The 72,089-nt window shown below is 43.0% G+C and overlaps 3 protein-coding genes across 6 annotated transcripts; 2 read left to right on the forward strand and 1 right to left on the reverse strand.

Annotated features, from left to right (window-relative positions):
• Window positions 1–6,277: 6,277 nt before the first annotated feature.
• Window positions 6,278–11,243, reverse strand: srfbp1 (serum response factor binding protein 1). Its single transcript, XM_014178744.3, has 3 exons — window positions 11,106–11,243; window positions 9,467–9,919; window positions 6,278–7,753 (listed from the first exon to the last, which is right to left on the reverse strand). The coding sequence occupies exons 2-3, from the start codon at window positions 9,917–9,919 to the stop codon at window positions 6,374–6,376; spliced, it is 1,833 nt and encodes a 610-aa protein (XP_014034219.3). The 5' UTR covers window positions 11,106–11,243; the 3' UTR covers window positions 6,278–6,373.
• On the forward strand, window positions 11,230–26,362 carry LOC106589064 (macoilin-1-like). The gene is made up of 11 exons (XM_082970247.1): window positions 11,230–11,471; window positions 14,520–14,661; window positions 14,778–14,904; window positions 15,245–15,368; window positions 18,786–18,964; window positions 19,136–19,730; window positions 20,223–20,381; window positions 20,671–20,844; window positions 21,956–22,076; window positions 22,567–22,741; window positions 23,360–26,362. The coding sequence occupies exons 1-11, from the start codon at window positions 11,392–11,394 to the stop codon at window positions 23,560–23,562; spliced, it is 2,079 nt and encodes a 692-aa protein (XP_082826373.1). The 5' UTR covers window positions 11,230–11,391; the 3' UTR covers window positions 23,563–26,362.
• A 1,693-nt stretch (window positions 26,363–28,055) lies between these two features.
• Window positions 28,056–58,027, forward strand: LOC106589068 (low density lipoprotein receptor adapter protein 1-A-like). Of its 4 annotated transcripts, XM_014178747.3 has the most exons (10): window positions 28,057–28,402; window positions 47,900–48,042; window positions 48,556–48,668; window positions 49,211–49,325; window positions 53,192–53,264; window positions 53,392–53,487; window positions 53,952–54,097; window positions 54,268–54,302; window positions 55,135–55,166; window positions 56,419–58,027. In XM_014178747.3, the coding sequence occupies exons 1-10, from the start codon at window positions 28,318–28,320 to the stop codon at window positions 56,463–56,465; spliced, it is 885 nt and encodes a 294-aa protein (XP_014034222.1). In that variant the 5' UTR covers window positions 28,057–28,317; the 3' UTR covers window positions 56,466–58,027. The 4 variants fall into 4 exon arrangements, with proteins under 4 accessions (XP_014034220.1, XP_014034221.1, XP_014034222.1 ...); XM_014178745.3 differs by lacking the exon at window positions 55,135–55,166 and having other exon boundaries at window positions 28,056–28,402; XM_014178746.3 differs by lacking the exon at window positions 55,135–55,166 and having other exon boundaries at window positions 28,056–28,402; window positions 53,961–54,097.
• Window positions 58,028–72,089: the final 14,062 nt, after the last annotated feature.

Genomic DNA, 72,089 nt, shown 5'->3' on the forward strand with positions numbered 1-72,089 from the left:
AAATCAGAGAGGAATGGGCAAAGCATGAGTGTTAGCGACATGAAGTAAGATAAACATTTAGTGGCACTCCAGTCTCCTTTTCACCTCATTTAATACCTGGTTTAATTAACAAAATGTACAAGTGTGTGTGTGGGGGGGGGGGGCTTTCCTCTTTTCTATTGTGCCTTTGTTTCTCAAGCAAAGGGGGAGACCAATGACATCCCCACTTCCCCTCAAACCAACTCCTTGAAGTTTGCAGTTGTCTTAAAAAACACTATCATGTTTTTTTTTAACCCTTTAATGTGTGTACATTACTGTATTTCTGCTTAGGATATTGCTTTTCAACAGCAAAAGTTCCAAAATCACTGGAGGACGTCTTAAATGTAGCCAAAGATTACAAGGATCCACTCCTCTGGGAAACACTGACCAACACTTTGGTTCCTACCCTGTCAAAATAACACCTCCATAGAGACCCTATTGGTAAGCTATTCTAATTCTCAATTCCATGAACACCTCCCTGCCCTTTTCATTCGTTGTTATGTTAAACACTGTATTAAAGGTGCCCCTATTACCGACTGGGCATACACAGGTTGAATCAACATTGTTTCCATGTTATTATACACTTCCTGTTTCCGGTCACAACTTGCAGACTTGTTTACGCTGCTGTGCGTTTTTGTTGCCGATCTTACTTTGATACCTGACGGTTTTTTACTTTTTCATTACCGTATATTTTTACTTTTTCCCTCACTCAACTTTTTTCCTCACTCAACTTTTTTCATTCATCCCCGGAGGTTTTATCTGGACATGGTTCGTCAGGACTTCAAACAGCCGAAGCTAAGTAACATTAACATGATGCCTTCTAATTGCAGTCGTTGTACTTATAATATACAGGAGAACGATCGCCTTACGGCAAGGATAGCTGTGCTGCAAGCCCAGCTTCAGACGCGATCGTTAGGCAAGGGTAATTTCAGTGTAGGAAAGGATGAAACAGCGTCTGTGCCACCAGTAAGTACAGATGGTAACGTTAGTATAAACCCCCTCGCACGGTCCCCGCAGCCGGACATCTTTCTCATGGCTTCTGGAGGGAAACGCTGTAGGAATGCTCAACCGGTGTCGCTTATTCAGCCGACAGAAACTTTCAACCGGTTCTCCCCATTAAGCGAGTCGGAGTCGGAGGCCGAGACTTCTCTGGTCTCTACTCCTCCCGTTGTGGGGTCTGAGACGCCGACGGCTCCCACCATTAGCTCTGACAAATTGAAAACCCTAGTCATTGGCGACTCCATTACCCGCAGTATTAGACTTAAAACTAATCATCCAGCGATCATACACTGTTTACCAGGGGGCAGGGCTACCGACGTTAAGGCTAATCTAAAGACGGTGCTGGCTAAAGCTAAAACTGGCGAGTGTAGAGAGTATAGAGATATTGTTATCCACGTCGGCACCAACGATGTTAGGATGAAACAGTCAGAGGTCACCAAGCGCAACATAGCTTCAGCGTGTAAATCAGCTAGAAAGATGTGTCGGCATCGATTAATTGTCTCTGGCCCCCTCCCAGTTAGGGGGAGTGATGAGCTCTACAGCAGAGTCTCACAACTCAATCGCTGGTTGAAAACTGTTTTCTGCCCCTCCCAAAAGATAGAATTTGTAGATAATTGGCCCTCTTTCTGGGACTCACCCACAAACAGGACCAAGCCTGGCCTGTTGAGGAGTGACGGACTCCATCCTAGCTGGAGGGGTGCTCTCATCTTATCTACGAACATAGACAGGGCTCTAACTCCTCTAGCTCCACAATGAAATAGGGTGCAGGCCAGGCAGCAGGCTGTTAGCCAGCCTGCCAGCTTAGTGGAGTCTGCCACTAGCACAGTCAGTGTAGTCAGCTCAGCTTCCCCTATTGAGACCGTGTCTGTGCCTCGATCTAGGTTGGGCAAAATTAAAAATGGCGGTGTTCGCTTTAGCAATCTCACTAGTATAAAGACCTCCTCCATTCCTGCCATTATTGAAAGAGATTGTGATACCTCACATCTCAAAATTGGGTTACTTAATGTTAGATCCCTCACTTCCAAGGCAGTTATAGTCAATGAACTAATCACTGATAATAATCTTGATGTGATTGGCCTGACTGAAACATGGCTTAAGCCTGATGAATTTACTGTGTTAAATGAGGCCTCACCCCCAGGTTACATTAGTGACCATACCCCCCGTGCATCCGGCAAAGGCGGAGGTGTTGCTAACATTTACGATAGCAAATTTCAATTTACAAAAAAAAAAACAACAATGACGTTTTCGTCTTTTGAGCTTCTAGTCATGAAATCTATGCAGCCTACTCACTCACTTTTTATAGCTACTGTTTATAGGCCTCCTGGGCCATATGCAGTGTTCCTCACTGAGTTCCCTGAATTCCTATCGGATCTTGTAGTCATAGCAGATAATATTCTAATTTTTGGTGACTTTAACATTCATATGGAAAAGTCCACAGACCCACTCCAAAAGGCTTTCGGAGCCATCATCGACTCAGTGGGTTTTGTCCAACATGTCTCTGGACCTACTCACTGCCACAGTCATACTCTGGACCTAGTTTTGTCCCATGGAATAAATGTTGTGGATCTAAATGTTTTTCCTCATAATCCTGGACTATCGGACCACCATTTTATTACGTTTGCAATTGCAACAAATAATCTGCTCAGACCCCAACCAAGGAGCATTAAAAGTCGTGCTATAAATTCTCAGACAACCCAAAGATTCCTTGATGCCCTTCCAGACTGCCTCTGCCTACCCAAGGACGTCAGAGGACAAAAATCAGTTAACCACCTAACCGAGGAACTCAATTTAACCTTGCGCAATACCCTAGATGCAGTTGCACCCCTAAAAACTAAAAACATCTGTCATAAGAAACTAGCTCCCTGGTATACAGAAAATACACGAGCTCTGAAGCAAGCTTCCAGAAAATTGGAACGGAAATGGCGCCACACCAAACTGGAAGTCTTCCGACTAGCTTGGAAAGACAGTACCGTGCAGTATCGAAGAGCCCTTACTGCTGCTCGATCATCCTATTTTTCCAACTTAATTGAGGAAAATAAGAACAATCCGAAATTTCTTTTTGATACTGTCGCAAAGCTAACTAAAAAGCAGCCTTCGCAAATGGAGGATGGCTTTCACTTCAGCAGTAATACATTTATGAACTTCTTTGAGGAAAAGATCATGATCATTAGAAAGCAAATTACAGACTCCTCTTTAAATCTGGGTATTCCTCCAAAGCTCCATTGTCCTGAGTCTGCACAACTCTGCCAGGACCTAGGATCAAGGGAGATACTAAAGTGTTTTAGTACTATATCTCTTGACGCAATGATGAAAATAATCATGGCCTCCAAACCCTCAAGCTGCATACTGGACCCTATTCCAACTAAACTACTGAAAGAGCTGCTTCCTGTGCTTGGCCCTCCTATGTTGAACATAATAAACGGCTCTCTATCCACCGGATGTGTACCAAGCTCACTAAAAGTGGCAGTAATAAAGCCTCTCTTGAAAAAGCCGAATCTTGATCCAGAAATTATAAAAAACTATCGGCCTATATCGAATCTTCCATTCCTCTCCAAAATTTTAGAAAAAGCTGTTGCACAGCAACTGACTGCCTTCCTGAAGACAAACAATGTATACGAAACGCTTCAGTCTGGTTTTAGACCCCATCATAGCACTGAGACTGCACTTGTGAAGGTGGTAAATGACCTTTTAATGACGTCAGACCGAGGCTCTGCATCTGTCCTCGTGCTCCTAGATCTTAGTGCCGCTTTTGATACCATCGATCACCACATTCTTTTGGAGAGATTGGAAACCCAAATTGGTCTACATGGACAAGTTCTGGCCTGGTTTAGATCTTATCTGTCGGAAAGATATCAGTTTGTCTCTGTGAATGGTTTGTCCTCTGACAAATCAATTGTAAATTTCGGTGTTCCTCAAGGTTCCGTTTTAGGACCACTATTGTTTTCACTATATATTTTACCTCTTGGGGATGTCATTCGAAAACATAATGTTAAATTTCACTGCTATGCAGACGACACACAGCTGTACATTTCAATGAAACATGGTGAAGCCCCAAAATTGCCCTCGCTAGAAGCCTGTGTTTCAGACATAAAGAAGTGGATGGCTGCAAACTTTCTACTTTTAAACTCGGACAAAACAGAGATGCTTGTTCTAGGTCCCAAGAAACAAAGAGATCTTCTGTTGAATCTGACAATTAATCTGGATGGTTGTACAGTCGTCTCAAATAAAACTGTGAAGGACCTCGGCGTTACTCTGGACCCTGATCTCTCTTTTGAAGAACATATCAAGACTGTTTCAAGGACAGCTTTTTTCCATCTACGTAACATTGCAAAAATCAGAAATTTTCTGTCCAAAAATGACGCAGAAAAATTAATCCATGCTTTTGTTACTTCTAGGCTGGACTACTGCAATGCTCTACTTTCCGGCTACCCGGATAAAGCACTAAATAAACTTCAGTTAGTGCTAAATACGGCTGCTAGAATCCTGACTAGAACCAAAAAATTTGATCATATTACTCCAGTGTTAGCCTCCCTACACTGGCTTCCTGTTAAGGCAAGGGCTGATTTCAAGGTTTTACTGCTAACCTACAAAGCATTACATGGGCTTGCTCCTACCTATCTTTCCGATTTGGTCCTGCCGTACATACCTACACGTACGCTACGGTCACAAGACGCAGGCCTCCTAATTGTCCCTAGAATTTCTAAGCAAACGGCTGGAGGTAGGGCTTTCTCCTATAGAGCTCCATTTTTATGGAATGGTCTGCCTACCAATGTGAGAGACGCAGACTCAGTCTCAACCTTTAAGTCTTTACTGAAGACTTATCTCTTCAGTAGGTCCTATGATTAAGTATAGTCTGGCCCAGGAGTGTGAAGGTGAACGGAAAGGCTGGAGCAACGAACCGCCCTTGCTGTCTCTGCCTTGCCGGTTCCCCTCTTTCCACTGGGATTCTCTGCCTCTAACCCTTTTACAGAGGCTGAGTCACTGGCCTACTGGTGTTCTTCCATGCCGTCCATGGGAGGGGTGCGTCACTTGAGTGGGTTGAGTCACTGACGTGGTCTTCCTGTCTGGGTTGGCGCCCCCCCCCCCCCCCTTGGGTTGTGCCATGGCGGAGATCGTTGTGGGCTATACTCGGCCTTGTCTTAGGACGGTAAGTTGGTGGTTGGAGACATCCCTCTAGTGGTGTGGGGGCTGTGCTTTGGCAAAGTGGGTGGGGTTATATCCTGCCTGTTTGGCCCTGTCCGGGGGTATCATCGGATGGGGCCACAGTGTCTTCTGATCCCTCCTGTCTCAGCCTCCAGTATTTATGCTGCAGTAGTTTATGTGTCGGGGGGCTAGGGTCAGTCTGTTACATCTGGAGTATTTCTCTTGTCTTATCCGGTGTCCTGTGTGTATTTAAATATGCTCTCTCTAATTCTCTCTTTCTCTCTTTCTGTCTTTCTCTCGGAGGACCTGAGCCCTAGGACCATGCCTCAGGACTACCTGGTATGATGACTCCTTGCTGTCCCCAGTCCACCTGGCCGTGCTGCTGCTCCAGTTTCAACTGTTCTGCCTGCGGCTATGGAACCCTGACCTGTTCACCGGACGTGCTTGTTGCACCCTCGACAACTACTATGATTATTATTATTTGACCATGCTGGTCATTTATGAACATTTTAACATTTTAACATTTTGACCATGTTCTGTTTTAATATCCACCCTGCACAGCCAGAAGAGGACTGGCCACCCCTCATAGCCTGGTTCCTCTCTAGGTTTCTTCCTAGGTTTTTGGCCTTTCTAGGGAGTTTTTCCTAGGGAGTTTTTCCTAGCCACCGTGCTTCTTTCACATGCTTTGCTTGCTGTTTGGGGTTTTAGGCTGGGTTTCTGTACAGCACTTTGAGAATATCAGCTGATGTACGAAGGGCTATATAAAAATAAATTTGATTTGATTTGAAATTTGATTTGATTATTTTAATAAAATTACATTTTACCAATGCGGAATAAACGTTGAATTGACATCTGTGCCCAGTTGGTACATTCTAACAATATAATAAGAATAATCATTCTATTTTCATGGTTCCAACTGTTCACCCAAGTATGTTTATCTAAATCACAAGTCAAAATCGCAATTGGAATATTTAAGAATAAGGCCTAGATTTTGTCAGATCAACTTTTGTTTAAAATATGATTGAACATGATAAACCAATCAGAATGGAGAAAGCCTCATTGAAATAATTTTAGAAAGTATGTGTTTCCACCCTAGGGTCATGCACAACTCATAAAGCAAAATGGATAACTTTTATTATTTTAAAACATAAAATACTGTCAAATACCATCAAAAATATTGTGATACATTTTGGCCATATCGCCCAGCCTTAGCTCAATCATCAAATTTGATCTTCTTTCCCTGGAAGGCCACTACTACGGTCTGCTGCTCCTTCCTCTTCTTACTGGCCTCCCATGACGGGTGCAGGGCCTGTTGTGGTGGCTGAGATGAAGGGGTGGAGGAGAACCCTCTGCCTTCCTGTTGCCTCCCAAAGTCTCCCCTTCCCCTTCCAGGACCCCGAGATGGGCCATCATCTCCCCCTCTTCCCCAGTTCTTGAAGTCCCCTCCCCTACCCCCTCCTCGGCCCATACCCCTGCCTCCGCCTCTACCCCTGCCTCCGCCTCTACCCCTGCCTCCGCCTCTACTCCCTCTGGAACCAGACAGACTGGAGCAGAAGACAGACTTCCCCTTGGAGTTCAGTCTGGCCTCTAGCTCATCCAGTTCAGTCTGGTGTTGGTTTAAGCTCTCCAGTGGCTCCAGCAGTGGGTTTTTCCCCAGTTCGCTGCTCTTCCCCTCCCCTCTACCTGGTGGCGCTGTAGCCGTATCACTCTTCTTTTTGAACTTGCTGACTTTCCCCAGGAAGAAATCGTCGTTGTCGCTCTCATCCGACTGGGAGGACTGCTTACGGAAACGCTCCTCCGTGCTGTCGTCAAAATACTCCTTCCCCTCGTCGTCCGAAGACTCCAAGTCGCTCTCCTCTTCCTCATCATCATCATCATCATCAGAATCCTCTTCATCATCCTGCTTGTTTTTAACATCCTTATTTTGAGGTTTAGTGACTTTCTGGGGTTTGGGGTCTTGAGTCTTCTGAGTGGCTGGAGTGTCCTTTGTGAGTTTCTGGACGACTTGCTTCTGTGGTGTGTTTTTCATGGTTACTATGTTCTTTGTAGGTACTACTTGTGGGGCCTCTATTGTGAATGGAGTGGATGAGTCCATCAGAGTCTTATCAGCCTCTGACATCTCCTTGGGCTGAGGGTCAGCTACTGTATTCTCTAGGGCCGATTCTTTATTCTCTATCGTGGAAATGTCTTCTTCTATAACCCTGACAGTCTTATCAACAGGTTGCTTTTCTATAACAGCTGGTTCGTCAACCGTTAGACTCTGGCTCTCCGCGGGTGTTCCATCTTCCTCCTCATCCATCTCTTCATTTCCCTTCTCCTCTTCAACTTCCACCCCCCAATCACTGTCCTTCGGCTGCTCGATCACCTCTACCACCTTTATAGGCTGTTTTTTAACCGTTCCCGTCTTGTCTTCTTTCTCTACTGTCATCCTCTCATCCTTGAAGGCTTTAATGGCAGCTTTGATGGTGTCTATCTTCTTGCTGAACTGGGGGTGAGTGGCGATACGGGCTATAGCTCGGTCAGAAATGGTGGCCTTTGGGTTCTTACAGGCAAACTCAAAACTCAGGTTCTTCTGGAGGGCAGCCTTGGTCACCTAGAAATAATAAACAACAATTATTATGATCTGGTTTTGGGAATGTTTAAGTTAATTTGCAATGGTTTGGGACTGAAACCTGAATATTCACTGCAGTATTCCACTTCCAAGCAAGTAAAAAATATATACACTGCTCAAAAAAATAAAGGGAACACTTAAACAACACAATGTAACTCCAAGTCAATCACACTTCTGTGAAATCAAACTGTCCACTTAGGAAGCAACACTGATTGACAATAAATTTCACATGCTGTTGTGCAAATGGAATAGAAAACAGGTGGAAATTATAGGCAATTAGCAAGACCCCCCCAATAAAGGAGTGGTTCTGCAGGTGGTGACCACAGACCACTTCTCAGTTCCTATGCTTCCTGGGTTATGTTTTGGTCACTTTTGAATGCTGGCGGTGCTTTCACTCTAGTGGTTGCATGAGACAGAGTCTACAACCCACACAAGTGGCTCAGGTAGTGCAGCTCATCCAGGAAGGCACATCAATGCGAGCAGTGGCAAGAAGGTTTGCTGTGTCTGTCAGCGTAGTGTCCAGAGCATGGAGGCGCTACCAGGAGACAGGCCAGTACATCAAGAGACGTGGAGGAGGCCGTAGGAGGGCAACAACCCAGCAGCAGGACCGCTACCTCCGCCTTTGTGCAAGGAGGAGCAGGAGGAGCAATGCCAATGCCCTGCAAAATGACCTCCAGCAGGCCACAAATGTGCATGTGTCTGCTCAAACGGTCAGAAACAGACTCCATGAGGGTGGTATGAGGGCCCGACGTCCACAGGTGGGGGTTGTGCTTACAGCCCCACACCTTGCAGGACGTTTGGCATTTGCCAGAGAACACCAAGATTGGCAAATTCGCCACTGGCGCCCTGTGCTCTTCACAGATGAAAGCAGGTTCACATTGAGCACATGTGACAGACGTGACAGAGTCTGGAGACGCCGTGGAGAACATCCTCCAGCATGACCGGTTTGGCGGTGGGTCAGTCATGGTGTGGGGTGGCATCATAATACACCTCCAGGCTGTGTAAGGGCTATTTGACCAAGAAGGAGAGTGATGGAGTGCTGCATCAGATGACCTGGCCTCCACAATCACCTGACCTCAACCCAATTGAGATGGTTTTGGATGAGTTGGACTGTAGAGTGAAGGAAAATCAGCCAACAAGTGCTCAGCATATGTGGGAACTCCTTCAAGACGGTTGGAAAAGCATTCCAGGTGAAGCTGGTTGAGAGAATGCCAAGAGTGTGCAAAGGTGTCATCAAGGCAAAGGGTGGCTACTTTGAAGAATCTAAAATATATTTTGTTTTACACTTTTTTGGTTACTACATGATTCCATATGTGTAATTTCATAGTTTTGATGTCTTCACTATTATTCTACAATGTAGAAAATAGTTTTAAAAAATAAAGAAAAATCCTTGAATGAGTACCATAGGTGTCCTAAAACTTTTGATTGGTGCTTTATATCTGATATGTAATTGGTGAAGTACACTGCACTAAAGAGTTTGTACTTTTCTGATAAATGAATAGTTATCAGGACGTAGACTTTACTCCAAGTCAAAAAAATACGTTTTACATGACATTGTATGAAAGGAACTCACTCACCAGCAATGTGTATCAGCATATATACAATGGCTTGTAAATTATACTACGCAGTATTCCAAATAAGGAAGTAATAATAATAATGATGTAGGTAAGATGTATTTGGGGAAGAAGCACCCACCGGATCAGGTTTGAATGTCTTCATCTCATGGATTTCTTCCAGCAGTCTGCCTATCCTCCTCCGGTTCCTCTCCAGATCTTCCTCCTTCCCCTTCCTTTTCTTCAGACCTGCTATCTGTCTAGTCAACTTCCTGATGACCAGCGCCCTGACCCTTTTCACCTCCTTCCTCATCCTCACCACCTCGTTGTTCAGGTTTAATGGAACCGGCTTACTGGGATCATCTGTTTTCTTATTCCTTCTCGGAATCTCTGGTTTCTTATTCTTTTTCTTCTTTTGAACCGCTGGAATATTGTCTTTTGTCGGAAGCCCTGTTTTCTTGTCTTTTATCAGAAGCACAGGCTTATTGTCATTTTTTGGGAGTTCTGACATTTTCTGTTTATTTGGATCCTCGGGGATCGCCTCTGTCTTCAGAACGTCTGGCATTGTCACTTGCTGTGCGTCGGTTGATGACATCTGTGGATGATAAAGTTATGGGCAGAAGAGTGAGTGTGTCGAGAAAGGGATAGCTAAATACATCGTTTTTTTTTCTTTCTCATCTCTCTCAGTCTTTGGGTGATACCTGCGAATGGCATAGCTAGATCTGAGGAACGCTCAACTCCATTGTCTTATATTGAGGGGGAGTTGAGGTTTGACAACTCGCCTTGGGATTCTCAAACAACAACACTGTGTCACCATCAGTTGATTCTGAAAACAGTTACGTTTTTTTTTTCTTCTTACATTTCTTATTTAACTAGGCAAGAAGGTTAAGAACACATTCTTATTTACAATGACGGCCTACCCCGGCCACGCTGGGCCAATTGTGCGCCGCCCTACGGGACTCCCAATCACGGCCCGGGTGTGATACAGCCTGGAATCGAACCTGGGACTGTAGTGGTGCCTCTTACACTGAGATGCAGTGCCTTAGACCACTGCGCCACTCAGGAGCCCTAAACCTGTGTTTGTCCTGTACAACTGCTGTCCTTCCGCGGGCGCTGAAATTCATACTTTTAGAAAAAAAACTTTTATTGAATACAACCATCCTATTTTTTTCCTATTTTGTCTTGCTGGTACTTCTTACCTACTTACTACGTCAGATGGGATTCAATTGGCACATGCAAATTCGTGCTGAGTTGCGCAACACAAATGAGATGGTTGTATTCGACACGTTTTTATTACAAGTATGAATTTCAGGTAAACGCTTTCAGAATTGACACCTTTACAAGAATAAACTGATGGTGATTCAAGTGTTGTTGCTAGAAAATCCTGCAACCAGTTGTCAAACTCAACTCCGCCTCGATATAAAAGAGAACGGAGTTGAGCGTTCCTCTGCTAAGGTAGAGCCACAACATTAGCTTGTATGTAACCATTCGCATACAGTATGAGTAAAGGTAAATGCAATGGTATAATACCAGCTAGCTTAACGGTACATTACAGTTATTACGGTGGCTAATTTCCCATCAACCGCTAACAGGGCTAGTTAGCTAACGAAAGTTAGCATATTTTCAAGCATGGCCAAAGAAGCAGCATGCTAGAGCATTTCTTAGGACTTTAACAATATATATATATATATATATATATCAGAAATGACAGCTTTATATTTTTATATAATACACTACAGTTATCACAGCGCAAATGTAAATGTAATCAAAATCACTCATACCGTCAAAGTATAAATTCGAGAAAGATTCAGTCCATACAAGAGGCAGCCATTTTTCTTTTTTACTACGTGGACGTGACATTGACGTAGTCACGCGTGCGTGCGTCGTGACGTTTGATGAAAAGGGGGAGGGCCCACGATAGAGTGTTTTTATTTTCTTGCTTTGTTTCACGTCCAGAAAATAACAGCAATGGTGGATATTTGAAGAAATGTCCATATCAGATCGTTCGCGTGACATTTTCGTAATAATTACCGGATTGATATCAGAGCCAAATCCACAGGAGGGAGGATGAAGCGGCGCAATGCGGATTGCAGCAAGCTCCGACGGCCGTTAAAACGGAACCGAATCACCGAGGGTATATATAGCAGGTACGAACGAAGAAAGGGGGCTCTGGTTAGGGGGCATGATCGTACAGTAATGGCGGCTGAGATATCGCAGACAAGACACTCAGCTGTCGTGTATAGTGTCAGATGACCCACGATTTCGCGTTTACTATTAGTCTGTCGTGTTCCAATGTCTAATAGATTTGTTTCTGAACTTAAAGGCCTAAGTTAGCTAACGTAGCGTTACTTAAATAGTAGTAATAGTAGCAGCTGCTAGTTAGCTCGGTAGCTATTCTGACAGTTCAAGGGATTTGTTCCAAAAATGTAAACAGCACTGACTGCGTTCACATTGACGACAGTCAAAAGGCATTGAAAAATGTGCTGAAATGCATATGATTTCACGGTTAACTAGTGTCTACTTAGAACTAGCTGGCCATCTAAGCCAAACATGAGAAAATGATATTGTACGCTCATTCACTGGTAGCCCTGTATTTCTAGCGATCCAAAACTTGACGGTTCTTCTTATACTTTTGACATTTCAGTGTATTGTCAGCAGCAAGCCTCCATTAATAACACCGCATGAGAAAAGCAGCTGTTGAAAGCCAATATGCCCTGACATGAACACAGGTTATACTCTTCAGTCTTCTGATAGTCCTATTCCACTGTCAGGCAGTGTTAGGTTATGAATTTCTGGCCTTGAATGTACGGTATGAACAAAGAGTAAAGCTTTGGACCAGAGCTAAGTATGAAGTGACTGAAAGCAGAACAATTGCCCAACCATGAATGTATATCAACTAGTGGGGAATAAGTCCGGATTCATTACAGATCAAATTCTGTGGCAAATGCCTCTCTTTAAAACATTGGAAAACGTGTGGTCTTGTGGTTGCAGATGACCTCTAATTGTGACTGAAATCAGGATAAAGATGTTCCATCTATAAACACAGAATGACTGTGCTACTGATCATACACTGCTCAAAAAAATAAAGGGAACACCTAAACAACACATCCTAGATCTGAATGAAAGAAATAATCTTATTAAATACTTTTTTCTTTACATAGTTGAATGTGCTGACAACAAAATCACACAAAAATAATCAATGGAAATCCAATTTATCAACCCATGGAGGTCTGCATTTGGAGTCACACTCAAAATTAAAGTGGAAAACCACACTACAGGCTGATCCAACTTTGATGTAATGTCCTTAAAACAAGTCAAAATGAGGCTCAGTAGTGTGTGTGGCCTCCACGTGCCTGTATGACCTCCCTACAACGCCTGGGCATGCTCCTGATGAGGTGGCGGATGGTCTCCTGAGGGATCTCCTCCCAGACCTGGACTAAAGCATCCGCCAACTCCTGGACAGTCTGTGGTGCAACGTGGTGTTGGTGGATGGAGCGAGACATGATGTCCCAGATGTGCTCAATTGGATTCAGGTCTGGGAAACGGACGGGCCAGTCCATAGCATCAATGCCTTCCTCTTGCAGGAACTGCTGACACACTCCAGCCACATGAGGTCTAGCATTGTCTTGCATTAGGAGGAATCCAGGGCCAACCGCACCAGCATATGGTCTCACAAGGGGTCTGAGGATCTCATCTCGGTACCCAATGGCAGTCAGGCTACCTCTGGCGAGCACATGGAGGGCTGTGCGGCCCCCCAAAGAAATGCCACCCCACACCATGACTGACCCACCGCCAAACCGGTCATGCTGGAGGATGTTGCAGGCAGCAGAATGTTCTCCACGGCGTCTCCAGACTCTGTCACGTGCTCAGTGTGAACCTGCTTTCATCAAAGAAGAGCACAGGGCGCCAGTGGCGAATTTACCAATCTTGGTGTTCTCTGGCAAATGCCAAACGTCCTGCACGGTGTTGGGCTGTAAGCACAACCCCAACCTGTGGACGTCGGGCCCTCATACCATCCTCATGGAGTCTGTTTCTGACCGTTTGAGCAGACACATGCACATTTGTGGCCTGCTGGAGGTCATTTTGCAGGGCATTGGCAGTGCTCCTCCTGCTCCTCCTTGCACAAAGGTGGAGGTAGCGGTCCTGCTGCTGGGTTGTTGCCCTCCTACGGCCTCCTCCACGTCTCCTGATGTACTGGCCTGTCTCCTGGTAGCGCCTCCATGCTCTGGACACTACGCTGACAGACACAGCAAACCTTCTTGCCACAGCTTGCATTGATGTGCCATCCTGGATGAGCTGCACTACCTGAGCCACTTGTGTGGGTTATAGACTCCGTCTCATGTTACCACTAGAGTGAAAGCACCGTCAGCATTCAAAAGTGACCAAAACATCAGCCAGGAAGCATAGGAACTGAGAAGTGGTCTGTGGTCTCCACCTGCAGAACCACTCCTTTATTGGGGGTGTCTTGCTAATTGCCTATAATTTCCACCTGTTGTCTATTCCATTTGCACAACAGCATGTGAAATTTATTGTCAATCAGTGTTGCTTCCTAAGTGGACAGTTTGATTTCACAGAAGTGTGATTGACTTGGAGTTACATTGTGTTGTTTAAGTGTTCCCTTTATTTTTTTGAGCAGTATATATATCACAGGCAATTTTTGTCTAGCTCTGGTCCAGGGTGGTAGTGACACGTGTTCGCATATTAGTTAGTAGAGGAACACACATTAACACCTTGGACCAGAGCTAGTTTTCATCCAACCTCTTTGTTTTAACTGTTTTGGCTTCCTCGCTCTCCTGTTGGTAGTGCTTCAAGAAATCTCACAATGTCTCTCTCTCTCTCTCTCTCTCTCTCTCTCTCTCTCTCTCTCTCTCTCTCTCTCTCTCTCTCTCTCTCTCTCTCTCTCTCTCTCTCTCTCTCTCTCTCTCTCTCTCTCTCTCTCTCTCTCTTGTCTCTCCTTCTCTCTCTGTCTCTCTCTCTGTCTCTCCTTCTCTCTCTGTCTCTCTCTCTCTCTCTCCTTCTCTCTCTCTGTCTCTCTCTCTCTCTCTCTCTCTCTCTCTGTCTCTCTCTCTCTCTCTCTCTGTCTCTCTCTCTCTCTCTCTCTCTCTCTCTTCTCTCTCTCTCTCTCTCTCTCTCTCTCTCTCTCTCTCTCTCTCTCTCTCTCTCTCTCTCTCTCTCTCTCTCTCTCTCTCTCTCAGTACCTTCCTGTATCTGAAGTTTCTGGTGGTTTGGGTGCTGGTGCTGCTGGCAGACTTTGTGTTGGAGTTCAGGTTTGAGTACCTGTGGCCCTTCTGGCTATTCATACGCAGTGTCTACGACTCCTTCAGATACCAGGGGCTGGTAAGTGTGTGTGTGTGTGTGAGAGAGCTTACTCGTGAGATTTTGACATGAAAGATGGCTGCACAATTGTATATTATTGCATACTGACTACATTTCTCTCTCGCTCTCTCTCTCAGGCGTTCTCAGTGTTCTTTGTGTGTGTGGCGTTTACGTCTGACATCATCTGCCTCCTCTTTATCCCTGTCCAATGGCTGTTCTTCGCTGCCAGCACCTACGTCTGGGTCCAGTACGTGTGGCACACAGGTCAGTTAACATCAGCGCTCTCTGTCCCATATTTACATTAGTCTTTCCCACAATGCATTGGCTTAATCCTGGGTGTCATGTGATTTTAATATGTTTATGTATACACAGTTATCAAATGTGTATGTACATTTTATGTATTCAGATATGCATGTACAAAATAAATGTCTATTTCTTTGTCTGTTTACACAGGCAGCCTCAGTTTTGATCTTTTTCCACTAATTGGTCTTTTGACAAATCAGATCATGCCAGTAATTGGGCAAAAGATCAGAATTGGCCTGTCTGTGTAAACAGGCTCTAACTCTCACACTGTCTCCCATCTGGGCCCTTCTCCCTTTCTCAGAGAGAGGAGTATGTCTACCCACCGTATCGCTATGGATACTGTTTGTGTACATGGAAGCTGCCATCCGCTTCAAGGACCTGAAGAACTTCCATGTGGACCTGTGTCGTCCCTTCGCTGCTCACTGGTAACCTTGTCACCTGTTTTTTTTCTAACCCTACCTGGCCTACTACCTAGCTTATCACAGTACCAAGCACATTGTAGAAAAGGTCATCTACATTCTCAAAAGGTTTAAAAAAAAAAATTGGGGATTAATGCAACAATTAGACAATGGATATAGATACTCAAAACCTTATTTAAAAAAAAAAATAATAATATTCAATCCATCAGATAATGACTTAATTATAGCACATAAAACTCTACCTATTCAGTGATTTATTTTATTGTTAATTATTATTTTATTTAATATATATATATATATATATATATATATATATATATAATTCTTTTATTTTTGAAATTCAGGTATTACATTTGTTAAATGTCAATTATTTTTCTTAGAATATACTCATATACACTTTCTTATTGTATTGGGTATTTTTTCTTTCAATACATTTAGTTAAAATAAAGAAAATTATATGTACCTCATTTGCATAAATACACCGGCTGCACTTGCATACAGTGGGGAGAACAAGTATTTGATACACTGCCGATTTTGCAGGTTTTCCTACTAACAAAGCATGTAGAGGTCTGTAATTTTTATCATAGGTGCACTTCAACTGTGAGAGACGGAATCTAAAACAAAAATCCAGAAAATCACATTGTATGATTTTTAAGTAATTAATTTGCATTTTATTGCATGACATAAGTATTTGATCACCTACCAACCAGTAAGAATTCCGGCTCTCACAGACCTGTTAATTTTTCTTTAAGAAGCCCTCCTGTTCTCCACTCATTACCTGTATTAACTGCACCTGTTTGAACTCGTTACCTGTATAAAAGACACCTGTCCACACACTCAATCAAACAGACTCCAACATCTCCACAATGGCCAAGACCAGAGAGCTGTGTAAGGACATCAGGGATAAAATTGTAGACCTGCACAAGGCTGGGATGGGCTACAGGACAATAGGCAAGCAGCTTGGTGAGAAGGCAACATCTGTTGGCGCAATTATTAGAAAATGGAAGAAGTTCAAGATGACGGTCAATCACCCTCGGTCTGGGGCTCCATGCAAGATCTCACCTCGTCGGGCATCAATGATCATGAGGAAGGTGAGGGATCAGCCCAGAACTGCACGGCAGGACCTGGTCAATGACCTGAAGAGAGCTGGGACCACACTATCAAAGAAAACCATTAGTAACACACTACGCCATCATGGATTAAAATCCTGCAGCACACGCAAGGTCCCCCTGCTCAAGCCAACACATGTCCAGGCCCGTCTGAAGTTTGCCAATGACCATCTGGATGATCCAGAGGAGGAATGGGAGAAGGTCATGTGGTCTGATGAGACATAAATATATCTTTTTGGTCTAAACTCCACTCGCCGTGTTTGGAGGAAGAAGAAGGATGAGTACAACCCCAAGAACACCATCCCAACCGTAAAGCATGGAGGTGGAAACATCATTATTTGGGGATGCTTTTCTGCAAAGGGGACAGGACGATTGGACCGTATTGAGGGGAGGATGGATGGGGCCATGTATTGCGAGATCTTGGCCAACAACCTCCTTCCCTCAGTAAGAGCATTGAAGATGGGTCGTGGCTGGGTCTTCCAGCATGACAACGACCCGAAACACACAGCCAGGGCAACTAAGGAGTGGCTCCGTAAGAAGCATCTCAAGGTCCTGGAGTGGCCTAGCCAGTCTCCAGACCTGAACCCAATAGAAAATCTTTGGAGGGAGCTGAAAGTCCGTTTTGCCCAGCGACAGCCCCGAAACCTGAATGATCTGGAGAAGGTCTGTATGGAGGAGTGGGCCAAAATCCCCGTTGCAGTGTGTGCAAACCTGGTCAAGAACTACAGGAAACGTGTGATCTCTGTAATTGCAAACAAAGGTTTCTCTACCCAATATTAAGTTCTGCTTTTCTGATGTATCAAATACTTATGTCATGCAATAAAATTATTTATTAATTACTTAAAAATCATACAATGTGATTTTTCTGGATTTTTGTTTTAGATTCCATCTCTCACAGTTGAAGTGTAACTGTGATTAAAAATGACAGACCTCTACATGCTTTGTTAGTAGGAAACACTGCCGATTTTGCAGGTTATCAAATACTTGTTCTCCCCACTGTATATGAATAGATGAACAAAAAGGGGTGGGGCTTCAACCACTTAACACTTGCTCTGTCTACCCTACCTGCATTGTTTATACTAGATGTCTTCATGTGTATGTGTAATTTTAACGGACTTGTCCGGAAGGGCCCGTACAGATCCGAACGCTGCAGTCGAGAGATTGAGAAATGATATAATTTATGCTGATGCTCTAGCTTTTCAGGAGCGTGTAGTTTGTGGTCGTCCAATCATAAGTCAAAGCGACAATAGGCTAAAGTCATAGCGCCTCGCTCCGAACGTTCCCAGAACACATTTAGTCTGTTATTTAAACGTTCCCAGAATGTTTTGCTAGGTCGTGGGAACAGTTTGGTGGTTACATTGTGGGGACGTCACAAAAGATACACGATATGACCAAAAGTATGTGGACACCTGCTCGTTGAACATCTCTTTCCAAAATCATGGGCATAAATATATAGTTGGTCCCCCATGGAGTCTGCTAAAACAGCCTCCACTCTTCTGGGAAGGCTTTCCACTAGATGCTGGAACATTGCTGCGGGGACTTGCTTCTATTCAGCCATAAGAGCATTAGTGTTAAGATTTCCCTTCACTGGAACTAAGGGGCTCGAACCATGAAAAACAGCCCAAGACCATTATTCCTCCTCCACCAAACTTTACAGTTGGCCCAGATTCGTCCGTCAGACTGCTAGCTGGTGAAGCGTGATTCATCACTCCAGAGTCCACATTTCCGCGGTCGTAATATTAAATGGGGAAAAAATATCAGGCACAAGCAAGAGTATGAAAGAGTCGCAGGAGTAAAATGAAAGTAATCAATCCAGCGAGATTTAAGTGATAAGTGGATTTTGCACCCCTCAAACACAGGAAATATATGGTGGAAAAAGACAGATCCTCAGGTGGGCGGGACATGTGTGTTGCTACACCACATTGTAATTGCTTAGGCAATGGAGGTTTATCAACAAAAGGGAAACGATTCTTCTACGCTGCACACAAAGTAGAAATCTTTCATTATTTTTTTTTCTTCATTTTGCTATGACAACCATAATAAAAGTTTATTTGTGCTGACTCTTTTCTCCTTCCCCTCTCTGCCCTCCGTCCCTCCACCTCTCTGCCCTCCGTCCCTCCACCTCTCTGCCCTCCGTCCCTCCACCTCTCTGCCCTCCGTCCCTCCACCTCTCTGCCCTCCGTCCCTCCACCTCTCTGCCCTCCGTCCCTCCACCTCTCTGCCCTCCGTCCCTCCACCTCTCTGCCCTCCGTCCCTCCACCTCTCTGCCCTCCGTCCCTCCACCTCTCTGCCCTCGTCCCTCTCCCTCTGTCAGTATTGGCTACCCGGTGGTGACTTTGGGCTTTGGCTTTAAGAGCTACGTCAGCTACAAGATGAGACTGAGGAAACAGAAAGAGGTGCAGAAGGAGAATGAGTTCTACATGCAGCTCCTACAGCAAGCTCTGCCCCCAGAGCAACAGATGCTACAGAGACAGGAGAGAGAGGCAGAGGAGGGTGAGAGAGAGCATGCAGTACACACACACACACACACACACACACACACACACACACACCTCACTTTACCCAGAGCAACAGATGCTCCGCCAACAATTGGAAGGTGATAGACAAACACACACTGTTGTAATCTTACCTGACCTCTTTCTAACCTTTCTTCCTCCTCTCTAGCGGTCATGGCTAAAGGTGTGTCATCAGATGTGGACCCTACCCCGCCGGTGTCCCAAAATGGGTCAACTCCCGGCAAGAAGACCCCCGTTAACGCTTCTGTTCCGTTACCGGAACTGGAGTACCGGGAGAAAGGGAGAGACGGGAACAGCAAGGAACGGGAGGGCAAACAACAACAACAACAACAACAACACACAATAGGAATCAACAACAACAACAGTATCCTCCACACACTGGACTCCACATTACAGGAGACAGAGTATATGGAGAGCATGGGTGGGAAGAGACTGAACAACGACCTCGGAGGAGGAGAGATCACACACACGGGCAACACACACACTCCCAAAGAGGAGGTGGGGGGAACAGGGGGAGGAGGGGGAGGAGGGAAGAACTACAAAAACGCCAGCGGAGGTGGTGTGGCCACCAACTCCTCCCCTCGGAATCACAGCGCCACCAATGGGACCGTGCCGTCGTCTGGCTCGTCCAATAAGAACGAGAAAAAGACAAAGTCTGCGGGGAAAGGAGGAGCCAATCAGAAGGATCCCCTGGAGAACTGTATTCCCAATAATCAACTGGGCAAGCCTGACGCTCTCGTGCGGTAAGAGACACACGCACACACAAAGACCCATAGCCAACGTACACCCACATGCATATAGACAGGCTGGTTTCATACTCACCTTGGTGGCCTTTCGGGCCGACTACGATGCAGTCGGACTTCTCACAGCAACCAGTGTGTGTGTGTGTGTGTGTGTGTGTGTGTGTGTGTGTGTGTGTGTGTGTGTGTGTGTGTGTGTGTGTGTGTGTGTGTGTGTGTGTGTGTGTGTGTGTGTGTGTGTGTGTGTGTGTGTGTGTGTGTGTGTGTGTGTGTGTGTGTGTGTGTGTGTGTGTGTGTGTGTGTGTGTGTGTGTGTGTGTGTGTGTGTGTGTGTGTGTGTGTGTGTGGTCATCAACTATGTCCGTGCATCAGATTTCATACGATGTGCGTAGCTGTTATGTTAAACACCATGTGAAACTGCGATGTAGTCTACCTGAAACATAGCCCTTGTCCTTTCTATCTGTCCTCTCTGTCTCTCCTCTCTCTCTCTCTCTAGGTTGGAGCAGGATGTGAAACGGCTGAAGGCAGACCTGCAGGCGAGCCGTCAGCTGGAGTCAGATTTACGTTCTCACCTCTCCTCCCTGACCAGCCAGGACAGGAGTCTGCGCTCAGAGCTGGGCCAGCTGCGACAAGACAACGAGATGCTGCAGAACAAGTAAGAACGCACACACACACTCACTCGAGGCCTGGGACAAAGCCAAGGTTCTCAGATTATTGGCACGGTGTTGAGTATAACATCACTCATCTTGATCACATAAAGAGGTGTTTTATTTTGGATGCATGGTGATCTGTAGATCAGAAATTGTGGTTCTAGATTCCCCTCCAACATGCAGATTCATTCTGACTTAGAAACTCGGGGAACAAACTTTTTGGCTGTTTTTGTGTGTACATCTCTAACCGTGTGTGTGTGTGTGTGTGTGTGTGTGTGTGTGTGTGCTCCACAGTGCTGACCAGGCCAAGCAAAAGGACAAGCAGATCGTCCCCCAGCTAGAGAAGAGGCTGAAGGCAGAGCAGGAGGCCCGGGCGCTGGCGGAGAAACAGCTGGCTGACGAGAGGAAGAGGAAGAAGGTGGAGGAAGCCACCGCAGCCAGGGCTGTAGCACTAGCTGCAGCCTCCAGGTAAACACACACACACACACACACACACACACACCGGGGTTTCCGTTAGCCGGTAATAGCCGGCTTTTGTCCAATACATTTTTGTTGTTGTTGTTGAAAAGCCGATAAATAAAATTGGTGCCGGCCAATTGACCAGAAGATGAAGAAACAATCCCAGTGTGAAATAATGTTTTTTAGCCTCTTCATTGATGGAAATACATTTGACTGGTCATGCTTATCGGTCTATAGGTTCATTTACATAATTAAGTGGAATTAAATTGGTGCATGTGTACAGTATATCATTTTTATGTATCTTATTTATAATACGCCTACAACATACACAGATACAGAACATTTGAGTAGAAAATCTGTCAAGACAGGCAACAGCTGCTGCAGCATCCCAAAACGGCACCTTAAGGCAGGCTTTATCGGCGCGTCTCACATCACTTTGCAATGAGCTGGAGGCAGTATGCATGTTGAAAACATATACGGAATTGTTTGAAACCTGAACGTTTTAAAACATTATGGGGCATGTCTTGCTTTGCTTCAAAGTAGCCTATTATATCTCCTCTCGACATCTTTCTAACTCATATTTTCATCTCTGTCACGTGAAACCGCTCGCATGTTCAGTGCCCTTTTGACGACAGTGTTTTCCCGCTAATTGCGCTATGGAACGAACATTCGCAAATAGCCTACTGCCTTGTGGGCGTTGCTGTGCTTATAATGTGAAGAAATAATAGTTTATCACCATTTTAAGCTAAACGTTCTTATCTGTTGCATTAGACACATTGCTTTTTAATGTTTTTTTTTATGTAGCCTTGGCCTACTGGTTGTATGAATTTGGGATCTATCGTCCCACAACTGTCCCAGAGTCAGTTTGGAATAGGCTTATTTCTTTCTTGACAAGCTGACCAATAGAATAGGTTGGCTAAAAGTTTCTACTATAGTAGATTGACATAGGCTGGTGATTTTGCTGTTTCGTTAGTCGTGTTGTTGGCTGAGGAAAAGGAAATATGGACAGTTATTCTAACATGTTGAAAGAGCACATCGTTGCATGTTTCTGTTAATATGAATGTCCATTAAAATGTTAGCGTTAAATGTGGAAAACCCTGACTCTGTGGATCTCTGTCAGGGGTGAGTGTACTGACTCCCTGCGTGGTCGGATCAGAGAGTTGGAGACGGAGTGTAAGAAACTCAGCATCGACATGAAACTCAAAGAAGAACACATTAGAGAGCTGGAGGGGAAATGCCAGGTGAGTCCATCCTTCAATCTTAGATATTTATCCTTTCTGTGAACTCACTGTCTCATAAAGGATGTATCAGGAGAACCTAAGCAAGGTGCTGCTGATTCCTTTACTGGAACATGGCTGAAAACATTATATTCCTTCTCTAAATGTAAGATTTTTTTCAATTTGAGTTATTTTACTCTGAGCCAGAGCGACTTACATATTCGTATTTTTTCGTACTGGGCCCCCTGTGAGAATGGAACCCATAACCCTGTTGTAAGTAGCATGCACTACCTACTGAGCCACACTGGATCCCTTATGAGGAGTTAGTTTGTGGTTTCAGATGTTCATGATGAGGTGTTGATGTCTACTCTCTCTCTCCTCCCTCTCCCCTCTTCTCTCTCTCTCCTCCCTCCTCCTCTTCTCTCTTTCTCTCTCCCTCCTCCTCTTCTCTCTCTCTTCTCCCCCCCACTTCTTCTCTCTCTCCTCTCTCTCTCCCTCTCCTTTCTCTCTCTAGGAGCTGCGTAAGTACAAGGAGAATGAGAAGGACATGGAGGTGTTAATGTCGGCGCTGTCGGCCATGCAGGATAAAACCCAGCACCTGGAGAACAGCCTGTCTGCTGAGACCAGGATCAAACTAGACCTCTTCTCTGCCCTGGGGGACGCCAAGAGACAGCTGGAGATCGCACAAGGTACACTTCCCTTACCTTACCCACTACGGCAGTACTACAGCGACCGGCTTCTAGCTGAGCCATTGTGTTCATAGACTCTAGGATCAAACTCTGAACGCTGGATTGCAGAAGGTTCACTAACATTACCTCGCGCGGTTTCATCGACCATTACATAAACAGGATGCTCCTCAAGGTAACCGAGCATTACCTCGCGCGGTTTCATCGACCATTACATAAACAGGATGCTCCTCAAGGTAACCGAGCATTACCTCGCGGGGTTTCATCAACCATTACATAAACAGGATGCTCCTCAAGGTAACCGAGCATTACCTCGCGGGGTTTCATCGACCATTACACAAACAGGATGCTCCTCAAGGTAACCGAGCATTACCTCCCGCAGTTTCATCTACCATTACATAAACAGGATGCTCCTCAAGGTAACCGAGCATTACCTCGCGCAGTTTCATCTACCATTACATTAACAGGATGCTCCTCAAGGTAACCGAGCATTACCTTGCAGTTTCATCGACCATTATACACATGCTGCTTGACCCAGAGATGTCAGCAACATGAAGAGAATAGCAACAAAGTGAGAAGCCATCTGGTCATCTAACCCTCCTCTTCCCCCTCCCCTCCCAGGTCAGATCCACCAGAGAGACCAGGAGATAGCAGAGTTGAAGCAGAAGATAGCTGAAGTGATGGCGGTGATGCCCAGTATCTCCTACAGCAACGACAGCAGCAGCCTCAGCCCTGTTACCCCACACTACTCCTCCAAGTTCATGGACAATAGTCCCTCCTCTCTTGATCCCAATGCATCTGTCTACCAGCCACTCAAAAAGTGACAGTAGCACACACATTAATACACACTAACACACTTACTCACAAGGCAGCATACATAGTCCCATACACACATTTTCATACATACAAAGAGAAACACTTTCGATCATGTTTTTTTTTTTAGTTGTGTTTTGGGAAGCGATAGGAAATGTTCTCGGAGGTGTCTAGTACAAGCCTCTCGAAATGGGACACTCACACCCAGACCCAGTCGGTCATGGGTTTGTTCCCATGGCGACGCTTTGTTTTTCTTTCTGTTTATGGAACAGATGGAGAGGTTGTTGTGTAAAACGACAATAGGGAAGATGTTGACGTTTTTTAGGGATTGAGCCATTCTGATTTAACTGGTAAGAGAGACATAAAGGGACATCATATTAACGAGGACTTTGTCCAAAATAACACCCTATTCCCTATATTGACCCGGGCCCAGTGGGAGTTCTCTGAGGGGAGATGGAGGCAGATGAGGACTGGCTGGTTAGTTGATATGAATGTTTAGAAAGACTCATTGTATTGCTCAGTCAGTCAGTGATTCACGCTCGCTCGTTCTCTCTTCTCCCTCCGTTCTAGTTCAGGTTTTTGACTTTGTGTATTGCCAAACTTCTCTTGGGTTTTAAATGAGATAACTGAAACATTTGAATTGCTAAAATGGTACCTTCTGTGAGTTTGATTATGAATGTAAAGTACTTTGTTCATGTTTTTGGTATTATCGCCCTAAATTGTGATTTTGTTTTTTGTTTTTTAAAGCGACACATTTCAGTTTAGTTATGATGACAATGGTAATATCATCATAACTAAATGTACAGATTGTCAATTTGTACATTACTCCATTTTGAAAAGTGGAACTGACTCCAAACAGCATCCGGGATTATCAATTAACTCAAACACTCCTGATTTGTGACGTTAACTCAAACACTCCGGTCAAGAAATACATAAATCTCTCAAAATAGGATTGTCAATAAATATGACCTGGTACTGTCTAGAGGTTAATCATCTGTTTGCTGTTTAACGTGCTTAAACCTGTCTCTCCTTTTGGACCAAATTACAATCTGTTGTTAGGCCGTATAACTAAAAACCTACTGGATTTAGTGATGTCTAGGTAACTGGTATTTTACCTGTTGTCAATTTCACTGTGCCTTGCAATTCCTTTTTTTAAAGTAGTTAGTATAATGGGTTACTTTGTCAATCCCTCCAGGCTGTCTCTCAATAACGTGAGCTTTCTGGCAAGTGGAAGCAACATATGGTGAAAGCTTGTCCGGGCCTCTCACCTATCATGAAGGAAGGAAGCCAGTGTAGTGGATTGAGACACCCCCCCCCCCCCCCCCCTATCTCTCACCATCTCCCATGCAGGCCCCAGTCTCCCTTTTCTATTAGGCCCCGTTCTCTGATACAACTCTGACCCCAAGTAAACAATGGATTTGGTTCATCCCATTTTGTATAGGGAGTAGGAACGACCCTGTCCACCAAACAGCTATTAACTATGTCTGGGGCATAAAGTTTTACCTGGCCAGGCCAAGTGGTCAGTAGAACAAACACCAGGCCTTTATGTCCAATACTACGGTAGCCCAGAGTGGACATCTATCTGTTTACAACCAGGGTTGGGGTCAATTACATTTCAATTTCAGTCAATTCAGGAAGTACACTGACATTCCAATTTACCTTCTTTTTAATAAGGGGGAAAATGTGGAATTGGAATTTGGTTAACTCTCTGAATTGAAATGGAATTGACCCCCGAACCCTGTTTACAACCATGTACATTATTACATAGCGATTTTTAAATGTTCTAGTATTTCAGTTCAAAGTGCCACGTTTTGGTGTTTTCTTAATACAGCTCCCTCTCCATTCGTTTAGATTGATGTATCTCAAGCTTGCTTTAGGTTTGGATCAAAGCATCAGAACATGGCTACACATTTGTTGTGTTCATGTAGTTTTTATGTTGTTTTTTGACATTCATTGAAAGCAAGTAGAGTAATTGGTTATATTTGACTCACTGCACTATTATTGTATTTATTTGTTTGTTGCAGCCATTTTTTTTTTCTTCTTCCTCTTAAGTATTATGTTTTGGATTTCTCTCAATCTCTTTCTAGAATGATTGCAGATCTGTTTCTGCTCATGCCAACTCCTTATGGAATTGGCAAAAAAAAAAAAAAAACGTTTTGACAACTACATTCAGTTGGCAAAGAGCATTAACAGATCTGGGACCAAGCTAATCTCTTTCCGACAGGGATGATCGTGTGTCGTTTTGTATTTGGGAAGTTACACCCTGCCCACTGGGCACACACACCAGGTTGAATTAACGTTGTTTCCGCATCATTTCAATGAAATTACATTGAACCAACTGGAATACACATTGATTTAACTGTGATCAGTTTGCCGTGTTTTCTGCTGTAGGGTGAAGTTGCCCCATAGACGCTGATCTTGGGTCAATTTGACCATTTTTTCCCCCCACTATTGTTAAAATTCGGATTAGGGGAGAGGAAGCTGACCCTGGGTCCTAGAGGGAACTCCATCCCGTAGCCATGTTTTCTCATGTTTCCTACCTGGAAAGTATTGGTGTGGATCATAATAACGGACTTGTGACCTGTTTTTTAAATATGTTCTACATGTTTTTAGTGGGAAAGAAAATAAGTGTTTCGTTTCTCTGTTTTCGTTGTTCCACCATGTTGTTTTCTCTCAACATGATGATGATGATGATGATGATGATGATATCGGCTGCATCCAAACTCCTCTCACTTTGGGGACATCACCTGGAATTAAAAAAAAACTATCTTGCAGGCGATGATGATAATGATGCAAGCTGTTTGAGAACAATCTGTGTTTTGTATTTCTTTCTCTCGCAGATATTCATATCCATAATTATGTTTACATGTACCCACTGTTTAGACTACTAATCTACCGGAGCAGTTTTTAGATCGTTGAAAGAATGAGACTTGATTTGAGACGGCAGGAAACGGAGGTTTTGTTTAAACCAGTGAGCCAGGTGAGGATAATACCACAGATAGTGAGCCAGGTGAGGATAATACCACAGATAGTGAGCCAGGTGAGGATAATACCACAGATAGTTTGGATAATACCACAGAGAGTGAGTCAGGTGAGGATAATACCACAGATAGTGAGTCAGGTGAGGATAATACCACAGATAGTGAGCCAGGTGAGGATAATACCACAGATAGTGAGCCAGGTGAGGATAATACCACAGATAGTGAGTCAGGTGAGGATAATACCACAGGTAGTGAGTCAGGTGAGGAGAATACCACAGATAGCCAGGTGAGGATAATACCACAGATAGTGAGCCAGGTGAGGATAATACCACAGATAGTGAGCCAGGTGAGGATAATACCACAGATAGTGAGTCAGGTGAGGATAATACCACAGGTAGTGAGTCAGGTGAGGAGAATACCACAGATAGCCAGGTGAGGATAATACCACAGATAGTGAGCCAGATGAGGATAATACCACAGATAGTTTGGATAATACCACAGATAGTGAGCCAGGTGGGGATAATACCACAGAGAGTGAAGATAATACCACAGAGAGTGAGTCAGGTAAGGATAATACCACAGATAGTGAGTCAGGTGAGGAAAATACCACAGATAGTGAGTCAGGTGAGGATAATACCACAGAGAGTGAGTCAGGTGAGGATAATACCACAGATAGTGAGTCAGGTGAGGATAATACCACAGAGAGTGAGTCAGGTGAGGATAATACCACAGAGAGTGAGTCAGGTGAGGATAATACCACAGATAGTGAGTCAGGTGAGGATAATACCACAGATAGTTTGAATAATACCACAGATAGTGAGTCAGGTGAGGATAATACCACAGATAGTGATAATGAGTGGGTTACAGTGGCGAAGAAGACGGGGAAACAAGAGAAGTATAGTTGTGGTGGAAACTAGGAAACCAGTAGACTGATTTTTCGGGATATTGGATCAACATGGGAAATCCGTTAAGCGTCTCCAGGAAAATCAGGAATGTGTTGGAGCAAAGGATTTGAGTCGGTGAGAGTCATAATAAGTGGTCATATTTAGATTTGTGTGTGTGTATGCGGAGCATTAGAAGCGTGTTTTAAGCCCCAAAAAGATATCGGAGTGAAATGTTTCCTGTATGGATTTTTTAAGTAGGGCGCCTATCAAGGGGGTTATTTCTGGGGGTGGCGCAAGAAGTAATGGCGGTAATATAACTGAAGACAGATGGCACCAAAACATTGGATGCCAACCTCCGTTAAACCCCATCGAAGAAGAAGTAGATAGTTGAAACATTGTACGTCTAATGAGTGGAAAACTTGAGGAGAAACGTATAGTTCTGATTTTTCTATGAGTATACCGTCCTCTGGTTTACTTTAATACCGAATACAGCTTTGAAAACATGCAGGAGAGCAAACGTTTATGACCACAAGATGGCGACAGTACATTCTTGGTTGTAAACTCATGACTTTTGCACTAAGATAGAAAAAAAAAAAAACATTGAGACAAGTAGCCTGGCATCTTCATTGTCACTTGTCGGTATCACAGTCGCAGATAACAGGTAATAAAGCAACGACAGTGATTTGTTTTAATCAAACATTATTCGATCCTCTTGGGATTCCCTCTCATGACGTATGTTTGCATGGGGATTACCCAGTCGAGTGATTGACAGATATAGCGCCGCCCAAACTCAAGTCATCCCAACAATCAAAGCCCCGAAGTCAACAACAGTGGAGCTCCAAGATCTAGAAATAACCTCACTACAAACACGTTGTCAACTTTCCTTGTCCTAAAGTCGGCGATGGATGCCATAAGGTCGGCTGGAAGAGCTATCATTCGAAGTCCAAGTATGGCGAAACGGTCTTGGAATACGGGAAAACATAAAAGTAAGATTTGAAGTAAAAATGTATCTCTCTCTTCTTCACTCCTGTTCACACATCCATTGAAGGGAAACAAAGCATTCGGAAAACATTTTTTTATTAGTGTAAACACAGCAAATTATTAACACATTTGCTAATTTTGATGTGTGTATGTCAAATGTCCATGTTGTGCCGAACTTATTATGACAGTATGTTGGCTACTTAACACTTGTTACATCCAGTGCAACATTTTGCATCATTTCATTATCATTAATTTCCATTGTATGTGTTTCATTAGTTTATTTACTAGGCTAGCCTACTGTTATCATAAGATGATTGGTGGCACAAGTAGGCCTAATTTAATTCAATCAAAACGAACATGTAGCCATCATCTTTCATATCAAATTAACCAGGTTGCAAAAACAATCGTTTTTTTTGTTTTTTTCTAATGATGGGATTTTGACAAGAATGTCCTCCCGAGAGATAGGAACTAGCAATGTAGGCTATCCAGTTCGCCACTATCCTCAAGTCTTCCCCTTATGAGATCAGAACATGAAATGCAACACAACCTTCATAATAACCATGTTCATCTCACATGTAGTGACCTAACTGCATGTTTTAGATGACAGTACTATATTATTTCCTGTACTCGGGTTCATTATTACAGTCGCCTACTACATACTGTAAGTAGCCTACTTAAAAAAAAAAAAAATCCACTTTAAAATAACAAAATGCTTGTTGTGATACCAACGGTTTTAAATCAAGTCTAGCCTTCTCTCAGTAGTTTGTCTGTGCAGAGTAGTGTTCATTCTAAGCCCCTTTCTGTTGGAAGAGTCTCTCACCCAGTTTGGAAACCTGTCAATGGAACACAACACAGTGGTTGTTTTGTACACTAATGTTCCAACTTCCCGGCACTGTGGGGCATAAAAAGGTCAGTTGGCCACCACTGCATGTCAGCGGCCCTCCCTATTCGTTACATAGTGTACTACTTTTGACCAGAGCCCTATGAGACCTGGTCAAAAGTGGTGCACTATATAGGGAATAGGGTGCCATGTGGGATGCAGATTGTGTGCTAAATCTCACTTGATCCTGGGCTGGGGGGTGATTTCAGTGGCGGCTGGGGAAAATGGAACTACTTGTCTCTATAACCACGGTAACAGCTACAGGAGTGCTCCATGTCAGTAAATCCTCACACAGTTTATCCAATATATTGACCACTTTAACAATAAAAATAAATGTCTTCAAAAATGGAAGGCAGTCGGAAGGAGGCAAGATCAGCTGGGATCTTTCAGGTGTTCCCGCCAGTGGCAATTTTAGCATGTTAATTAGAGGTTGACCGATTTATGATTTTTCAACGCCGATACCGATTATTGGAGGACCAAAAAAGTAGATGCCGATTAATCGTCCTATTTATTTATATATATATATATATATATATATATATATATATATATATATATTTGTAATAATGACAATTATAACAATATTGAATGAACACTCTTATTTTAACTTAATATAATAAATCAATTTAGTCTCAAATAATGAAACATGTTCAATTTGGTTTAAATAATGCAAAAACAAAGTGTTGGAGAAGAAAGTAAAAGTGCAATATGTGCCATGTAAAAAAGCTAACGTTTCAGTTCCTTGCTCAGAACATGAGAACATATGAAAGCTGGTGGTTCCTTTTAGCATGAGTCTTCAATATTCCCAGGTAAGAAGTTTTAGGTTGTAGTTTATTATAGGACTATTTCTCTCTCTACCATTTGTAGTTCATATACCTTTGACTATTGGATGTTCTTATAGGCACTTTAGTATTGCCAGCCTAATCTCGGGGGTTGATAGGCTTGAAGTCATAAACAGTGCAATGCTTGAAGCACAGCAAATAGCTGCTGGCAAATGCAGGAAAGTGCTTTTTGAATGAATGTTTACGAGCCTGGTGCTGCCTACCACCGCTCAGTCAGACTGCTCTATCAAATCATAGACTTAATTATAACATAATAACACACACAAATACGAGCCTTGGCTCAGGTGGTAGAGCATGGTGTTTGCAACGCCAGGGTTGTGGGTTTGATTGCCACGGGGGACCAGTACGGAGAAAAAAATGTATGAAATGTATGCATTCACTACTGTAAGTCGCTCTGGATAAGAGCGTCTGCTAAATGACTAAAATGTAAAAATGAATTTGGTCAAATCCGGAAACTATCATTTCGAAAAAAAAAAAGTTTATTCTTTCAGTGAAAAACAGAACCGTTCCGTATTTTATCGAACGGGTGGCATCCATAAGTCTAAATATTGCTGTTACATTGCACAATCTTCAATGTTATGTCATAATTATGTACAATTCTGGCAAATTAATTACGGTCTTTGTTAGGAAGAAATCGTCTTCACACAGTTCAAACGAGCCAGGCAGCCCAAACTGCTGCATATACCCTGACTCTGCTTGCACAGAACGCAAGAGAAGTGACACAATTTCCCTAGTTAAAAGAGATTCACGTTAGCAGGCAATATTAACTAAATATGCAGGTTTAAAAAATATACAGTTGAAGTCGAAGTTTACATACACTTAGGTTGGAGTCATTAAATCTCATTTTTCAACCACTCCACAAATTTCTTGTTAACAAACTATAGTTTTGGCAAGTCAGTAAGGACATCTAATTTGTACATGACACAAGTAATTTTTCCAACAATTGTTTACAGACAGATTATTTCACTTATAATTCACTGTATCACAATTTCAGTGGGTCAGAGGTTTACATACACTAATTTGACTGTGCCTTTAAACAGCTTGGAAAATTCCAGAAAATTATATCATGGCTTTAGAAGCTTCTGATAGGCTAATTGACATCATTTGAGTCAATTGGAGGTGTACCTGTGGATGTATTTCAAGGCCTACCTTCAAACTCAGTGCCTCTTTGCTTGACATCATGGGAAAATCTAAAGAAATCAGCCAAGACCTCAGAAAACTAATTGTAGACCTCCACAAGTCTGGTTCATCCTTGGGAGCAATTTCCAAACGCCTGAAGGTACCACGTTCATCTGTACAAACAACAGTACGCAAGTATAAACACCATGGGACCACACAGCCGTCATACCGCTCAGGAAGGAGACGCATTCTGTCTTCTAGAGATGAATTGGTGCGAAAAGTGCAAATCAATCCCAGAACAACAGCAAAAGACCTTGTGAAAATGCTGCAGGAAACGGGTGCAAAAGTATCTATATCCACAGTAAAACGAGTCCTATATTGGAATAACCTGAAAGGCCACTCGGCAATGAAGAAGTCACTGCTCCAAAACCGCCATAAGAAAGCCAGACTACGGTTTGCAACTGCACATGGGGACAAAGATCGTACTTTTTGGAGAAATTTCCTCTGGTCTGACGAAACAAAAATAGAACTGTTTGGCCATAATGACCATTGTTTCAACGCCGATACCGATTATTGGAGGACCAAAGAAGTCGATACCGATTAATCGGCCGATTTTATATATATTTTTTTTTAGTGTGTGTGTGTGTGTGTGTGTGTGTGTGTGTAATAATGACAATTACAACAATTTTAACTTAATATAATAAATCTATTTAGTCTCAATTAAATAATGAAACATGTTCAATTTGGTTTAAATAATGCAAAAACAAAGTGTTGGAGAAGAAAGTAAAAGTGCAATTTTTGTTTGGAGGAAAAAGGGGGAGGCTTGCAAGCCGAAGAACACCAACCGTGAAGCACGGGGGTGGCAGCATCATGTTGTGGGAGTGCTTTGCTGAGGGACTGGAGCACTTTACAAAATAGATGGTATCATGAGGAGGAACATTATGTGGATATATTGAAGCAACATCTCAAGACATCAGTCAGGAAGTTAAAACTTGGTCGCAAATTGGTCTTCCAAATGGACCACAACCCCAAGCATACTTCCAAAGTTGTGGCAAAATGGCTTAAGGACAACAAAGTCAAGGTATTGGAGTGGCCATCACAAAGCCCAGACCTCAATCCTATAGACATTTTGTGGGCAGAACTGAAAAGGCATGTGAGCAAGGAGGCTTACAAACCTGACTCAGAGCTGGTGTAACTGTCAGGAGGAATGGGCCAAAATTCACCCAACTTATTGTGGAAAGCTTGTGGAAGGCTATCTGAAACATTTGACCCAAGTTAAACAATTTAAAGGCATTGCTACCAAATACTAATTGACTGTATATAAGCTTCTGACCCACTGGGAATGTGGTGAAAGAAATAAAAGCTGAAATAAATCATTCTCTCTGCTATTATTCTGACATTTCACATTCGTAAAATAAAGTGGTGATCCTACCTGACCTAAAACGGGATATTTACTAGGATTAAATGTCAGGAATTGTGAAAACGGAGTTTAAATGTATTTGGCTAAGGTGTATGTAAACTTCTGACTTCAATTGTATACTTGTGTGTTGATTTTAAGAAAGCCATTGATGTTTATGGTTAGGTACACATTGGTGCAACGACAGTGCTTTTTCCACGAATGCACTTGTTAAATCATCCCCCGTTTGGCGAAGTAGGCTGTGATTCGATGATAAATTAACAGGCACCTTACTTTCAGCGGAACCTTATCTGGCAGTGAAACAGTTCATTCAGCCTCATTTACTGCCTTTTAAATAACATAGCTGATATGGCTGACTTGCTTAAACAAATGTGGTTTCTACTCACAATTGAGATGTCAGGGATGCAAACTGTTGTTTTACTTGTGCTTTCCATGACTGTTTTTGTATTTTAATGCGTGTGTATATACAGTATATTTTATGTAAAATGTGTGTATTTTGTGTTTTTATTGTGCAAGGCACATTTGGAAAAGAGACCTAGATCTCAATAGGTCTTCCCCAGTCAAATAAAAACATATATCTAGCCAATGTGAGGGGCAGATATTCACGTGAACAACAGGCCCAGTTCTGATATAAAGAGTCCGGGTTGTCACGTGACCTAATTATATCACTACACTCGTAACAGCCTAAACATTACAGAACTTCTATTCAATCAAATAAACCTCAGCAAATAAGCCATTATATTTTTTGTTGTTGATCAAATTCAACAAATGTCATTGACGTGAGCGAATAACAGAGAACTCCACGTGCTAGAGCAGACAGATTTTGGGCCTAGATATCCCTCCTCGCTTTGCCTCTTCCTCTCTGGTCCACAGCATAGCCGGGTTAAAGTTCACGTTTGGGAACTTCTGGCGCTTCTTCCAAGGTTAACACACGTGCATTATAGGCCCACTTCTTCATGTTTTATATAAACAACTCACAAAGTCATGTATTCAGTCTGTTTAAGTTAATTAGCACAAATGATGATGTATTTAATGTATTACTTTTTACTTTAGGAGGTAGTCACCATAGCTACAGGGTAGAGGGGTAGGTCATGTTGATTTAACTGTGTTTATTTAAGAAAATGTATTTCACCTTTTATTTAACCAGGTAGGCTAGTTGAGAACAAGTTCTCATTTACAACTGTGACCTGACCAAGATAAAGCAAAGCAGTGCGACAAAAACAACAACACAGTTACACATGGAATAAACAAACGTACAGTCAATAACACAATAGAAAATGTCTATGCAGTGTGTGCAAATGAGGTAAGGCAATAAATAGGCCATAGTAGTGAAGTAATTACAATTTAGCAATTAACACTGGAGTGATACATGTGCAGATGAGGATGTGCAAGTATAAATACGGGTGCGCAAAAGAGCAGAAAAAGACATGGGGATGAGGTAGGTAGTTGGTTGAAATGTGTGGTAGAGGGGCAGGTCATGTTGATATAACTGTGATGTATAGAGGGGCAGGTCATGTTGATATAACTGATGTATAGAGGGGCAGGTCATGTTGATATAACTGTGATGTATGGTAGAGGGGCAGGTCATGTTGATATAACTGATGTATAGAGGGGCAGGTCATGTTGATATAACTGTGATGTATAGAGGGGCAGGTCATGTTGATATAACTGATGTATAGAGGGGCAGGTCATGTTGATATAACTGTGATGTATAGAGGGGCAGGTCATGTTGATATAACTGATGTATAGAGGGGCAGGTCATGTTGATATAACTGTGATGTATAGAGGGGCAGGTCATGTTGATATAACTGTGATGTATAGAGGGGCAGGTCATGTTGATATAACGTGATGTATAGAGGGGCAGGTCATGTTGATATAACTGATGTATAGAGGGGCAGGTCATGTTGATATAACTGTGATGTATAGAGGGGCAGGTCATGTTGATATAACTGATGTATAGAGGGGCAGGTCATGTTGATATAACTGATGTATAGAGGGGCAGGTCATGTTGATATAACTGATGTATAGAGGGGCAGGTCATGTTGATATAACTGATGTATAGAGGGGCAGGTCATGTTGATATAACTGTGATGTATAGAGGGGCAGGTCATGTTGATATAACTGATGTATAGAGGGGCAGGTCATGTTGATATAACTGATGTATAGAGGGGCAGGTCATGTTGATATAACTGATGTATAGAGGGGCAGGTCATGTTGATATAACTGTGATGTATAGAGGGGCAGGTCATGTTGATATAACTGTGATGTATAGAGGGGCAGGTCATGTTGATATAACTGATGTATAGAGGGGCAGGTCATGTTGATATAACTGATGTATAGAGGGGCAGGTCATGTTGATATAACTGATGTATAGAGGGGCAGGTCATGTTGATATAACTGTGATGTATAGAGGGGCAGGTCATGTTGATATAACTGTGATGTATAGAGGGGCAGGTCATGTTGATATAACTGTGATGTATAGAGGGGCAGGTCATGTTGATATAACTGTGATGTATAGAGGGGCAGGTCATGTTGATATAACTGATGTATAGAGGGGCAGGTCATGTTGATATAACTGATGTATAGAGGGGCAGGTCATGTTGATATAACTGTGATGTATAGAGGGGCAGGTCATGTTGATATAACTGTGATGTATAGAGGGGCAGGTCATGTTGATATAACGTGATGTATAGAGGGGCAGGTCATGTTGATATAACTGTGATGTATAGAGGGGCAGGTCATGTTGATATAACTGTGATGTATAGAGGGGCAGGTCATGTTGATATAACTGTGATGTATAGAGGGGCAGGTCATGTTGATATAACTGATGTATAGAGGGGCAGGTCATGTTGATATAACTGATGTATAGAGGGGCAGGTCATGTTGATATAACTGATGTATAGAGGGGCAGGTCATGTTGATATAACTGTGATGTATAGAGGGGCAGGTCATGTTGATATAACTGTGATGTATAGAGGGGCAGGTCATGTTGATATAACTGTGATGTATAGAGGGGCAGGTCATGTTGATATAACTGTGATGTATAGAGGGGCAGGTCATGTTGATATAACTGATGTATAGAGGGGCAGGTCATGTTGATATAACGTGATGTATAGAGGGGCAGGTCATGTTGATATAACTGATGTATAGAGGGGCAGGTCATGTTGATATAACTGATGTATAGAGGGGCAGGTCATGTTGATATAACTGATGTATAGAGGGGCAGGTCATGTTGATATAACTGTGATGTATAGAGGGGCAGGTCATGTTGATATAACTGTGATGTATAGAGGGGCAGGTCATGTTGATATAACTGTGATGTATAGAGGGGCAGGTCATGTTGATATAACTGTGATGTGAGGTAGAGGGGCAGGTCATGTTGATATAACTGATGTATAGAGGGGCAGGTCATGTTGATATAACTGTGATGTATAGAGGGGCAGGTCATGTTGATATAACTGTGATGTATAGAGGGGCAGGTCATGTTGATATAACTGTGATGTATAGAGGGGCAGGTCATGTTGATATAACTGATGTATAGAGGGGCAGGTCATGTTGATATAACTGTGATGTATAGAGGGGCAGGTCATGTTGATATAACTGTGATGTATAGAGGGGCAGGTCATGTTGATATAACTGATGTATAGAGGGGCAGGTCATGTTGATATAACTGATGTATAGAGGGGTAGGTCATGTTGATATAACTGTGATGTATAGAGGGGCAGGTCATGTTGATATAACTGTGATGTATAGAGGGGCAGGTCATGTTGATATAACTGTGATGTATAGAGGGGCAGGTCATGTTGATATAACTGTGATGTATAGAGGGGCAGGTCATGTTGATATAACTGATGTATAGAGGGGCAGGTCATGTTGATATAACTGTGATGTATAGAGGGGCAGGTCATGTTGATATAACTGATGTATAGAGGGGCAGGTCATGTTGATAGTAACTGTGATGTATAGAGGGGCAGGTCATGTTGATATAACTGATGTATAGAGGGGCAGGTCATGTTGATATAACTGTGATGTATAGAGGGGCAGGTCATGTTGATATAACTGTGATGTATAGAGGGGCAGGTCATGTTGATATAACTGTGATGTATAGAGGGGCTAGGTCATGTTGATATAACTGATGTATAGAGGGGCAGGTCATGTTGATATAACTGATGTATAGAGGGGCAGGTCATGTTGATGTAACTGTGATGTATAGAGGGGCAGGTCATGTTGATATAACTGATGTATAGAGGGGCAGGTCATGTTGATATAACTGATGTATAGAGGGGCAGGTCATGTTGATATAACTGTGATGTATAGAGGGGCAGGTCATGTTGATATAACTGATGTATAGAGGGGCAGGTCATGTTGATATAACTGATGTATAGAGGGGCAGGTCATGTTGATATAACTGTGATGTATAGAGGGGCAGGTCATGTTGATATAACTGTGATGTATAGAGGGGCAGGTCATGTTGATATAACTGATGTATAGAGGGGCAGGTCATGTTGATATAACTGTGATGTATAGAGGGGCAGGTCATGTTGATATAACTGTGATGTATAGAGGGGCAGGTCATGTTGATATAACTGTGATGTATAGAGGGGCAGGTCATGTTGATATAACTGATGTATAGAGGGGCAGGTCATGTTGATATAACTGTCGCATGTACTAGAGGGGGCAGGTCATGTTGATATAACGTGATGTATAGAGGGGCAGGTCATGTTGATATAACTGTGATGTATAGAGGGGCAGGTCATGTTGATATAACTGTGATGTATAGAGGGGCAGGTCATGTTGATATAACTGTGATGTATAGAGGGGCAGGTCATGTTGATATAACTGTGATGTATAGAGGGGCAGGTCATGTTGATATAACTGATGTATAGAGGGGCAGGTCATGTTGATATAACTGTGATGTATGGTAGAGGGGCAGGTCATGTTTATTTTAGAGCTACTGGCGGTGAATCTCTAGGCTTTCTGGGTGGTCTGAATCTGTTCTACAGGGCATCAGAAGTGACACATATCCTGCAGGACTGTCCATGGTCAGGCGTGTAGACTGGGGACAACTTCCTCCTTTGGATAGAAGTTGCTCTCAAGGCACTGATATCTGTTTTAACGTCTCCCAAAATCCTAAACTCAACCAGGGGAGAAAATGACAAAGTGACCTTAGTATAAACTTCTGTTTTTTATTTTTCTCTGCAACGCCCAGGGCAATGTTATACAACACACCTCGCCATCCCTCGCCTCTTGTCCCATGTCAAAACAGATGGTTTTTGGGTTAGAGAGGGTTTTTAGAAATGGGTTGAGGTAAAGACACTTTGGCAGATTTTGCCACATTCTCTGGTGTATGGACCATTGGGCAATATTACTCTATTTGAGGCCACATCACTTCAGATCAGTGATGGTATTGTTTGTCCTCTTTTCCCATAACCTCTTATTTAATATACAGTATTACAAGGTTCTGCTTATTCCAATAGTACATACCATAGAATTAGGAACTAGAATGCTAATTAGTAATTTAATAGGATTTCACTGGTTCATATAGTTCAATCATATTTGTTCAGTCACTCCTATGGTATGTACAGTGCATTTGTAAAGTATTCAGACCCCTTGACTTTTTCACCTGTCTATATAAGGTCCCACAGTTGACAGTGCATGTCAGAGCAAAAACCAAGCCATTAGGTCGAAGGAATTGTCCTTAGAGCTCCGAGACGACATGATTTTGTCGAGGCACAGATCTGGGGAAGGGTACCAAAAAATGTCTGCCGGATTGAAGGTCCTCAAGTACACAGTGATCTCCATCATTCTTAAATGGAAGAAGTTAAGAATCAACAAGACTCTTCCTAGAGCCGGCCACCCGGACAAACTGAGCAATCTGGGGAGAAGGTCCTTGGTCAGGGAGGTGACCAAGAACCCGATGGTCACTCTGACAGAGTTCCTTTGTGGAGATTGGAGAACCTTCCAGAAGGACAACTGTTTCTGCAGCACTCCACCAATCAGGCCTTTATGGTAGTGTGGCCAGACGGAAGCCACTCCTCAGTAAATGACACATGACAGTTTGCCAAAAGGCACCTGAAGGACTCAGACCATGAGAAACAAGATTCTCTGGTCTGATGAAACCAATATTTAACTCTTTGGCCTGAATGCCAACCGTCACATCTGGAGGAAATCTGGCACCATCCCTACAGTGAAGCATGGTGGTGAAAGCATCATGCTGTGGTGATGTTTTTCAGTGGCAGGGACTGGGAGACTAGTCAGGATGGAGATAAAGATTAATGGAGCAAAGTACAGAGATGCTTGATGAAAACCTGCTCCAGAGCGCTCAGGACAACGACCCTAAGCACACAGCCAAAACAATGCATGAGTGGCTTCGGGACAAGTCTCTGAATGTCCTTGAGTGGCCCAGCCAGACCCTGGACTTGAACCCGATCAAACATCTCTAGAGGGACCTGAAAATAGCTGTGCAGCAATGCTCCACATCCAATCTGACAGAGCTTGAGAGGAGCTGCAGAGAAGAATGGGAGAAACTCCCCCAAATACAGGTGTGCCAAGCTTGTAGCCTCATACCCAAGAAGACTTGTGGTTGTAAACCCTGGCAAAGGTGTTTCAACAAAGTACTGAGTAAAGGGTCTGAATACTTATTTAAAAGTGATTTCAGTTTTTTTTTCTTTATACATTTGCAAATATTTCTAAACCTGTGTTTGGTTTGTCATTATGAGGTATTGTGATGTCATTATGGGGTATTGTGATGTCATTATGGGGTATTGTGATGTCATTATGGGGTATTGTGTGTAGATTGAATAGGAAAACAAACAATTGAATCCATTTTAGAATAAGGCTGTATTGTTAAATGTCTGAATACTTTCCGAATGTGCTGTATACCTAGTTATGTGAAATCAATTTTGTTATAACCCCCATTCCTATAGTATGGGTTGACTTCATTTAAAAAAACGTTTTATTTTTTTATTAAATCATACAAAACATCCACATACAAATGACAACATACAGATAGACGCACACAAACATCCACAACATCACCCCTGCCCAGCTGCTCACACCCCCATCTCCAGCTCCTGCATCACTCTCCGCCACATGGCCTCAAACTGCACCATTTTGTTTCTCTCCTGCGCCCATGGAATTTAACATTTAGGTAATAAAGCATTTGACCTTTCCGTTGTGTTAACGATAGAGCATTGGTTGATTTCCAGTTTAAGAATACTTCTTTTTTTTATTTTTTTCAAGATGATTGACAAGAGAAAGTCCTACCCATCGGGCATCGTGCTGTACCCTCATATGCCATGTCTTGAAATAGACAGACAGATCGATTTAAAAGTACATTTACATTGTAATACTTCTGACAGCCAACGTTCTAACTCCACCCATAACTTTTGGACTTCATAGCATTCACAGAAGGTGTGGATTATTGAGTTATTGTTAGTTTAAACGTAAGACATGACTCTGCCATTGTGCTGTAGAATTTGTGAATTTTGTCCCTTGTGTAATAATACATTCTATACATTAGTTTATACTGGATTAAGTGTACATTTGAGTTAACAGTAATTTAGTTAGTTCTGCTCCAATTTTCCCTCCATCCTGTGTCAATGTCAGTTTCTTTTTGAAGTTTTGGTTCCAGTAATTCATATTTTTTTCTAAGAGATTGTCAGTTGGATATGCTCTCTGCAAGGTTTTGTATACCTTCCCTATTGTATGAACATCCTTTTCTGACTCGAATAAGATTCACTCAAGGTTGCTCTGTCTAAAAGATTTCTAATCAAAATGTCTTTATCCTCTCCAGCGTCTCACCCCGTCAGCGGGATCAAAATCCAGCGAAAAATCATATCGCCAATTAGCATTAAAAAAAAATCATAATAAAAAATAAAAAAAATTAATCTTTTTTTTTTTTTTTTTATAGATACACCTCTCCTGAATCGACCCACGTCGTCCGATTTCAAAAAGGTTTTACAGGAAAAGCAAATCATTAGATTATGTTAGATGAGTCCATCGTAAAAAGCAGCTTCATAGCCATTTTCCGACCAACCACTTGCATCACATATAATCAAAAAACAGCTAAATGCAGCACTAACCTTTTACAAACTTCATCAGATGGCACCCCTAGGACATCATGTTATACAATGCATGCATTCTTTTGTTCAATAAAGGTCATATTTATATATAAAAACAGCATTTTACATCGGCGTCTGACGTTGACTAAATAATTTCCCCTCAAATGCGTCCCGGTAAACAATGCTACAATTCCCTAAATTACTATCCGATAACGATTTTTTAAATTTATATTGTCAATCTAACATTTATAGATGAATATCTCTTGAGAACACCTGTCATACCAGATTTTAAATGAACTTTACTGGGTAATCACACTTTGCGATAAAAGGAGATGCGATACTCAGAAAATGAGCTAATATACAGAGCTCGGCGCCATCTTGGAAACAATCGCATGTCACATCTCATCTTGTATAATATTGTCAATAATCGCCTACCTTTAGTTGTCTTCATCAGAAAGCATCCCAGGTCCACAACAGATGTATTTTCGGTCAAAAAGTCCATACTTCACGTTCCATTAGCCTGCTGTTGGTAGCGCGTCCTATGACTCTCTCCAAGCGCAGGGCTGAAGTTCCGGATAAAATGAGATTCTCCCGCCTGTAGGTTCGTTCAAACATGTCAAACGTTGTAAAACATTAATCTTCAGGGCCTGTAACACCAAGAGAGCCAATAAGATTCGAAGGGGATGATTTCATTGCCTTTAAAACCGTTTCCAAAGGTGGGGGTAGACATGGCCGCCGGCGTCATAATGGTGATGGCCCATCCCCTGTGACCAATTTCCAACGCGTCTCATTCACTGAGTTTCGACTGTATAAGGCTCAAACCACTGTGAAAAGACTGGCGACATCTAGTGGAAGCAATAGGAAGTGCTCACTGAACCATGGTTAAAGGTGTGATTTATAGGGAAAGATGAGAAGTCGAGTCCACAATTCTGAATTCCACTTCCTGTTTCAATCGGTCTCGGGGTTTTGACTGCCATTTGAGTTCTGTTATACTCACAGACACCATTCAAACAGTTTTAGAAACTTTAGGGTGTTTTCTATCCATATATAATAAGTATATGCATGCCCTAGCTTCTGAGTTTGATTAGTAGGCCGTTGAAAATGGGAACGATTTTTTTTCAAAATGCGCTGTGGCGCCCCCTATCCTAGGGTATCCTCAAGAGGTTTTAAGTAACTTTTAAATTGCAAGCGTTTTGAAAATATCTACATTGGTCAATCCAAAATTGCTTTTAATAATTTCATGGAAATAAATGTATTACCTATTACCAAGTCATTTACTGTTTCTATGCCTTTTTAGTTTTCCATGTGGACCAATTTATCAGTGAATTCTGAAAAGTTATCCAAGGATTGTTCCAGTTGTGTTTTTTTAGGAAGTGATACTGATTCTTGTAGAATACGTAAACATCTTCTTCCATATGGTTATCGTGTTCTTAACTATATATGAAGTTGTTCATGTCTTAGTTTTATCCGTAAACAATAGACACGTAAAAGGATTCTGGGGATGAGCATGTTCATCTTCAATATGAACCCATTGTTCCTCTTTAGTGCATTTTAACTAACTATATGTCGCAAGTAAAAGCCTTAGGTGGGGAGTTGATACAATTCCAAGTCCTGGAAGGTTAAACCCACCCTCAGACGTAGGAAGATTTATTCTATGAGTTTTATCTGCTCATATAAAGTCTGGTATGACCGGGTGTACTTTTTTTAAAGAATGTCTTCGGTGGGGTAATTGGTAGTACTGAGAAGAAAATACAAAAAACGTATCTTCTACATTGTAGAATAATAGTGAAGACATCAAAATTATTAAATATCATATTTTATTACTATAATATCATATTATCATATTATTTACTACTCATGTAGTAACCAAAAAAAAGTATTAAACAAATCTAAATATACACTGCTCAAAAAAATAAAGGGAACACTTAAACAACACAATGTAACTCCAAGTCAATCACACTTCTGTGAAATCAAACTGTCCACTTAGGAAGCAACACTGATTGACAATACATTTCACATGCTGTTGTGCAAATGGAATAGACAACAGGTGGAAATTATAGGCAATTAGCAAGACACCCCCAATAAAGGAGTGGTTTGGCAGGTGGTGACCACAGACCACTTCTCAGTTCTTATGCTTCCTGGCTGATGCTTTGGTCACTTTTGAATGCTGGTGGTGCTTTCACTCTAGTGGTAGCATGAGATGGAGTCTACAACCCACACAAGTGGCTCAGGTAGTGCAGCTCATCCAGGATGGCACATCAATGTGAGCTGTGGCAAGAAGGTTTGCTGTGTCTGTCAGCGTAGTGTCCAGAGCATGGAGGCGCTACCAGGAGACAGGCCAGTACATCAGGAGACGTGGAGGAGGCCGTAGGAGGGCAACAACCCAGCAGCAGGACCGCTACCTCCGCCTTTGTGCAAGGAGGAGCAGGAGAAGCACTGCCAGAGCCCTGCAAAATGACCTCCAGCAGGCACAAATGTGCATGTGTCTGCTCAAACGGTCAGAAACGGACTCCATGAGGGTGGTATGAGGGCCCGACGTCCACAGGTGGGGGTTGTGCTTACAGCCCAACACCTTGCAGGTCGTTTGGCATTTGCCAGAGAACACCAAGATTGGAAAATTCGCCACTGGCGCCCTGTGCTCTTCACAGATGAAAGCAGGTTCACACTGAGCACGTGACAGACGTGACAGAGTCTGGAGATGCCGTGGAGAACGTTCTGCTGCCTGCAACATCCTCCAGCATGACCGGTTTGGCGGTGGGTCAGTCATGGTGTGCGGTGGCATTTCTTTGGGGGGCCGCACAGCCCTCCATGTGCTCGCCAGAGGTAGCCTGACTGCCATTAGGTACCGAGATGAAATCCTCAGACCCCTTGTGAGACCATATGCTGGTGCGGTGTGCCCTGGGTTCCTCCTAATGCAAGACAATGCTAGACCTCATGTGGCTGGAGTGTGTCAGCAGTTCCTGCAAGAGGAAGGCATTGATGCTATGGACTGGCCCGCCCGTTCCCTAGACCTGAATCCAATTGAGCACATCTGGGACATCATGTCTCGCTCCATCCACCAACACCACGTTGCACCACAGACTGTCCAGGAGTTGGCGGATGCTTTAGTCCAGGTCTGGGAGGAGATCCCTCAGGAGACCATCCGCCACCTCATCAGGAGCATGCCCAGGCGTTGTAGGGAGGTCATACAGGCACATGGAGGCCACACACACTACTGAGCCTCATTTTGACTTGTTTTAAGGACATTACATCAAAGTTGGATCAGCCTGTAGTGTGGTTTTCCACTTTAATTTTGAGTGTGACTCCAAATCCAGACCTCCATGGGTTGATAAATTGGATTTCCATTGATTATTTTTGTGTGATTTTGTTATCAGCACATTCAACTATGTAAAGAAAAAAGTATTTAGTAACATTATTTCTTTCATTCAGATCTAGGATGTGTTCTTTAAGTGTTCCCTTTATTTTTTTGAGCAGTATATTTTAGATTCTTCAAAGTAGCCATCCTTTGCCTTGATGACAGCTTTGCACACTTGTATGTGTTGTCATTTGTGTAAACAAGGGCACTACTTTGTCACAAAATGTTAAAATGGAATTCTATGGGAAAGCTGTCCATTCCTGGTGCTTTAAAACTGTATTTAAATTTTTATTCTTGGGGTGATCTCTGTTTTTAGTGATTTTATTTTTTTGTCTGCTGATAATTGCTTCACTTGTTGAGTCTAAGAAGGCTGTAGGATCAGTCCAACTTTTTAAATTCAGATTTCTATTGATTTTCATAGCTTTTGAAATTGTCATTTTAATCGCGTTTTCTAATTAACAAATTTTTTATCTTTTTAAAATTTATAACTGGTTTGGAGTGTATTCATTTTGTGAGGGCTGTGAGATATTTAGCAGGTTTGTTTGCCATTAAATAGTGTGCTTTATTCGAGTTTAACCTATAGTTGCTCTCTTCAAAAGTAGAATATCATATTTCTGTTTAATTTCAGAAATATTATTTTATTTTCCTCGTAAAGATTTTTTTATGGGCTTTTTCTAAAATTGTGATTTATTTTATTTTTATTTTTTTCATTTGAATTTGTAACTCGGATAAAACTTTAGCGGAGTATGAGAATCATTCCCCTAATGTACACCTTAAAAGCATCCCGAATTATATCAGGGGTGACTTTTCTCTGTCGTCTACATTTGTAATTGTAAAGGATAAAAAAAAAAATATTTAAATCTCCATTTATGTATTTAATAAATGTCAAGTCTGAACAGAGTGCATCTTCAATTCTCCATATTCTGTCGCTAAGTGTATTTTCTGATGGTGTGATTAAGAAGGATGCCGGAACATGATCCGATATCACTGTCATGGCGTTTTGAACCCAGTAAAAACTTTTTTATCTTTTTCTTCTTTTCTTTTGTATTTTGTAGTTAAAAATATTATTCTTTCTTGAATTTGCCTTTTTTATTGTTAAATCTGTCCATCTTATGGAATGTATGATTTTAGTTTACCTGCTAAAATAATAGTTCCTGTATGGATTTGATCTAATATAACTAACTAAAAACACCAGATTTTTCACCATGTAAGGTACAGTTAAACATTTGAAAACGGCCTTTTTGGTCCCTGTGCTGTGAATTCAATAATACTGTCTTTAGTATAGTATGTGTTTACTGCTGTATTTTCTATTTCCTGTAGGATGTAGTCAACAGAGTTCTGAGAATTCACTATTATTGTTTGTTCAGTCATTCATATCCACCTTGAAATCCCTGGATTCTGATAGGCTGTTGTGTGTTGATGGAGGGCTCTGATAGGCTGTTTTGTGTTGATAGAGGGCTCTGATGCGGTGCGGTTTCCTGTTGCTGTGGAAATGTTTGTTTACCTTTTGGTCTGCATTGGGACAGAGTGGTCGACAGCCCTGCTTATCTTCGCGTGTGTGTCACTGTGATCTGATCTATAGTTCCAACTTCCACGTGAACTTGAATCCCCTCAGGTTTTCTAAGAAGCACTGTTTTCATTGGACAGTTAGCCCAGTCAGAAATCAGCCCCTAGTCCAATGTCCCTAGATTATGTAGACCAGGGATGGGTAATTTTGATGAGGTTGGGGGCCACAGAATAACCAGAACTCGTCATGAGGGGCAGCAGTGGCTTGTGGGTAGCCACGTACATGCTGCCCTCTTCAGACACACAGGAAAGATGAGGAATGAGACGATGGCCTTCTAGAGTTAATACTACTCACTGTCCCCCTGTTTGGCTTTAGGTCTTTCTCCTTCAATAAAACATGGAAGTAGGAGGAAGTTACCTAGACACTAGGTCAGGTTTGTACCAGTTTTACAGTTAAGGTTTTAATTGGCCTGGCTACCCATCCACAATCGCTCTGGCCAATTGCCACGCCCACTAACGTTTCCTTTTTCCATGATGAATGTGTAGCTAGCGATCGATAGAGCAGTAGGCTAGAAGTCATCAGGCAAAGGTTTTATAGAGGGTAGCTGGTCCTAGATCTGTGACTATGGATCATTTACTCTCAGGCTAAAAAGAAAAAACCAAATGATGGGAACTCTGGAAAGATAAACTTCTCTTATCAGTGCATGTCAAGGTTCAAGTGTACAAGATGTTTTATTTATTGTTTATCCTACTTTCTCCCCCTCAATGTTTTGCCCTCTTTTACAAAAAACTTTTTGGGGCGGCAGGTAGCGTTGGGCCAGTAACCGAAAGGTTGCTGGATTAAATCCCCGAGCTGACAAGGTAAAAATCTGTCATTCTGCCGCTGAACAAAGCAGTTAACCCACTGTTCACCGGTAGGCCGTCATTGTAAATAAGAATTTGTTCTTAATTAACTGATTTGCCTAATTAAAGGTGAAATCATTTATATATTTTTTTTACTAAATACAGGTCAGCCATAGGTTAGTTCTGACTGAAAATATTTATACTGAACAAAAATATAATATAAACGCATGTTTGTTTGAAGAGCTGAAATAAATAAAAGATCCCAGAAATGTTCCATGTGCACAAAAAGCTTATTTCTCTCAAATCTTGTGCACAAATTTGTTTACATCCCTGTTAGTGAGCCTTTCTCCTTTGTCAAGATAATCCATCCACCTGACAGGTGTGGCATATCAAGAAGCTGATTAAACAGCATGATCATTACACAGGTGCACCTTGTCCTGGGTACAATAAAAGGTAACTTTAAAATGTGCGGTTTTGTCACCAAACACAATGCCACAGATGTCACAAGTTTTGAGGGAGCGTGCAATTGGCATGCTGACTGCAGGAATGTCCACCAGAGCTGTTGCCAGAGAATTTTATGTTAATTTCTCTACCATAAGCCACCTCCAATGTTGTTTTAGAGAATTTGGCTGTACGTCCAACGGGCCTCACAACTGCAGACAATGTGTAATCATTCCAGCCCAGGACCTCCACATCCGGCTTCTTCACCTGCGGGATCGTCTGAGACCAGCCACCCGGACAGCTGATGAAACTGAGGAGTTTTTCTATCTATAATAAAGCCCTTTTGTTGGGAAAAACTCTGATTGGCTGGACCTGGCTCCCCATCGCGAGGGCCTGGCTCCCAAGTAGGTGGGCCTATGCCCTCCCAGGTCCACCCATGGATGCACCCCTGCCCATTCGTGAAATCCATAGATTAGGGCCTAAATAATTTATTTCAATTGACTGCTTTACTTATATGAACTGTAACTCAGTAAAATTTGTTGAAGTTGTTGCATTTTTATATTTTTGTTCAGTATACTTTTGCATGCGGTAATTTTCTTCCACCCTGACCATAGATAGGGGATTTAAAACCATTTCAGATGGAGAGCAGCTTATTTACCTTTTACTCCACAAATTCATGACAGACTAACACTGACGCAACAGAAAACACTATTTTAGAAGCAGACATACAGCAACCTGTATCGATCTCCTACATAATATTGACCCTGTTCTCAAACATGATTTGAAAATAATCTCTGAACATTGACCCACCTAGCTGCTTGGGGACTGGACAGATACATGTGAGAGGTCATGACCTTCTACTTCTAATCTTGACCCCATAGAGTTTTATCTCTGTTTGACCCCTTATTCCTTACGCTCTTATAACCTCTGAACTCCCTCCCTACCTCTCTTTTTCTCCCTCCCTACCTCTCTCTCTTTCTCCCTCCCTACCTCTCTCGCTCCCTCTCCCTTCCTGCATCCTTCTCTCTCTCTCCAGAACTTCCTGAGAACTGGACAGACATGACAGAGACTGTTGTAGATGGCATGACCTTTAACCTCCGTCACCTAGGCATGACCCTGGTGGATCAGCCCAAAGGAGAGGACCTATCAGCAGCTGCCGTCAAGAGGATTGTTGCCACGGTGAGCAGGAAATAGTCATACAGGAAATAGGAGAGACTGGAAGTTCAAAGGACAGGAAGTTCCTAAGCACTTAGTTTAGATTGCGATCACATTTTTGGAGTGGCTCTTCATTGCTTCTGCCCTCAAGAACAGCATTTTTATTTCTTTTTTGAAATACTTCAAGATGACTGAATAACGTGGCCTGCTCTTTAGAAAACAATTGTCAATTATCTCACCCTTATTGGTATTATTATTGTTGTCATATTTTATCTTAGATCCATTAGTAAGCATTGCTCTGATGATGATGATGATATTTTGTAATATTATTTGAAAATTGTCTTAAATGATCTTCATTTTTTAAAAATTATAATAATAATAATAATAATAATATCTCTTATTGATCCAGATCAAAGCCATTAGGAATAATGTATTTATAATGAATCTATGTTATCTGTCCCCTCCAGGCCAAAGCCATTAGGAATAATTGATTTGTAATGAATCTATGTTCTCTGTCATCAACTCTATCCCCTCCAGGCCAAAGCGGGAGGCCAGAAGCCTCAGAAGATGTCTCTAAAGGTTTCTCCTCAGGGTTTAATGCTGTACGACAGTCTAACCAACCAGCTACTAGACAACATCTCCATATACAGGTAGGGCTGTGGCTGTGCTGTGCATCCTACCACAAATTGTATTTGTGTTGTGTGACCTCTACCTTGACAAAAATATAAACAGATTGACTCCATGTATAGAAACACAGCTGACCTACTTCTTGTTTTTCTTTGGAGGGAAACCCAAGGTGAGAAGGGGAGGTGGGAATGGGAGGTGAGTAGGGGAGGTGCGGAGAAGGGAAGGAGAGAAAGGTGGGAAGGAGAGGAGTGTGGGAAGGAGAGGGGAGAGGAGTGTGGGAAGGAGAAGGGAAGGAGAGGGGAGAGGAAGGTGGGAAGGAGAGGAGTGTGGGAAGGAAGAATGTTTTTGAAAATACAGCTCCCTACAGGAGACCTGATCTGTACAGAGCTGGGTGGCCATATATATATATATTACTCTCTCTGCCGGAACGTTTGTTCCCACACGTTGACCAAGCGTTTATGGCATCCTGGTTTGTCACAGAGGATACTTGCCATTTGAACCATAACTGTAACCTCTGACTTTTATAATGCTCTCTGACCTTTCACCTTTGCTCTGTGTCCTGCAGGATATCCTACTGCACGGCGGACAAGCTGCACGACAAGGTGTTTGCCTACATCTCCCAGAACACCCTGAACGGAACACTGGAGTGCCACGCCTACCTCTGCCCCAAGAGGAAAGTGGTGAGTCTGAACTGGCACAAAACAACCCCTGTAATCTGAAAGGACTGGATGGGATCTGCTTCGTCTAGAGGACGTCTATCTGGAGTTTTTAACTATTCAGATGTCTTTCAGAAGGGTGAAGGTTAGGCACAGAAATGCATCCAACTACAGGTGTGCAGGGTTTTGTTCCAGTCCTGCTCTAGCACAGCTGACTGTACTAATCAGCTGCTCAGCAGGACTTTGAGCACCTGAATCGGGTGTATTGGAGCAGGGCTGGAACAAAAGCCTGCCTTAGAACATGTTACGCTTTTGCTTCCAAGATAACCGTTCCCCCAGTCCGTACATCTGGCTGTTGCCTCCTCTCGTTCTGTCTCCCCCAGTCCGTACATCTGGCTGTTGCCTCCTCTCGTTCTGTCTCCCCCAGTCCGTACATCTGGCTGTTGCCTCCTCTCGTTCTGTCTCCCCCAGTCCGTACATCTGGCTGTTGCCTCCTCTCGTTCTGTCTCCCCCAGTCCGTACATCTGGCTGTTGCCTCCTCTCGTTCTGTCTCCCCCAGGACAAACATTAGGTTTCACTCCTCGTCCCCCTTCAACTTCCTGTGTTGCTGTCAATCTAGAGGACTCCTCATCTTCCCTCCCAACTCACCCTGCCATCTCTCATATAACTCAATACTCTCTTCCCCCCCCCCCCCCCCCTCTCTGCAGGAGAGAGATTGGATACTAATAACCTTTGACATTCTGCCAACACTGTAGCTCTCCCAACTGTGTGAGTGTATGGTGTACACAATGGTGTATTTATATGCTTTGCTACTGACTGAGAGAAAATATTTTGTTACAGGCACTCAAGGTTGACAAGGTCATTGAAAGTAAACAATGGCGGTGATGTTTTACATCTCTATGTCAATGTGTGGTTTGATAAAGTAGGTTTTTAAAAAAACGTTCTCTCTTTGGCCCCAAGGTTAGCTTTAATGTTAAAGGAATAATCGACTCAAACTACCTGTAGGTGTTTTCTTCATTAGTTCACTGTCGATATAGTCTCAAAATGTTTCACATCTCTGTCTGAGCATTGAGGGATGGTTTTGGGGTTGTTCAGAAGTATATGTAACAGTAAGTATAGCTTCCGTCCCTCTCCTCGCCTTGAACCAGGGACCCTCTGCACACGTCAACAACTGACACCCCACGAAGCATCATTACCCATTGCGCCACAAAAGCCGCGGCCCTTGCAGAGCAAGGGGAACAACTACTTCAGGTCTCAGAGCGAGTGACGTCACCAATTGAAAAAGCTATTAGCGCGCACCACCGCTAACTAACTAGCCATTTCACATCGGTTACATTATAGTTTCATTGCTCTACTTTGTTTGAATATTATGGCCATGTTGATTTTTGTATTTGAGTTGTTTATATAATGTGCTCTGTGTTCCCTCTGTGGTATTAAACTTTTTCCGAAGGGACCTCATTTTTTTTTCCTGTAGAATTTCTAGGGACCCCATTTATTTAGCACTATTTTGTTTTGGATTTACCCCAAACATAACACTTTGTATTCAAGATTAAAGTTAATTGCTTTGCCACATTTTGTGCAGTATTACTTTAATGCCTTGTTTGCAAACAGAATGTATGTTTGTATTCTCTACAGGCTTTCTTCTTTTCACTCTGTCAAATAGGTTAGTATTGTGGAGTAACTACAATGTTGTTGTTCTGTCCTCAGTTTTCTCCTATCACAGCCATTTAAACTCTGTAACTGTTTTGGCCTCTTGGTGAAATTCCTGAGCGGTTTCCTTCCTCTCTGGCAACTGAGTTAGGAAGGAGGCCTGTATCTTTTGTAGTGACTGGATGTATTGATACATCAACCAACATGTAATTAATAACTTCACTATGCTCAAAGGGATATTCAATGTCAGCTTTTTTTTATTGTTACCCATCTACCAATAGGTAGTCTTCTTTGCGAGGCATTGAAAAACCTCCTTGGTCTTTGGTTGAATCTGTTTTCAATTCACTGCTCGACTGAGGAACCTTACAATTATCTGTATGTTGGGTGAGATAGTCATTCCAAAAAATTATGTTAAACACTATTATTGCACAGAGTCCATGCAACTTATTATGTGACTTGTTATGCACATTTTTACTCCTGAACGTTATTTAGTCTTGCCATAACAAAGGGGTTGAATACTTATTGACTCAAGACAGTTCAACTTTTCATTTTTAATGAATTTGTAAAAAAAAATGTAGGAAAACATAATTCAACTTTGACATTATAGGGGTATTGTGTGTAGGCTGTAACACAACAAGATGTAGAAAAAGTAAAAGGTTGTGAATACTTTCTGAATGCACCTTGTTATCGTTACTCATTGTATTTATTATTACGCGTTTTACTCTTTTTCTATTTTCTTTCTCTCTACATTGTTGGGAAGGGCCCATCAGTGAGCATTTCACTGTTAATCCTCTCTCTCTCGCTCGGTCTCTCTATCTGTCTCTCTCTCTCTCTCTCTCGGTCTCTCTATCTGTCTCTCTCTCTCTCTCTCGGTCTCTCTATCTGTCTCTCTCTCTCTCTCTCTCTCGGTCTCTCTATCTGTCTCTCTCTCTCTCTCTCGGTCTCTCTATCTGTCTCTCGGTCTCTCTATCTGTCTCTCTCTCTCTCTCTCTCTCGGTCTCTCTATCTGTCTCTCTCTCTCTCTCTCGGTCTCTCTATCTGTCTCTCTCGGTCTCTCTCTCTCTCTCTCGGTCTCTCTATCTGTCTCTCTCGGTCTCTCTATCTGTCTCTCTCTCTCTCTCTCGGTCTCTCTATCTGTCTCTCTCTCTCTCTCTCGGTCTCTCTATCTGTCTCTCTCTCTCCCTCTCTCCTGCTGTTTACGAAGCATGTGATTTAATAACATTTGATTTGATCTAATTACCCATGTAATGAGTTTTAGATTTTCACATCAACAAATAACCATTTTCCAAAAGGTATTTTTTTTTATTTGGCGACCCCACGACAATTCCTCCGTGAACCCACTAGGGGTCGTGACCACGATAATGAATACCACTGCTCTACAGTCTACTCACTTGTAAAGGGATTCATACTAAAAATCGAAACGCAACAATTTCAAGGATTTTACTGAGTTATAGTTTATATGAGGAATTCAGTCAATTTACATAAATAAATTAGGCCCCTATCTATGGATTTCACATGACTGAGAAAACAGAAATGCATCTGTTGGTTACAGATACCTTAAAGGGTCGAGCCTTGGGCTACTCCCTTGGTGACAGGCAGTGGCTGAGACAGCAGATTTTCTAACTTTATACACTGCACTCTTTGAGAGAGGTAGTTAGCAAACCAGGCCAAAGACCCCTCAGAGACATCAATACTCAACCTGTTTAATCAGCTTGCAAACCTGTTTAATCAGCTTCTTGATATGCCACACCTGTCAGGTGGATGGATTATCTTGGCAAAAGAGAAATGCTCACTAACAGGGATGTAAACACATTTGTGCACAAAATTTGAGAGAAATAAGCTTTTTGTGCGTATGGAACATTTCTGGGATCTTTTATTTCAGCTCATGAAACATGGGACCAACACTTTACATGTTGCATTTTATATTTTTTGGTTCAGTGTATTTTAATTGCTAATGGGAATAACACCTCATGATGTGGCAAGATACAATTATCTTTTTGAAAGTTGGGACTCTATGGACAGTGGACTAATGAAGAAGAAACAAAATGTGCATTATTCCTTTTAATACATGTATATGGTTTTGTTTGTAGCGTTATAACAGCCTATGTATGGTCCCCCTGCCCTAAGACCTAGGCAGGGACTAGGCCGTTGGCTTTCAGTGTCCTTTTGATTGTTAATGTTGTATCATTGGGTCTTTATAGCATCATAACAGCTTTGTGAATGTTATTTTTCTCTCCTAGGCCCAGGCAGTGACGCTGACTGTAGCACAGGCCTTTAGAGTGGCCTTTGAGTTGTGGCAGGTTGCTAAAGAAGGTAGGTGCTATTCAAACCCAATTACACACAACCCTGGAGAGGGACACGTGCACACACACAAGGTCACATTTTTTGTATTTCTGGGCGTGTGTAGATGGTATTATTTTTTTTTAAATCTGTCTTGTAGAGGAAGAGAAGAGAGTGAAGTCCAGCTCAGCTGGAGAAGCAACCAGCAGCTCCCATTCAGAAAGATCTAACAACCTGCCTAGTCTCAAAGGAGGAAGTAAGGTGATATGCACACACACACGCGGGGACACACACAGCGAGAGACGCAGGCTGCATTTACACAGATCTTTCCTCCCCATTTTGGTATTTTGACCGATCGGATCAGCTCTGAAAAAGATCTGATATGAAAACGTTTGATGTAATTGGTCAAAAGACCAACTAGTGGAAGAAATATCTGAATTGGACTGCCAGCCACAGAGACAAACTGTCTTTATCTGATGCAGACACAAAATACCTTGTTTATAGTATAATGTTATCAGAATAAATGTCTTTCTGATATCATCTCCCTTCCTCCCCTGACTAATAATAATGTAACTTACTCTGTTCCCCTGTCTTCTCTTTTGATTATGTGTTTGTTCCCTTGTGCTTTCATACTGTGGCCTTGATTGGATCCATGGCATTTAGGCCTTGGCATCAAACTGGAAATACTCACACATTACTGTCTGATTGGCTGATTCATAGTCTCCATAGATGTTGCCACTGGTAACCTACTGGACCTGGAGGAACTGACTCATGTTGCCGTGGTTCTGGAAACCAATGGCGACGAGGAGTTCAAGGTGGACAACCACACTGCTCCTGAGAACAATGATAACAACAACACTGTCTGGGTACGTCTGAAATTACCCATCAACCGTTTCTGTCTACACTTAGAATGAAATGGGAGGAAATATTTTGGCTACAAAAACTAATCTTTCTTCTTTCCTCTTTTGCTCTCTCTCCTCTCCTCTCCTCTCCTCTCCTCTCCTCTCCTCTCCTCTCCTTTCTCTCTTTCTTGCAGGAAATTGAGGAAGACTTGGATGAGGCTTTTTCTAGGTAAGTCACTCGTCCTAAATGTATCTGTTGTCGATAAGCCCCCACTAGTCTGGATCTTCTTCTTGTTGCTGCTTGACCACAGAAATCAGCTCATTGATTTTGCTCAGATCAGATTTCCCTGAACTTGATTGCAGCTTTTGGAGAATGTGGCTCTATAGCTCCATCTAAGGAGTGAGATGCGGACTTACAGGTTAGAATAGAGAAATGGTCAGAGGGTTAGAGAGAGCAGGGTTCGGAATGCCTCATCAATTCTAATTCTTGAATTTGAATTGAGTAGTAAACAGGATACATCATTGAAATCACAATTTGAATTAAAGGAAATGTAAATGAATTCAATTAAATTCAAATGCCTCTTCTATTCTATGTTGGTTGTAGTCTATACAAATTATACATGAAACATATTTATTAGTTATTTCATTAATCATTTACATGTTGTTCAATAAAGAAGCCAAACAAAATGAAATGGTTGGTGGAAACTATTCTAAGCACTAATGTTAAAATAATATATGAACATTGTTTCCAGAGAAAAGTTATATATTTTTGGTATCTGGAAGTGTGACCTGTCAGATTCAATGAAACTCATGTTCTATGACTGAGTGAAAGTTCTTTAAATTGCACTGAATTCAATTCTACTTCCTGTCACTCAAACTCAAATTCTGGCCAATTTTGAATTTCAACTAATGAGTTGAATGGAAATCAATTCCAAAATTCTGAATTGAGTCCAACCTTGAGAGTAAAAAAAGCCAGACAGAAAATGGAGTGAAAGAAGAGAGAGAGCAGAGTGCAGCTCCACCACCCCTCCTTAATCCTGCCCTGTTTGTTGTCTCTCCAGCCCCAGGCTGGATAACTATGAGTCATCTCCAGGTAACAGTGCTCCTAGCCTAACCTAACCAACACAATCATAATCCAGTCCACTGACCCAACCATAAACACTCCTTGTACTACAGTAACAACCTTTGTGTATGTTATGACCCCTCAAATTCATGTTTTGTGACTGTTGATGTTTAGTAACTTCCTGTGTCTCAACTCCTATCAGACCCAATATCTCATGTGTATACAATTGCACTGACAGTTCAAGCACATTTGCTCCATGTATATACATGTATAGGACCCCACTGTTGTACATACTGCATCAGTTCACTTCTGATTGGGATCATTCAAGTTCTGCTGGTCCACTATGGTGGAGCAAGTCAGGGTTAGAGGGGTTTAGAATCCCTCAGTTTATTACATACACACATACATACACTCACACACACATACACACATACACACATGCATACATACATACATACATACATACAGCTCATTCTAACCCGGAATAGATCAGTGTTGTGATTAATTCACACAGCCCTGTAGTTTTATACATACTGTCATTCCAGGGTTCAAACTACTGGACATAAACCTTTAGTTCAGAGGAGACTAACAGACTACTGTGTGTCCTCTCTCTTTCAGTAGGGTTCAAACTACTGGACATAAACCTTTAGTTCAGAGGAGACTAACAGACTACTGTGTGTCCTCTCTCTTTCAGTAGGGTTCAAACTACTGGACATAAACCTTTAGTTCAGAGGAGACTAACAGACTACTGTGTGTCCTCTCTCTTTCAGTGGGGAGGTTGTAGCTTTGTGTTTATTCTTTCTGAAATCCCCCCCCAAAAAACATTTACATTGTTGCGTTGACTGATACACAAAAAACAAAGACTGACATGACGGCAGACTGACTACACATCGTCCTATCCTTTCTACCTAAATACCTGCTAAATAATGTTTTATTGTTGTAAATAACACTGAATAACCAACAAGATAACAACAAAAATCATAGCAAAACGCTAATAACATAAGCTAATGATGTGAAATCAATTGATGTCAAAGTCATGGGGTGTTGCATCATCTGCAATCCATCCCTAAATGTGTGTTTTTCTTCACACATTGCCTTTTAATGTTGTAGTTCTCAAAGAAATGTTATCTCCCTCTCTCTAACCCCACCTCAGATTCTTTCAATTTCTATCTCCACACCCCCTCTTCTCTTCTCTCTTCTTCTTCTTCTCTCTCTCTTCCCCCCTCCCCATCCCTTGCTCCAATCGATAACACTTCTCCCTTCCCATCTCTCCCCCCTCCAGACTGGCGGTATCCCGTACTAACCCCCAGGTCTTGGACATTGGGGTGACCCCCCAGGATTGGCTGATAGAACCTGACTGGGCCAATGGGAACACACCCAACAAGAACAGGACCAATAAGAACACATCAAACAAGAATACCACCAATGGGGATGACTTCTTTGGCTTCTGATCGACCACCAGAGGGCGACCAAGAGGCACAGCCTTTTGAGTCTTTGGCCCAATACCAAATCAACCGCTAGGCCCTATGCTGGAACTATACTATATTGTGTGCACCTGTCAAATCCTCTCAGGTCTCTACAAGTGCACAGGACACATGATCTAGGGGTCGATTTGGGATTGGGCCATAGAAGAGTATTCCCTAGTTGACTCCCTCCCCCTTATAGATCTGAAATGACTGCATAGGTTGAGCGCTTTGGTTGAGATTCTATCATATACATGGGGTCGCCAGGAAGAGTCTATGGGTAGACGCTAGGGATTATGGGTAGACGCTATGGATTTGACTTGGTACCTTATCTTTTTATAAACTGGGTGCTTCAAGCCCTGAATGCTGATTGGCTGACAGCCGTGGTATATCAGACTGTATACCACGGGTATGACAAAACATTTATTTTGACTGCTCTAATTACATTGGTAACCAATTTATAATATCAATAAGGCAACTCGGGAGGTTTGTGATATATGGCCAATATACCACGGCTAAGGGCTGTGTCCAGGCACTGCGTCGTATACATAAGAGCAGCCCTTAGCCGTGGTATATTGGCCATATAGCACACCCCCTCTGGCCTTATTGCTAAAATATACCACTCAGTGTGTCATCCTACATTGTTTTGTTTACTTTGTTCTTGAATTTACTGCAGTAGTAGATAGTAGTACTATTTGGACCGTAATCAGTATTATAATTTTGCGTTGGTTATAATTTTTTAAGCCAGGGGAGGTGTGGTATATACCACGGCTAAGGGTTGTTCTTAGGCACGATGTGACGCAGAGTGCCTGGACACAGCCCTTAGCCATTGTATATTGGCCAATATACCACAAAACTCCCAAGGTTCCTTATTGTTGTTATAAACTGGTTACCAATGTAATTAGAACAGTAAAAATACATGTTTTGTCATACCGGTGGTATACAGTCTGATATACCACGGCTGTCAGCCAATCAGCATTCAGGGCTCGAGACACCCAGTTTTGAGATATGGAGTTAAACTAGTCTTCATCTGTCACAGTAAATATTTATTATATATAGTATTGAACATAAACACACTCGGTACCATAAAGACAAGACAAGACAATACATTTAGGTACGTATTCTTTACATACTAAAGTCTGGTTCGGTTACCATGAAACAGGAGAAAGCACTTTGAAAAAGAGGTACTTCCTGAATTTCTTTCCAACTTGTTTGAAACTATTTCTTCTGTTTTGTGCCTGCCTACTTAACGTGACCCAGGAAAGTGATGTACCGTAGTAAATTCCTTTCCGACCAGTTTCACCCTGTTCTGTAGGCTATCTCTACCCTTATGTCCAATGGACCAAACCGTGTAATACTGTGTACCAGCAGAACTTTGAATAACATTTTTTTTGTTATGTATATGAAATTAAACAGTTGTTTGGTCTACTTCTAGGAAAGGATGTTTCCTGTTGCATGACACACACTGACAGAGAGTGTTAATGACAGTGTTGTAAATTCCCCAAAGTCACCAAGTTTTTCAGAAATCCTCGTTGGAGTATTCTGGAATATCCTGCTTATTCTGGGAATCTTCCCATCGGGATTTCTGGAAGGAAGTAAAATTTGAGTAGTTACCGGAACATTGTAACCCTAGTTGCTGCTAATGCCATATCATTACACATATATAAAGGACTGAAAATGCAGACAATCTTCTTTTTTTTTTACCAGCAGGTGGCAGCACTGTACCACATCATTCCACCACTGGTTACATCTCAATAGTCCTTAGTGGCTTCCTCCTCTCCTCCCTCCTCTCCAGCGCTGAACTGACAACACTAGTGTGATGTAATGCATGCCCACTGAGAATTAGATAACTGAAAATGAAATCCTGCAGATGAAGCAAAGTAAAGGAAGCCAGCTGACCTTATACAAATTCCTTACAATTTTTACCTACGGAACTGTACAGCTGAGAAAATGCCAGTAATGTGTACTCCGTACTTTGTGGGTGGGTGTTGCACACCTTACAGACACCAGTAAAATCCACAAAATGCCACCCACCCACGAGTGTGTTCGGGTCAAGGTGTGGGTTGTCAGCATCTACGGTATTCATCTTTTATAAAGGATTTTCTACAATCGCATGTGTGCGAAAGAGCAAGAAAGGAGAATGTAAAATCTGTCGGAGGGGAAAAAAAATGTCCTTCTGAGGCAAGTTACTGGTTAATAAACCTTTTTCTCAACCACTTGTCAAAAAATCCATCCCGGGATGAGCTAGGGACAGATTTGAGTGTTTTTGAATCCACGTATGAATGTGACTATTTTTTTGTATGTGTGTGAGAGAGAGAGAGAGTGCAGGTCTGTGTGTGTGTGTGTGTGTGTGTGTGTGCTGACCCACGTGTCTCTCACCACTCTAGAGTCCTCTTCACACTACAGAACAGAACATGTCTGGCAACGTGTGAGTATGTGAGGCTCAGTAGTCATGTGGCTGGACTGGTGCAGGGGACCAGACTACATCTCTCTGTCCCTTCATCCCCCTGATACTGTATATCAGACCATTACTGTTCACCCTACAGCTAGTGTACCCTTCTTCTAGTACTGAAGAGCTTTAATATTCACCTTACAGCTAGTGTACCCTGCTTCTAGTACTGAAGAGCTTTAATATTCACCCTACAGCTGGTGTACCCTGCTTCTGGTACTGAAGAGCTTTAATATTCACCCTACAGCTAGTGTACCCTGCTTCTAGTACTGAAGAGCTTTAATATTCACCCTACAGCTAGTGTACCCTGCTTCTGGTACTGAAGAGCTTTAATATTCACCCTACAGCTAGTGTACCCTGCTTCTAGTACTGAAGAGCTTTAATATTCACCTTACAGCTGGTGTACCCTGCTTCTAGTACTGAAGAGCTTTAATATTCACCCTACAGCTAGTGTACCCTGCTTCTAGTACTGAAGAGCTTTAATATTCACCTTACAGCTAGTGTACCCTGCTTCTGGTACTGAAGAGCTTTAATATTCACCTTACAGCTAGTGTACCCTGCTTCTAGTACTGAAGAGCTTTAATATTCACCTTACAGCTAGTGTACCCTGCTTCTAGTACTGAAGAGCTTTAATATTCACCTTACAGCTAGTGTACCCTGCTTCTAGTACTGAAGAGCTTTAATATTCACCTTACAGCTAGTGTACCCTGCTTCTAGTACTGAAGAGCTTTAATATTCACCCTACAGCTAGTGTACCCTGCTTCTAGTACTGAAGAGCTTTAATATTCACCCTACAGCTAGTGTACCCTGCTTCTGGTACTGAAGAGCTTTAATATTCACCCTACAGCTAGTGTACCCTGCTTCTGGTACTGAAGAGCTTTAATATTCACCTTACAGCTAGTGTACCCTGCTTCTAGTACTGAAGAGCTTTAATATTCACCTTACAGCTAGTGTACCCTGCTTCTTGTACTACGTCCCTGTCCTAGATCTGATTCTTCATGGGAGAAACTACAACACAACATAAAGCTGAAGTCTGAACGGTCTTCACGTTGAGTTGATTACAATAACAGGGTTGACCAACTTGGGTCTCAGAGGGCTGTATGTTCTAACACATGATTAATCCAATTCTGGTCTCAACCAATGACAGTGGAATTAGATGTGTTTAGTACCAGGGTAGAGAAGAATCAAAAAACCTGCACATACTGTGCTGCAGCCATCCAGGAACAAAATCGCAGCATTCAGATTGATTGATATTCTTCAGGTGGCTAGTCTAGTCTGTAGGCTCGATTTTTAAATGAGGACTTTGTGGTTTAAATATGTGGTGTATATGGGAGTCCAAGTCCCTGGAGTCGGACAAACATAAAAGACCAAACAAATCCAGAACTGAATGTTTTTATGAAGATTAATTTCCGTTGGTTTCCCGTTTTAATACATTTCATATATATAATGCACGATAAATACACTTTATGTATTTGTGTATTTCAACATCTTGGCCATGTTCTGTTATAATCTCCACCCATCACAGCCAGAAGAGGACTGGCCACCCCTCACAGCCTGGTTCCTCTCTAGGTTTCTTCCTAGGTTTTGGCCTTTCTGGGGAGTTTTTCCTAGCCACCGTGCTTCTACACCTGCATTGCTTGCTGTTTTTTGGTGGTTTTAGGCAGGTTTTCTGTACAGCACTTTGAGATATCAGCTGATGTAAGAAGGGCTATATAAATAAATTTGATGTAGAACATATTGAATGAGTGAGATGGTGGAATGAAACATTAATTTCACATAGCTCCTTCCTCTAGACATTCTGACGACATGTGTCTGCATGGTGAAATGATGTCAGGAGAAAGAAATGAGAGGGGTTCTTAAAGACTTGAAGGAGCAGACAGAGGAAGGAAGGCACTCAGGCTCTTAATCTGTTAACCCATGCCCAAATAATGTTGTTGACTTGTCCTATACATATGTAGGATCTTTATTTGATCACCCTGTTGCAGGAGAACTTGCAATGCAGGACATGTTTAAACTTGTTGTGTATTTGAGGTTTAAAAAGGCTTTTCAAGTTTTTGTCATTTCCACTTTGAAATTCGATTTTGCCGTTTGTGAAAAATGTTCATTAATTATAATCCACATAATAATTCACATTTCCTGTTTGTCACGTAGAGTAGGCCAGAAGGCTAAACTGGAAAACCTAACCTCTATAAAAAATAAAAAGATGGCGGAGCCGCAAAAGTTCTTCTGTGCAACGGTGTTTATTTACATAGTGATTCCGGAACAAAACAACAGTACTGCCATCAAACGTATACCTTATGAGACAGCTTAAAAACAAAGCTGCCCCACCCACAGCTCAATCCAAAATGCCTCTCCTTGAACTGAAAGAGAGGCTCCTTTTGTAGGGGTAGCCCCTCCCCTCAGAACAATTAACACTAATTAATTAAGCAATTACCTATTCAACATACAGTTTCCATTTATCTAAACATACCAAAATATATACATTGCAACACGTTTATGAAACAACATCACAATATAACATTTACAAAATTACATCACTACTGACAGTGTCTTCCAATATGCCCGTTTACATTAATGAGCCATTCCGGACAGGCACTACAAAGTAAGCCCAATTCCCTTAGCTCGGGTCCTTATCCAGCATACCTGGAAGCTACAGAGATGGAGAGAGAGAGGAACAGAACAAACAACCGTGCTCATCCATAACATCGATAAGTATACTAAATATTGCTTATATTAAATATGAACACCTGTCTTTATTTCTTTATACCCTAACTGGTTACTGAAGTAAGTGTGAAATGTATGTACTAAGATAGAGACGTTAACTTGTGTGTCGACCCACATTGTTAACTTATCTGATAACGGAGCAGGGAGGAGTGATGAATGTGTGCGTGCGTTAAAGTACCAAATGCTGCCCGCGGCCAGTGACGGACTTCTACGTCACATTACCTTCCTCCTCTCCTGAAGCGACCAGGTTCGGGAGTCTGGATAGGTAGTCTGCCGTGACATTTTCTTTTCCTGCCTTATGACGGACACAGAACCTGAAAGGCTGGAGCTCCAGATACCACCTGGTCACACGAGAATTCCGGTCCTTCATGGTCTGGATCCAGGTCAGTGCTCTGTGGTCTGTGTGCAGGTCAAATTCCCTCCCAAGAAGGTAGTAACGGAGGCTATCTAGGGCCCACTTTATAGCCAGGCACTCCTTCTCGATTGTCGAATACCTGGTTTCCCTCGGCAACAGCTTCCGACTCAGGTACAGTACAGGAAGCTCTTCTCCTGGCTCCCCTTGGGCCAGTACAGCTCCAATTCCCACAGCCGAAGCGTCCACCTGCACGAGAAACCTCTTCTGAAAATCAGGGGTCTGGAGAACAGGGAATGAGCACAGTCGTTTTTTCAGTATCCTGAAGGCTTCCTCACACTCCTCAGTCCACTTCACAGGGTTGCTGGCCACCTTTGAAGTGAGGTTGGTTAGAGGGACAGCGATGGTCGAAAACTGCGGAATGAATCTCCGGTACCATCCTGCCAGACCTAGGAAGGACTTCACCTGTGTCTTGGTTCTGGGTTGAGGGCTGTTCCTGATGGACTCCACTTTGTCCACCTGAGGTCGAACTTCACCCTTACCCAGCTGGTAACCCAGATACTTAGTCTCCTGTTTTGCCCACTCACACTTCAGGAGGTTAAGCGTGAGGCCTGCATCATGGATCTTCCCCAGGACTCTGCTAAGATGCTGTATGTGCTCCTCCCAGGAGTGACTGTAGATCACCACGTCATCCAAGTAAGCAGCACAGTAATCGTCACAGTCCTGGAGGACCTTGTCCATAAGCCTCTGGAAAGTTGCAGGGGCCCCATGAAGGCCAAACGGCATGACCTTAAACTGGAACAGGCCCATCGGTGTCCGGAAGGCAGTGTAGGCCTTGGATTGTTTGTCCAGGGGCACCTGCCAGTACCCTTTGCAGAGATCCAATGTGGTGATGTAATGAGCTCTACCGATTCTCTCCAGTAAGTCGTCAATGCGGGGCATGGGGTAGGCATCAAACTGGGAGATGGCATTCACCTTACGGAAGTCCATGCAGACACGCAAAGAGCCATCCTTCTTTGGGACAATGACAATAGGGCTGCTCCATTCACTTGATGATGGCTCGACAACATCCATCTCTATCATGGTGTGGACCTCTTCTTTGAGGGCTACCACCAGCCTCTCAGGCACACGGTAAGGATGCTGGCGGACAGGGTTCTGGCCAGGCTTCAAACGAATGACGTGTTCCAGGACTTTGGTTCTTCCTGGCCTCTGACTGAAGAGGGCCGGATACTTGTCAAACAGCTGCTTCAGCTCAACTTGCTTGTCTTCTTCTAGGTGAGCCAGTATGACCTCTGCTCGTCCTTTCCATGCCTCTGTGACCCCATCTGACTCGTCCTCTTCTACTCTGCGGACCAGAAAGGACTTTACCTTGGAGAGTTCCCCTTTCTCCTCCCAGGCCTTGAGGAGGTTCACATGGTAGGTTTGCTTCTCCTTACCCTTGTCCGGGTGCAGCACCTCGTAGGTCACCGGGCCCATCTTCCTCCCGATTAGGTACGGCCCTTGCCACTGCGCAAGGAGCTTGCTGGTAGACGAGGGAAGGAGGAGCAGGACTTTCTGTCCTGGCTCAAACGCTCTGTGGCGAGCGTGCTGGTCATACCCTCGCTTCTGGGCCTTCTGGGCTTGCTGAAGATTTGCCCTAGCCTCCTCTCGGTACCGCTCCAGCCTGTCTCGCATCTGGAGAACGTACTGGACAATCCCCTGTCCTGAGGTAGCTACTGGGGAACCTTCCCAGCACTTCTTCAGCAGGTCCAGTGGTCCCTGCACTGGCCATCCATAGAGGAGTTCGAATGGTGAGAAACCTGTCGATGCCTGAGGCACCTCCCTGTAAGCAAAAAGCAGAAAGGGTAACCACTTATCCCAGTCTTTACCAGTGTCAGCCACAAACTTCCTCAGCATATTCTTGAGCGTTTGATTGAATCTCTCTACAAGCCCATCCGTTTGGGGATGGTAGGGAGTGGTCCTCAAGCCTTTAATGCCCAGCTGTCGGTGGAGTTGAACCATCAGTCGTGAAGTGAAGTTTGTGCCTTGGTCCGTCAGGATTTCATCTGGGATTCCTACACGAGAAAAGAGCTGAACAAGAGCACTGATTATTTTTGGAGTGGTTATGGAACGGAGTGGGAAGGCTTCTGGGAACCGGGTGGCATAGTCACAGATCACCAATATATACTGGTAACCTGCACTACTCTTCTCCAAGGGTCCAACAATGTCCATTGCAATTCTCTTGAATGGGGTAGAGATAACTGGCAGTGAACATAGAGGAGCCCGGTCAGACCTACGGACAGCACTGGTTTTCTGGCACGTGGGGCATGTTTTGCAGTATGTTTGTACATCAGTATACATGGAGGGCCAAAAGAAACGGGAGCCTAGCCTAAGATAGGTCTTATGTTGCCCTAGATGGCCTGCCCATGGAACTGTATGTGCAAGGTTGAGAACAAGTGGTCTACATGTAGATGGCACCACTAACTTCCTGCTATCTGCTTCTGACCCAAGGTAGAGTATGTGGTTGTCTACTGTGTATATTCCCCCACATGAAGATTGGCTGTCCCCAGCTAAGGCCTTATCAAATAAACCTTTCAAGGTTGCGTCAGACTTCTGCAGTGTAGCAAAATTTTGTGGAACTTCCCATTGCACTTCTAACCCAGACACATCAGCAACAGGTACAGGGGTTCCCACATACTTCTCAAGACGCCGCTGGCGGCGTGACTTTCTGGGCCCTTTGGTTCCCCCCTCACACAGACTATCACACAAGTCAGGCAGAGGTTGTAAACCAGCTTTGGCCTGTGCACGAGTGACAACTGAACATGACACCTGAACATCAGACTGGCAAACTGACTGTTCATATAGCTGACCCCCCACACTTCCCAACAGATCAGAGAGTACAGGCACATCCCTCCCCAAAATCATCTCAAAAGGTAGCTTCGCCATTACCCCAACTTTGAGGAGGTATTTCTGACCCTGAATCTCCACTGTGAGTTCAGCTGTGGGCTGCTGTGACTGGTCACCATGGACACATTGGATCAGTGTCTGGTGACCGTAATCAATGTCATTAACAGGTACATTACATTTTCTGATCAACGACAGGGAACTGCCGGTGTCAATCATTGCAGTAAGACTTTTACCATTCACTTTTACAGGTACCAAGACTGACCCTTCCCCAGTCTGTCTATTCTGAACACCATCCCCCTCTCTGGGCACATAACAGTAACCTGAGAGCTTGGATTTACGTAGCGGACACATTGAAGCCTTGTGCCCCTGCTGTCGGCAGTAAAAACAGGTCAGACCCCTCCCATCAGAGCGAACTGCATAATCCCTTACCTCCCTCCTCCCAGACACATAACCCCCAGAGTTACCTCCACCATCTCGGGTATCTCTGATGTCCCTTGTGTCTCGGAGACTCCTTGGAGCGGGTGCTGCAGGTCGTGGTGGGCCCCCTTTACGTGCATTAAGGTACTGCAGCGCAAGCTTGGCCGCCATAAGCCCGTCCTTGGGCTCGTGCTCTCGAACCCAGGTTCGAATGTCGTGTGGTAGAACTTGTAGAAGTTGCTCGAGGATGATGACCTCACCGATCTCGTCCTGTGTCTTCTCCTCTGGTTGAACCCATCGTCGGTAGAGACCCTTGAGGCGGTGGTACGTCTCTGTCGGTGACTCACCCGATGGCGTCGATGCAACTCTAAAGCGTTGACGGTAGGTCTCCGAGGAGATGTCGAACTTCATCAGCAGCGCTTCCTTCAAGCCCTTGTAGACGTTGGACAGCCCCTCATCCATTGCTGTGTAAGCCTCTAAGGCCTTGCCCGTGAGCAATGGGACAAGCCTGCAGGCCCACTCTACTTCCGGCCACTGCCACGTCTTGGCCATTCGCTCAAACCTCAGCAAGTAGTTTTCAATGTCCTCCCCCTGCTGGTATGAGGGCATCTTTGGCTCCTTCCTCAGGAATGCTGGAAGATGAACGTTAACACTGCTGGACTGGTCTCCTGGTGCTGGGGCTGGCCTCATTACTGCTTGGGGATCCTGCTGTGGAGTTGAAGTCCCTGCTGCGTCGAGCCTTTGTCGTCCTGGTGTTGGCAGACCCAATCTTGGGCTCTCACTGACGAGTTCCACTTGGTGAGGAGCTGTGAGGATAGATTGGCGTAGGCCCTGAAACTCCTGCTTGAGGTCTTCGTCCCTCTTCTCAAGGCAGGTGAAAAGTTGCTGGAAAAGGGCTACCATGGTTGGGTGTGGTTCTGGTCCCCCAACTGCTCCTTCAGTTAGCTGGTCTCTTATTGCTGTATCTGCTGGTTCAACCGGTAGTTCAAACAGTTCTGGTTGTGTTTGGCCCCTTGGTCGGGCTCCTAGTTTCTCATAATTAACCTCTTCACCAGAAGATTCCATGGTATTCCACCCAGTTTCAACTTCAATTACCTTTTATGACAGTTGATGCTGCTGCTGAGAACGCAATCCTGTACGCATTCCTTTACCTCTCTTGTTGGAATTCACTGATTTGCGGTGCGCCATCCCACTGCTGCCACCATATGTCACGTAGAGTAGGCCAGAAGGCTAAACTGGAAAACCTAACCTCTATAAAAAATAAAAAGATGGCGGAGCCGCAAAAGTTCTTCTGTGCAACGGTGTTTATTTACATAGTGATTCCGGAACAAAACAACAGTACTGCCATCAAACGTATACCTTATGAGACAGCTTAAAAACAAAGCTGCCCCACCCACAGCTCAATCCAAAATGCCTCTCCTTGAACTGAAAGAGAGGCTCCTTTTGTAGGGGTAGCCCCTCCCCTCAGAACAATTAACACTAATTAATTAAGCAATTACCTATTCAACATACAGTTTCCATTTATCTAAACATACCAAAATATATACATTGCAACACGTTTATGAAACAACATCACAATATAACATTTACAAAATTACATCACTACTGACAGTGTCTTCCAATATGCCCGTTTACATTAATGAGCCATTCCGGACAGGCACTACAAAGTAAGCCCAATTCCCTTAGCTCGGGTCCTTATCCAGCATACCTGGAAGCTACAGAGATGGAGAGAGAGAGGAACAGAACAAACAACCGTGCTCATCCATAACATCGATAAGTATACTAAATATTGCTTATATTAAATATGAACACCTGTCTTTATTTCTTTATACCCTAACTGGTTACTGAAGTAAGTGTGAAATGTATGTACTAAGATAGAGACGTTAACTTGTGTGTCGACCCACATTGTTAACTTATCTGATAACGGAGCAGGGAGGAGTGATGAATGTGTGCGTGCGTTAAAGTACCAAATGCTGCCCGCGGCCAGTGACGGACTTCTACGTCACACTGTTGTTGCATGATTTATTTTCATGCTGTAGCAAACTGGCTCAAATTAAGATCCTACGTCTGTACATGTATTTGTGATCAACGCATACATCTGAGAAGGAAAAAAAACACTTCAAAAACCCGACTTCAAACTTGTATCTCAAACAGACCGTTTAAAAAAAAAAAAAATGCTGGCTATTTCCTCTTGAGGATGACGTCATGATTTTGGCCGAGACGGCTCATTGGCTGAGGTGGCCAATCAGCTGTTTACTTGTCATGAATATTTTTAATGACCGGTATACGCCCACACCAATCCAACACAGAAATGCTGCAATTTCACCCATATTGTATACAATTACAGATCATATTTAATAGAGACCGTGAAACACTGGAGAGCTACTTTTTAAGGATGAAGTCAAGAAACATTCCCAACGACCTTTTGTTACCTTGTTTGAAGCCCATAGATAAACCTTTTTGTGAAAGTCTATTCACTTTTCATCAATCAAGATTTTCCATAACACTATGGGTGTGTGCGCCTCCGTATTGGTTCAGTGTGTGTGTGTGTGTACCAGTGTGACTCGGTGTGACTCTGTGTTTGTCAGTGAGATCTGCAGTTCTGTCTCACTGTACAGTAAAGCTAATTTATGCTTTTGGTTCCACTGAGTGCCCGAAACCCTACCCTAACCCTTACCCTAACCTTAATCCCTGCCCTAAACCCTAACCTTAATCCCTACCCTAAACCCTAACCTTAACCCGTACCAAAATCCCTAACCTTAACACCTACCCTAAACCCTAACCTTAATCCCTACCCTAAATCCTAACCTTAACCCCTACCAAAATCCCTAACCTTAACACCTACCCTAAACCCTAACCTTAATCCCTACCCTTAACCCTTACCCTAAACCTTAACCCCTAACCTTAGCCCTACCCTAACCTTAACCCCTACCCTAAAGCCTAACCTTAGCCCTACCCTAACCTTAACCTTAACCCCTACCCTAAACCCGGATAGCAAGGACCGACTGGAGAGGAAGAGGCAAAGGGAGAGGATTTACACTGGCTACAGGTTCATCTGCCTCACCTAAAGCTATAGACCACTAAGTGCTAACAGTCAGTATCTGGATAACATGTGTGAAATGCTTGATAATGTATGTGATATCAACAGAGAGGTATATTTTCTGGGTGATTTATATAATGACTGGCTTTCATCAAGCTGCCCACTCAAGAAAAAGCTTCAAACATTAACCAGTGCCTGAAACCTTGTTCAGGTTATCAATCAACCTACCAGGGTAGTTACAAACAGCACAGGAACGAAATCATCAACATGTATCGATCACATCTCTACTAATGCTGCAGATATTTGCTTTAAAGCAGTATCCAAATCCATCGGATGTAGTGATCACAGTATAGTAGCCATATGTAGGAAAACCAACGTTCCAAAGGCTGGGCCTAATATAGTGTATAAGAGGTCATACAATACGTTTTGTAGTGATTCCTATGTTGATGATGTAAAGAATATCTGTTGGTCTGTGGTGTGTAATGAGGAGCAACCAAACGCTGCACTTGACACATTAATGACAAATGTATGAAATTGCTTATCCCAGTTACTAATAAGCATGCACCCATTTAAGAAAATGACTGTAAAAACTGTTAAAGCCCCTTGGATTGATGAGGAATTGAGAAATTTGTATGGTTGAGAGGAATGAGGCAAAAGGAATGGAAAATAAGTCTGGCTGCACAACCGATTGTCAAACGTACCGCAAATTGAGAAATTATGTGACTAAACTGAATTAAAAAGAAGAAGAAAATACACTATGAAACAAAGATAAATGACATAAAGAATGACAGTAAAAAGCGTTGGAGAACCTTCAATGAAATGTTGGGAAAAACGGCAAACTGAGCTCCATCATTCACTGAATCAGATGGCTCATTCATTACAAAACCCACTGATATTAACCAACTACTTTAATGATTTTTTTTGCTTTTCATCGGCAAGATTAGCAAACTTGCGCATGACATGCCAGCAACAAACGCTGACACTAAACATCCAAGTATATCTGACCAAATTATGAAAGACAATAATTGTGATTTTGAATTCCGTAAAGTGAGTGTGGAAGAGGTGAAAATTGTCGTCTATCAAAATTACTGAGGATAATAGTGGATGATATTGCCACTCCTTTTTGCTATATCTTCAATTTAAGCCTACTAGAAAGTGTATGCCCCCAGGCTTGGATGGAAGCAAAAGTCATTCCACTACCCAAGAATAGTAAAGCACCCTTCACTGTCTCAAATAGCCATCCAATCTATCGACGTCACCGCACGAGGAGGCAAAAATAGACTTTTCCCCTCATCGCGACGTCCCTCTAAGGCCCTTGTGCTAGCTTGCTAGCCTCGGCCTGCTAACTGCTAGCTTACTAGCCCCGGCCTGCTAACTGTCTGAATCGCCGTGTCCCCAGCCAGCCCAACCACTCACTGGACCCATACGATCACTTGGCTATGCATGCCTCTCCCTAAAATCAATATGCCTCGTCCATATTGATCACTGGTTAGTGATTACTGTCTTATTTCACTGTAGAGCCTCTAGCACTGCTCAATATGCCTTAACCAACCATGTTGTTCCACCTCCCACATATGCGATGACCTCACCTGGTTTAAACGTCTCTAGAGACTATATCTCTCTCTTCATTACTCAATGCCTAGGTTTACCTCCAATGTACTCTCTTCCTACCATACCTTTGTCTGTACATTATGCCTTGAATCTATGCTATCGTGCCCAGAAACCTGCTCCCTTTACTCTCTGTTCCGAACGTGCTAGACGGCCAGTTGTTATAGCCTTTAGCCGTACCCTTATCCTACTTCTCCTCTATTCCTCTGGTGATGTAGAGGTTAATCCAGGACCTGCAGTGCCTAGTTCCACTCCCAGTCCCAAGGTACTCTCATTTGTTGACTTCTGTAACCGTAAAAGCCTTGGTTTCATGCATGTTAACATTAGAAGCCTACTCCCTAAGTTTGCTTTATTCACTGCTTTAGCACATTCTGCCAACCCGGATGTCTTAGCTGTGTCTGAATCCTGGTTTAGGAAAACCACCAATAACCCCTGAAATTTCCATCCCTAACTATAACATTTTCCGCCAAGATAGAACTGCCAAAGGGGGTGGTGTTAGCCTGCAGAGTTCTGTCTTACTATCCAGGTCTGTACCAAAACAATTTGAGCTTCTACTTCTAAAAATTCACCTTTGCAGAAACAAGTCTCTCACCGTTGCCGCTTGCTATAGACCACCCTCTGCCCCCAGCTGTGCCCTGGACACCATATGTGAATTGATTGCCCCCCATCCATCGTGCTGCTAGGTGACCTAAACTGGGACATGCTTAACACCCCAGCAGTCCTACAATCTAAGCTAGATGCCCTCAATCTCACACAAATTATCAATGAATCTACCAGGTACAACCCCAATTCCATAAACACAGGCACCTCATAGATATCATCCTAACTAACTCGCCCTCCAAATACACCTCTGCTGTTTTCAACCAAGATCTCAGCGATCACTGCCTCATTGCCTGCATCCGTAATGGGTCTGCGGTCAAACGACCACCCCTCATCACTGTCAAACGCTCCCTAAAACACTTCAGCGAACAGTCCTTTCTAATTGACCTGGCCGGGTTATCCCGGAATGACATTGACCTCATCCCGTCAGTAGAGGATGCCTGGTTATTCTTTAAAAGTGCCTTCCTCACCATTTTAAATAAGCATGCTCCATTCAAAAAATGTAGAACTAGGAATAGATATAGTCCTTGGTTCACTCCAGACCTGTCTGCCCTTGACCAGCACAAAAACATCCTGTGGCATTCTGCATTAGCATCGAATAGCCCCCGTGATATGCAACTTTTTAGGGAAGTTAGGAACCAATATACACAGGCAGATAGGAAAGCTAAGGCTAGCTTTTTCAAACATCAATTTGCATCCAGTAGTACAAACTCAAAAAAAGTTCTGGGACACTGTAAAGTCTATGGAGAATAAGAGCACCTCCTCCCAGCTGCCCACTGCACTGAGGCTAGGAAACACTGTCACTAAAGATAAATCCACAATAATTGAGAATTTCAATAAACATTTTTCTACGGCTGGCTATGCCTTCCACCTGGCTACCCCTACCCCGGTCAACAACCCTGCGCTCCCCACAGCAACTCACCCAAACCTCCCCCACTTCTCCTTCACCCAAATCCAGATAGCTGATGTTCTGAAAGAGCTGCAAAATCTGGACCCCTACAAATTAGCCGGGCTAGACAATCTGGACCCTCTCTTTCTAATATTATCTGCCGAAATTATTGTAACCCATATTACTAGCCTGTTCAACCTCTCTTCGTATCGTCTCAGATTGCCATAGATTGGAAAGCTGCCGCGGTCATCCCCCTCTTCAAAGGGGGAGACACTCTAGACCCAAACTGCTACAGACCTATATATATTCTACCCTGCCTTTCTAAGGTCTTTGAAAGCCAAGATTACCGACCATTTCGAATTTCACCGTACCTTCTCTGCTGTGCAATCTGGTTTCAGAGCTGGTCATGGGTGCACCTCAGCCACGCTCAAGGTCCTAAACGATATCATAACCGCCATCAATAAGAGACATTACTGTGCAGCCGTATTCATCAACTTGGCCAAGGCTTTCGACTCTGTCAATCAC

The sequence above is a fragment of the Salmo salar genome, chromosome 27, assembly GCF_965601325.2.
Source record: "Salmo salar chromosome 27, fSalSal1, whole genome shotgun sequence".
Taxonomy (NCBI): Eukaryota; Metazoa; Chordata; class Actinopteri; order Salmoniformes; family Salmonidae; genus Salmo; species Salmo salar.

Bases quoted from the DNA above. Each gene is read 5' to 3' on its own strand.
- srfbp1 (XM_014178744.3), bottom strand. From the start codon at position 9,919: ATGTCATCAACCGACGCACAGCAAGTGACAATGCCAGACGTTCTGAAG. The intron at 7,754-9,466 runs GTGGGTGCTTCT...TATTATTTCTAG, and splicing joins AGACATTCAAACCTGATCCG to GTGACCAAGGCTGCCCTCCA.
- LOC106589068 (XM_014178745.3), top strand. From the start codon at position 28,318: ATGGATGCCATAAGGTCGGCTGGAAGAGCTATCATTCGAAGTCCAAGT. The intron at 49,326-53,191 runs GTGAGTCTGAAC...TTTCTCTCCTAG, and splicing joins TCTGCCCCAAGAGGAAAGTG to GCCCAGGCAGTGACGCTGAC. The intron at 53,488-53,951 runs GTAAGGTGATAT...GCTGATTCATAG, and splicing joins GCCTAGTCTCAAAGGAGGAA to TCTCCATAGATGTTGCCACT.
- LOC106589064 (XM_082970247.1), top strand. From the start codon at position 11,392: ATGAAGCGGCGCAATGCGGATTGCAGCAAGCTCCGACGGCCGTTAAAA. The intron at 11,472-14,519 runs GTACGAACGAAG...TCTCTCTCTCAG, and splicing joins ACCGAGGGTATATATAGCAG to TACCTTCCTGTATCTGAAGT. The intron at 20,382-20,670 runs GTAAGAACGCAC...TGTGCTCCACAG, and splicing joins AACGAGATGCTGCAGAACAA to TGCTGACCAGGCCAAGCAAA.